This window comes from Rhineura floridana, chromosome 9 (assembly GCF_030035675.1).
Source record: "Rhineura floridana isolate rRhiFlo1 chromosome 9, rRhiFlo1.hap2, whole genome shotgun sequence".
Classification (NCBI taxonomy): domain Eukaryota; kingdom Metazoa; phylum Chordata; class Lepidosauria; order Squamata; family Rhineuridae; genus Rhineura; species Rhineura floridana.
In genome coordinates, this window is record NC_084488.1 from 60,270,115 (window position 1) to 60,342,203 (window position 72,089).

General features: G+C 40.4%; 1 protein-coding gene and 1 pseudogene across 3 annotated transcripts; one reads left to right on the forward strand and one right to left on the reverse strand.

The window, feature by feature from the left end:
- Positions 1-22,915: 22,915 nt before the first annotated feature.
- On the reverse strand, positions 22,916-23,033 carry LOC133364673 (5S ribosomal RNA; annotated as a pseudogene).
- A 7,166-nt stretch (positions 23,034-30,199) lies between these two features.
- Positions 30,200-58,010, forward strand: MAP9 (microtubule associated protein 9). Of its 3 annotated transcripts, none has more exons than XM_061584043.1 (14): positions 30,200-30,364; positions 31,556-31,690; positions 33,508-33,592; positions 34,883-35,455; positions 41,133-41,365; positions 42,140-42,248; positions 43,491-43,717; positions 46,702-46,757; positions 47,863-48,028; positions 48,803-48,892; positions 50,312-50,476; positions 51,584-51,729; positions 52,420-52,552; positions 57,729-58,010. In XM_061584043.1, exons 2-14 carry the CDS (start codon positions 31,616-31,618, stop codon positions 57,849-57,851), a joined length of 2,181 nt encoding a protein of 726 aa, XP_061440027.1. In that variant the 5' UTR covers positions 30,200-30,364; positions 31,556-31,615; the 3' UTR covers positions 57,852-58,010. The 3 variants fall into 3 exon arrangements, with proteins under 3 accessions (XP_061440027.1, XP_061440029.1, XP_061440028.1); XM_061584045.1 differs by having other exon boundaries at positions 51,584-51,711; XM_061584044.1 differs by lacking the exon at positions 30,200-30,364 and adding an exon at positions 30,483-30,559.
- Positions 58,011-72,089: the final 14,079 nt, after the last annotated feature.

The following is a 72,089-nucleotide window of genomic DNA, read 5'->3' on the forward strand; positions in this document are numbered from 1 at the left end:
GTGTTCGAGAGATGGTATATGCATGCCTGCCTGTGAGTTTCTCACATGCTCAGTACATGAATCAGAAGCTGAGGGGAGTTGAAAGAGAATCTGCAAACTCTTCCCACTTGGCAAGCCTGTGTGGCTGGGGACAGACCTATACTGGAGCAGCAGACATATCAAATTTCGGTGAACAAGGCTGTCAGTGAGGGTTGCCCTCACAGAATACCTGGCCATCCTCTTGACAAAAGACTGTAATAGCCTGTAATATTCAGGTGATGTGTCTCCATGGGAATGAAGATGGCCCATGAAGGCTAGGTGATGGTCACACCCTTATTCCACCTCTTCACAAGGTGTCTGTGCAAAAAGGAAAATATACTGCAGTTTGGAGAGAGACTGGAAAAGTCACAGAGAGCTGATTTTGGGGGCTATGTAAGTATCTTAGGATCTCCCCAGAGACCAGCTCTTGGAGCTGTGGATTTTGGCTCACTGTTGGAGAACTGTGTCTCCATCTATGCTCAGCCTGTACAATTTGTACATAAACGCAAATACTACAAAATGACAATAAGCCTCCATTGACTTTCTTCCAAAGAGAACCAAGTCTGACTGAGCTCTGTATCCCTGGAACTTCTCGTTGCTCAGAGAAATGGGGAATTCTGCCAGAAGATGATATCCATGTCAAGCTTTCTCCCTCACATTAATGATGTTAAGGAACACTTTGCTGTGTTATTCTGTTGTCCCCTGCTCCACATTATTGGCTGCTGTTGCCAGGGGCTAGCAAACACCAACACTGTGACATTCGCCACAGCACAGGGTAAATGTTGCTATTTGCTGATGGGAGAGGAGAGAAAATTCAACATAGTGATGCTGCTTTGGGCACCTGTAGTGTGTAGCTCTGCACTAATATATCCTGAAATTCCTTGTTTGAGTAGAGTCTACACTGCAGACAGTGGTCAACAACATACCCACTTTTGCAGCTTTCCCTGGCTTGTGGATGAAAATGTATTCAAGTCCTTTTTGAATGGAACAAAGTGCATTTTGCAAAATATGTAAGTGTAGCTGGATCTGAATAAATATTCCTTAAACATGATAGTAAGCACAAACAAAATCAAGCCCCACCCCTTTTTTTTTTTGGTCTGGTGCTCCTCTGAACCTGAGCATAACATCTAGCTGAGAGAGAAGGGGCAGATAGAAGTTTGTATCAGAATAATTAGCAATGAGTAGTCCCTTGGCATTAGCATCAAGGGCAAAAACTATGGCTGCTGGTGAGAGACATGACACATAGTAGTCAGCTAGTGGCAAAGACATGTAAACACAGAGCGGGGGTGCGGCATGGGATCCCACTGCTGATCCCAAAGTGCTTTCCTGGTCTAAATTTATTATTCATCGTTTATTTAAAATATTTCTATCCCACCCTTCTACCCTACAATAGGGCACTCAGGGTGGCTTACAATAAAATTGCACACATACATAATAATATTATGCACAATAAAAACACAAAATGGAAATGGACTGCTTTCAAGTCGATCCCGACTTATGACAACCCTATGAAGAGGGTTTTCATGAGGCTGAGAGGTAGTGACTGGCCCAAGGTCACCCAGTGAGCTTCATTGCTGTGTGGGGATTTGAACCCTGGTCTCCCAGGTCATAGTCCAGCACCTTAACCACTACACCACACTGGCAATAAATTAAAATACATAAAGTGCAATTAAAATACATAAAATGCAATATGCATATATACACAGACATACAAACATACATGTATATAAATGCATAGATATATGGAAGAGTGGTACTAAAAGGACTCAAAAGATAAAAATTAAAAATAAAGAGCGTAAAAATAAAAGAGTATAACAACAGTGTCAGGCTCACCCATCAGTTCCTCCCAAAGGCTCTCCAAAACAAGATAGTTTTCACAAGTTTCTGGAAAACTATCAGGGAGGGAGCAAAGTGGGCTTCTTGAGGCAGGGAAGTCCAGCGCATGGGAGCCACAACTGAAAAGGCTCTCTCCCGCGTGCCTGTAAGTCTAACATCTTTCATTCCAGGCATGCAGAGGAGACCAGAGGCAGATGATCTTAAATCCAGAGTAGGAACATATGGATGTAAGCAGCCCCTCAGGTGCACTGGTCCAAGGCCATTTAGGACTTTAAAGGTCAAAACCAGCACTTTGAATTGGGCCCGGAAATAAATTGGGTGCCAGTGGAGTCAATAAAGCACAGGGGTGATATGCCCCTTCGCCGTGCTCCAGTTAACATTCTGGCTGCTGCATTTTGGACCAACTGTACTTTCCGAACCATTTTCAAAGGCAGCCCATAAATGTAGGACTCATGTTGATTAAGCAGCCTGTTTTGTTTTAATCTCTTCTAATCACATAGGATGAGTTTGCAGCCCCTGCAATGGGAATTATTGGTGACTCATGGGAAACAGCTGTCACATTGAATGGCAACTAGCAGTCAATCTTTGCATAATAATGATAATGATGATAATTATAATAATATAATAATATGAGTTTAAAGCTGATTTTGATAACGGAGAAAAAATGGGCAAGAGAAAGAATGTAAACTTCTCTTGTCATATTATTTTTATGCATTATTATTATTTACAATTTTTCCCTTTCCTTCAAGGAGCTCAGGCTGATGGCTAAGCAAGGAGTTAGGCTGACTCTTTCCTAGTCCATTACTCTAATCACTGCACCACACTAGTGGTCCTCTTTGCTTTGAATGGAGCTCTTATGCTTGCAACAGAGCCATTGCAGGGAAATGTTTGGCAAGTGATGCTTCTCCTATCACTGTAGCACTGGGACAGAAAATGGGTAGCTAACATGGTGCCCTCCAGATGTTATAGGACTCCAACTCCCATAATCTCTCTCTCTTGGTCATGCTGGCTGAAGCTGATGGGGCTATAGTCCAATAACATCTGGAAGGTACCACGCTAGCTACTCCTGGGATAGAAGAAGACCCAAATGTCAAAACTGATCTTGCTATGCAAGAAGTATAGGCAGAGCAGCCCTCTATGAATCAAGAAGTTGGGTGCCCTGCTCCAGATGCAGACTACCTTTTCCTAATATTAACAAAGTTGTTGTGTGCTCCACATTTCTCTGAGTGGTGAAAAATTCCAGGCACATGCTGCTACTTGAGTTTGGGTTCCTTTGGATGAGAAAGCATTAGGAGATTTATGGGTCTGGTTTTGTTTGATGTAGTATTTCCTTTATTTACAAATATACTAGCAGAGCATAGGTGGAGGCAAAAGGTAAGCACTCCTATAACTAATGTAACAAACAAATACTGTTTTAGACTGCCTTTTATCTTTATTGTTGGGATTAAGGCGGTTAAGAAATATTTTAAGTAAATAAATAATTAAAATCCAAATGTATTGTTGTGAGTTTGAGGGTTGAAATTGATAATTCCTGAGTCCCCTTCCAGCCTCTGATTTGGAATCCTGTGCCTTGGGGTGAGAAACTGGCTCTGCTGGTCAGATGAGTTTCTTTTGTTATGTTAACAGAGTGGCCAGGTTTGTTAATAGGTCTATCTGGTGCCCAGAAACTGGTGAATGGGCCAGGAAGATCCTTTTGTCATTGAAACTCTTCAGGAGAGCCTTCCCCTCCCTCCTGGGGCCTAGGAGAGGCTTGTGTTTGGAACTGTGTCAGAGAAAGGCTGGGAACTGGAGGCAGGCAGAGAGACTGGCTCTCTGCACCATGGCTTTAGGATGCCTCCTGTAACCCTGATGGAAAAACTGGATATTGGACTGCTGATGCCTTGAACCCCTCCATCCTAAGCTCAGGTTGGAATGTGTGTAAATAAATAAACCACATTTCATAAAGACGACACAGTCTCCGCTGACCTTCTTCCCAGGGAAACCAAACCCAGGTTGAGTGCAGGGACCCCTGGAAATCCCACCGCTTGGAGATTGGGGTGGTGCGCAACAGTATGTATGCCAAAGGCACCAATCCTATTGCTTGGACAGGGGTGGGATGTGCTTATTTCACCTGCATTAGCAATCCTACAGTGATGATGATGATGATGATAAACAAACACTGTTAAAATACACTGGTGTTTTGCAGTTTAACTTGGGATGAATCCTTTAGGTCTTGCTGAATCTCCCCCTGCCCAACACACACACACACACACACACAGAGTCACACACACATATCTGCCAACCTCTGAATTCTGAAATGGTGTCTCTGTTTTTTCATTTATAGTTTGCTTTCTCAGGAGCAAAACAACATCTGCAGGTGTCTGCTTCCCTGCACATGAAGAGATTAAGCCTCTCTAGTTTATTTTATGCTCAGCTTGATCCCCTTTTATCTTCTCAGCCATATTCCCTATAATGAAAGTGACATTCGAAGGTGGCTGCTTCTCTGCTTTCTTCATATCTTTCCAATTAATTAACATCTATAGAGTAGTAAGGGCTGGGGTGGAATTATTCCAATTTAGATTTTGCCCTTTGTATATGTCCTGTGATTCTGTTGAGTCACAAATATTCTGAACTAGAAATGTTGGGGATGCATAATTTGCAGTGATTTAATTTTTCCACTTGATACAATTTCACTTAAGCTGAAATACAATAAAACCAAAGATTTCATGAGCAATCCAATTCATTATATGCCTATGACCTTAAAAGTTCTTAAATAGAAACAAACAGTACTCTTTCCCACAGTATCTCCCCAACATCCTTTTGGGAAGACCCCAATGCATACTGTAACCTAAATGCATACTGTAATACAGGGGCCACCAAGGTTTTTGGACCAGAGGGTAGATTTCAAATTTTGAGAGAGTGCTTGAGGCACCAGTCACAAAATGGCTGCCATGGGGGCATGGCATAACACAAAATTAGAAAGTAGTCATGGTGAAGCTTTTCTGTGTCCATACTGAAAAGGCTAGACCTGTTGAATTTCTGCCCACCACACAGCTTTTAACGGCATAAGAACCCTGCTTTTTCCCAGTGCCAACCCTAATTCAAATCCTACTCTGCCATCCTGTACCAACTTACCTAGAAGTAAGCCCCATTAAACACAAAAAGACCTACTTCTGCGCAGACATGTATACCTTTGTGCTGTAAGTTAACTACACAGTGAATTCTTAATGTCCCTGGTCTTTAGCACCTGTAAAGCAGGAGACATGCCTATTTATTTATTTATTTATTTATTACATTTGTATACTGCCCCATAGCCGAAGCTCTCTGGGTGGTTTATAACAATTAAAAACAAATATACAAATATACAAATTTAAAAACACTTAAAAAAAACAATTTAAAAACGCATGCTAAAATGCCTAAGCGTCTTTGCAAAGTTTTCACATTTGCCTTTGCAGGGGAGGGGATACGTTCACATTCACCCACACTTAGTGTAGTAGTATTTGCAAAAAAATCACTTCAAGGCACTGCATGATCTCAGGAGAACCCAGCATAGGAAAGATGCATCCTGGTTCCTAAGGAAAAAGGAAGTGCAAACTGTGGCCATTCCAAGGACTGTGGGGGGGGGAGAGAAGCCGGAAAAGTGCAGCAAAAGGGAGGGCAAAACAACAGCTCTGTAGGACTCCAACGATTCCTATCGCCTGTTGTCCAAGCAACTCACTTATCAATCACAGCTCTGACTTCACTCATTGGGCAATGAGACTGACAGGCAGGAGCAACTAGACTGGCTCATTTCACATAAATTGTTTAGAAGGGTATCTGCACATTTTGCTCCATAACTTCTTGTCTAGGAGGCCTAAAGACTTGCCTTTTTAAAAAAAAAAAGAAAAAGAAAAAAGAAAGCTCAGATTCTGGGCTACCTGTTGGGTGCACCACCAAAGGCCTTCATGGGTGCCAAGGCACCTGCGGGTAATAGGTTGATGACCCCTGCTGTAATATCTAACTTCATCACTTGGTTTAGGGGGACATGATAGAAGTGGAGCGATAGAGATTGTTATGATCAATGACCAGCATACATGATAGAGGTATATCCAATTGTGCATGGTGTGGAGAAAGTTTATTGCTGCACACCTAAAAATGTCTAGGTGTACAGCTAAAAAAATGTAAAGTATGAAGTAGCCCTAAGCTCCAAATATACCTTCTGTTTAATTGCTATAATCTTCTGCTCAGTTTATATTGTACTGCATTGTTCAATATTATGATTTTAACCTTTATTGTGAACTGCTCAGAGGGCTTAGATGATTGGGGGGCACAGAAGTATAGTAAATAATAACTAATGAATACGTTTTGCTGATGTATCCTACAGAGCTATGAGAAAGAGGACTCTCTCTCCATACATGCATGTAAACATTTGAGTAGGATGACCCATCTCCTGTCCTTTCAACATGTTGTTTTGTGTGTTGTTGTTTGGCAAAAGGAAATGGGAATATATTTTTGAAGGCATAAATCCCTACTTGTCCTCAGGTTCAATGAAGAATTTGAACTCCCAATCCCATGTAGGCACACTCTTCAAAAAAACACTGAACAGAAGAATCCATTGAGCCATGACTTTTAGAGTATGTGCTTGCTTTCAAGTTTTGCCGGAAAGGAAGATGGAAATCAGGGATCTACGGTTTTCACCACCAAAAAAAAACAAAAATCATGCCGCACAGTCTGGAGACTTTCTGTGTCCCTTCAGATGTGCCTAGTTTGTAGGTATTGCCCTCCCCAATGCAGACAAAGGGAAGGGATGTGCACACGTTACATTCAACGAATGAACAATCTGTGTATCTGTTTATAAAATTGTTAAGCTGTACATACCTAGTTATTCACAGGTAACATTCGACAACGGTATGGTCTGTGTACTTGTGTACACAGTAGTTGAACTGGAGAAATCAACAAATGTATACACTTTCACACATACCACATATGTATGCGTAGAGACAGCTTGTACTTGTGTTCAATGTAATGTGTTAACAAGCGTACAGAAGTATAGAGTTGGAAGGGATCTCAAGATAAATCATCAAAGAGCAGGCCAGGGCTGGAATAACATAGGAAAATAGGACCTGATCAGCTGACCTCTCAGGCTTCTGAAGTATCATCTCACATCTGCTTTCAGAGAAAGATAGCTATAGAGGATATCCAAGGAGTACAATGTGAGATCTAAGTATCTCTGGAAAGGTCCTATTTGAATGGAATTTCATCAGGATATTTGCTCCTGTCATATTTGCAATCTCTAGAAGTGATTAAAAGATGCAAATTCTGTGAGGGTGTTTGCATCCATTGGATTTTGCATCCCCTAGACAATAGGGAGGGAGGATAATGTCCAAGATCGCAACTTTCGTCTGGTTATCTTCATTCTACCAGATTATTCACCCACGGGATTATAGGTGCTTCCAGACAACCTGTTTATTGAGCAGTCATCCTGGTTTGTTTGTAGGGATATTAGACGCTTTAATGAGATTCATTCTGATTTGTGTGTGGAAAGGTTAGACAACGTTGCATCAAAGCAAGCATTGTCCAATACATTCCACTGCATTTTTCCATCACTTTCCTTACTGCAAAAAGTCTGATCATTTGGGTAGTTGCTGTAATTATTCAACCTAAATTTGCTGGTATGTAGTTGAATCCAACACCAAAATAGCGACGGTCTGGAAACACCCTGTGTCTAGTATGTGAATTAGAGACAGGGCTTGAAAAATCTGAGAAGGGTGCAGAAATAGTGATTTTTCTGCTAATTACAATGCCTGTCAGGAATGTGCTTTACGGTGCTACCATGGCTCTGGTCTTCCATAACTTCTGTCTCCTGAGAAAGCTAGAGTGTTACTGTGAAATATCTTAGAAAAGTGGTTGTGCAACTGGATGTGTTTCAGCTAGGGCTGTACATAGCCCCCCTCCCAATGATCTGTCAATTTCGGTTCTCCCAGTTTCTCATTTTTCAAATCTTAAATTCAGTTCTCCACATTTCTGCAGCAATTTGTGATTTTTTTTAAAAAAAATCCTCATGAAAATTGTTCAGCATTTTAGGACAATCTTTTTTGCATGCAGTTTTGACTAAGTCTAATGAACACATTTTTGCAAGCAGTTTATCCTAATATAATGTGTTATATATGTTATTTTCACCAATATATTCATTTGCACACTTTCCCATAGTATATGCATTTTTGTAAATAGTGAGCCTGCAAACTGCATTGCAAAATTTAAATATGTGCAAATTTTGAAGATGGCTGTGTTTTGGCTCTCATATTGTTTCAAAAACTGCAAATTGGACAGATTGTTTTAAATGCAAACTGGATCAAATTTCTCCTCCATCCCTAGCCCACACCCCACAGGTCTGAATCATCTGCTCACCAGCTGGTGAGTGGAGCATTTGATCTTGCTGGGTATTGCTTTGCAAGCCCCTTCCCCAAGGGGAAGGGGCTTGCTAAGGAGCAACCGCATCCCACAGGATCAAGTCTTCCACTCACCAGCTGGTGAATGGTGGATTCAATTCTGCTGGAATCTGCTTCTCCAGAACATCCTTTGTGGGAAACACGCTGGTGAAGCAGATCCCTGCAGCCTTCCTGTCCAATGCCCTGCCCCTTAACAGTCCCAGATCACTCCCAGCGGCTCAACCTGGTGTGATCTAAGGCAAGTTGGCCAACGCTTGGATCCTCCCAAAGCAACCCAATTTGGTTTGGGCATTGGCCAAATCGGGGACACAGCCCTAGTTTCAGCTCGTCATGTGGCCGGAGACAGATGATGGCCTCTTCATCCAGTTAGAGCTAGAACTCAGTGAGTTTTAAAGTTGCTTCCATGTCCTAAATCAGGGCTGTCAGAGATTAGGGCCTGAGCAAACCCCTTGAGTTCCTCACTAGCATGGCTGTGATAGTCGCCCTGGGCTCCTGCTGGGAGGAAGGGTGGGATATAATAATAATAATAATAATAATAATAATAATAATAATAATAATAATAATAATAATAATAAATGTGTCAGAGCTAATTATTAAAGTTTCACAACTCAAGCTCTTGTGTTCCCATAGCAAGTGGATGGCACATTTGGGGACAATGCCAGTATATCTTCATGGTGCAATGAAGAGGGGCAGATGAGAATGGGACCTGAGTCTTTCTCTGCTTATAATGGCCTTCAGGTTCTGTCAGAGCAAGAGCAAATGAAAAATGCAGCTCTGGCATGCACTTTCTCTGGACTGCCAACATCATGCATATCTCAAGGATGTGTTCCTTTTTGCCTCCACTGTGACCTTAATCTCCAACAACAATTTAGGGAGTGCTTTAAGGCAATCAGTCTCTTAAGAATTAAAATACTAAAAGAATCAAGTATTTGTGGAGCAGAAATAAGTTTATGGAATTTACAATCCTATCCTCAGATTATGTCAACTGGGCGAGGCTAGGGTGGCTACTAAATCCCCTATAATGATGCAGCTTGAAGTTGCATCTTATCCATCCCCACAGCTTGGTCCCACATCCCTCACTGGCCAAAAGGTACACCAGCAAGAGAGAAGCTGTAACCAGTAGAGAACAGTGGGGTGGGGTTGCTTTCCTGACCTCCTGGTGGCAGAGTCACAGTTGCTTACCTGGAGGGACAGTGGAATTGGTAAAGTGGTGGGGAGATCAGCACTGCACAAATGCAACAGCAGGAGTGATACATTGACTCGGCGAGTGCTTTTACACAGCACTGACCTCCCTGCTGCCTTGCCCCTTCTGCTGTCCCTCCTGGTAAGCAGCAGCAATCTGCCTGCTGGGAGGTAAGGTAAATGCTACCGTCCCACCCTGCCATCCAGTATGAGTCATAACTACATACATACCTACACTAAATGGATTCAGTGGAGAACCAAAGATGACTCCTACCATCACTCACTCACTCACACACACGTACACGCACACAGACACACACACTGAAGGATATGATCCTAGTTTAGGCCCTTTTCACAAGTGCCTTCCGCGTGTTCACTGAAGGAGGGTGTCAGGGCCACACATAGCAATCCTGCCCCCAGCAGCAACATGCCCATTGGCTCCACCCCCCCAAATGGGGAGCCTCTACACATGTATTGTTGTGTACACTGAGCTGATATACACGACATTAAGTCAAGCCTTGGCTTAAAGTGAATGTGTGAGGGTCCCCAGAGAGGAGGGCCCAAACCAATCTTGGTGATAGCTTGTGGTTTGGAATGAACAAACCATGAGCCCAGGTTTGTATAACATGCTACGCCAAACCATGGCTTAGCTCAGAGCCATGTAGCAGCAGGAAGACCAGGAAGGGGCACAGCAGCTGCAATCTCTCTAGGATACCAGGCACATGCTTGTGCATTCACGGTAGGTCATAGTTTGGCTTAGTGTTTATGTGCAAACTATCTCGTAGGCTCCAATTCATGGTCAGGAATCCTGAATGCATAGAGTTCTAATCTGGACCTTTTTCTATGAATGTGTGAAAGTCAGGCGGCAGAGCAGGCCTGGTCCCACTTCCCACACCACAGGCTGAGTGAATGTGTGGAAATCACTTGTGAAATGACCTTAACTCTGTTGTTGATCACAACTCAACACCATCTAGTCGCATGGCGAGACGTTATCTCACTCTTTCCTAATGTCATAATGACTATGTACACAAAAATATGGATGGAGGGAGGTGTTCAGGGCTTGTGCCAGTTTATAAAGGCTGTGTTCCTAGCATCACAGTTGTGCATTATGTGTGAGATGGTTTTCTGTGATGTCATATCAATGTTCCTGCCATTGCTGTGGTTTGACTGTGCCTTCCATTCACAAGTCATGCAGGAAGGTCACCACTTTGTGACTGGTGGGCAGCAATGGATTTTCTCTAGGATCACTGCAAGAGGAGCCAAATTATTCTGTTGCCACTCCCTTTTTCTACTATTATTGCGCTTTTGATGCTGCTATACAAGAAAAGCATATGATCACAACCAGTTATGCTAGTGTAAGCTCTGACACAGCAGGGGTCATTTTCACTGAGCCCTAAGATTGCCCTGACTGTCTTCCGTATACATTAAGGCTGAAAAGACAACGCTGAGTTCCTAGCATATCAAATAAAAAACTGGATAACCAAAAGAAAAATAGTTTGGTTCTCAAATAGCCAAAAGCATTTGAATGCTGAGACCCTCAAGCCACTTTCCTGATGAGATGAAAGATATGGGTTTATCTGTCAATATTTAATTAAAAGCTGACATATTTGGTTCATTCCAGGCACAGTGTGTGCATCTTGAAAGGGCATTCCAGAGGGAAACAAAGGTTACTGATAGATTTCATGGTGACAAGGCAGAGAGACAAGTGGTTTTGAACAATGTGATGAGTGTGCAATTCAATTGCATTTCATTGTTTGGCCATGCACACAGAGTCTCAGTTTCTAAACATATTTTCCAGCAAGACTTTTTTTCTAGTGCTCACTTTCAATTCAATGAATGAACAAACCAAATGAAAATGGTGATAAAGCTATTAATATGATTTTTGAAATGCAATTAATAGCACAATCTACATAGTGTGCCTTCTTAATTATGTTAAACGTATGTTCCCAATAAATGCCCCCTTTTGTGTGTTACTCTATTAACAGTGCAATCCTATGCCTGTCTACTCAGAAGTAAGTCTCACTGGCTGCAATAGGACCTGCTCCCAAGTAACTGTGTAAAGGATTAGAACCTTACTGCAATCCTATGCACTTACCTGGGAATAAACCACACTGAACATAGTGGGACTTACCTCTGAGTAAACATGTTTAGGATTGTGTTTTAAGGTTCATCAGTAAACAGCACACCAATGTGAAAGGCATATCTACTTAGTTATTCAGACAGAAAAATGCAGAAATTTAATCTTAAACTGAGTGAAGAAAGGGGTCTACCACATTTATGGGGAAAATTACCTTATTGGCTCTTCTCTGAAGAAATCTACATTCCAGTAGATGTATATCAGAATAAAAAGAGAGCCCAGGAAAAAAAGTCATCAAACCATAACATTCTTGAGAAGAACATGGTTGGGAAAAGCATTTTCAGCCTTGCATGTTTTAGAGAAGTCCAAAAGGTAACCCATTCCTTAATTATACAGCCATGAGAGTGGCTGTATATTATAGCTAGCGTGGATTTTTCACGTTCCGCAATGTTAAATTGAAAACACCCCCCATGCCATTCTGATAATTCCCATAAGCTCATTTCAAAACAAAACCTTACAAAGCTTATAGTTGTGAACTCAGAAATGCTTGCTTAACAACCCTTTAAATTTTCATGGCGATACACAAAACAGTCAGAGAGAACAGAGAGTTCAAAGTCTAAAAAGAGGAGAAAAAAACCCAGGGCCCTTTTGGACTTTTGTCTGTCAGAGTTTTCATAATCTGTTGAAATTCATTAAAAATCAGCCATGTTCACAGAGGACCTGTAATCCTGTTACTGATCTTCCCCATACTCTGACCTTCATCTTCTGTAGTTTAAAAGTTAAAAAAATGCCTGGCTGATTTTTAATTAAAGAAATTTTGCATTGAACTGAATGATAATGTCCGGCATGCTCAGTAAGAACCAACTGTCAGTGTTCTAACAGCCAGATTCACAGCTGCTTGGTTTGCCTAATCAGGGGGCCACACCCACACCCAGGACTGGTTCTAAAGGGCAGCCAGGTGGGGCACTGGCCTGAGGGCCCCTGAAGCTACAGGGGCCCCTCCGCTCCGCTTCCTCAATCCACGGCAGGAGCCATGGATCGCAGGACAGGAGGAGCTTCTGAGCTGCCCGCCATTCCCCCGCTTCACCTACCTTTCTCTCTGCTGTTTTTTGCAGTGCGCGCAGGGTTGCCATCAATCAAGATGGAGGATCAATCAAGATGTGCATGCGTACCATCAACCAAGATGGCGGCAGAGGCTTCAGCTACTTACGGAAACCTCGACTGCCATCTTGATTGATGGCAACCCTGCACGCGCAGTGCACGCAGCCGTAAAAAACAGCAGAGAAAGGTAGGTGAAGCAGAGGGATGGTTCCTGCTACAGATTGCGGAAGGGAAGCGGAGGGGCCTGGGGCCGGCTGGGGCCCAAGCACATGCCTGGAGCCGGCCCTGCCCACACCAGACTTTGATTTCATGTGAGACAGTCATGGCTGCCCTCAGAGAATCCTGGGAAGTGTAGTTTGTGAAGGGTGCTTAGAGGAGACTCCTATTCCCCTGAGAGGGCAGAGTGGTTTAACAGTTGGCTGCTCTGACTGAAGCTCTGTGAGAGGAACAGGGCATCTCCTAGCAACTCTCAGCACCCTTTTCTAACTACACTGCCCAGGATTCTTTGGGAGAAGCCATGACTGCCCAAAGTGAAATAAAGGTCTGGTGTGGATGTGGACAGTGACAGCTTTGGTTTAAATTTGGGTGGGAGGCTACATGTGCCTGCTGTAGAATAAAAAGGTGGGGGAAACCCTGAAAAGCAATTATACTGTTCACAATGTTTTCCTTTTGGAAAGGAAAGGGGCTTCCCCTCTGCCCAGGGCCTACCCACCCAATCTCTTTCCCTCCCCCTCCTCCTACCCTCCCCCCCTCCCCAGGTCAGTGTTGGACTACAACCTGGGAAATCAGGGTTTGAATCCCCACACAGCCATGAAGCACACTGGGTGACCTTGGGTCAGTCACTGCCTCTCAGCCTCAGAGGAAGGCAATAGCAAAACCACCTCTGAATACTGTTTACCATGAAAACCCTATTCATAGGGTCATCATAAGTCGAGATCGACTTGAAGGTAGTCAATTTCCATTTTCAAACATGATTGCACAGAAATAAATCCCATTGAACTCAAAAAGTATGCAACTGATCAAACCCACCCTCCCTTCTCCTCCCTCCTATCCCCTCCCTCTTGCCCCTTCTCTCCCTTCCCCTTCCAATCCCTCCGTTCCCCTCTCCTCCCCCTCCTCATGGTCAGTTTGACCTATCTTCAGCATGACTGCACAGAAGTAAATACCATTGAACTCAATAAGCATGCAAATGATCAAGCCTGCCCTCCTCTGCCCCTTCCTTTGCCCCTCCCCTTCCAATCCCCTCCTTTCCCCTCCCCCTCCTTCTGCTCCCCTCTCCCTTCCCTTTCTCATTCCCACTCCTCTTCCTCCCCCTGCTCCTCCCCCATGGTCAGTTTTACCTATCTTAACCATGATTATATAGGAGTAAATCCCATTGAACTCAATAAGCATGCAAATGATCAGACCTGCCTTGCTCCTCCTTCCCCTCTCCTCTCCCTTCCTCCTCCCCTCCCCTCTTCCTCCTTCCCTACCCATGCCAGCCATCCCTCCCTCCCCTCCCGGTCAGTTTTACCTATCCTAAGCATGATTGCATGGGAGTGAATCCCACTGAACTCAATAAACATGCAAATTATCAAACCTGTCCTGTGCCCTTCCCCTCCTTCCTGCTCCCATCCCCATCCTCCCCTCCACCCTCCCTCCTCCTTCTCCCCTCTGTGGTCAGTTTCACCTATCCTAAGCATGATTGCAGGGGAGTAAATCCCACTGAACTCAATAAGCATGCAAATGATCAATCCATTCTCAGCAAGCTTGCACAGGATCCTATTTCTTACCTCCCAGATTAAAAAGCAGAGAAATTCACTAATAGGCAAAAAAAATAACCTTGCAGTTTAAGAATGTACGTATAACCCACAGATATTTCTATCAAACTTGAAAAAGCAGGGAAATTGGGCAGCTATAGTGAATGCACCAGGGGAGCAGGAGACCTGACCTCCTCTCTGCAAGATTGTACTGCCCTACAAATTGGTCAAAATGCAAACACAATTTGGATTGGTCTTTCACAGTCCAATCCACTTCCTGTGTACCTTTGAAGAATTTGGTAACATGTGCCTCTGAGCATATGATGAGTGGTGGCAACACCTGCAATCAGATCTTGTTTTAGCAGGGAGAAAGCAATGTTATTAAGACAGTTGACATAGTTCAGATAGTCACTTTTAATATCGATGCAGCTCCCATAGATCTTTATGCCTGGAATGGTACTGTGAGTATACATAGCAGCATCTCCAGTGCAAGGACACATGGGAAATGTCATTTTCACGGATTGTGATTACACTGCTAGAACATTGGACTCCACAGGAATTGTATCTCCCATGAATCCTTGCACCGAGGACAGTGCTGTGACAGCTCTACTGATCTAATGGGGGCCCTAGAGTAAGACTTTCCAGCAGCGTTCACAGTGATCTAATAAGTGTGGATGGGGAAGCGAAGAGGACAGCTACACTGGAACCACCAAACATCTCTAGATTCCACTTCTGGAGCCACCAAAACCCATGAGAATCCACCCCTTGATTCTATCACTAGTTCTTCTCTGGGCTATGAGAAGTTCACTTCAGGCCCCACTCACATGCTAGACATTTTTGTTTCAAGGGCAATCCTAGTTTCATTAATCTCATTTGTGTGTAATGTTTAGTTAGATCTTAGCCCTCGCAGCAGACTTGAGACATAACTCAGGCTGGGAAATTGCTACTTGCCCAAGGCTGCTTAGTTTGCATACGGATCTGAGCCTTTGGCTTCCCACATGTGCTGATGCAACATGCTAACCGCTATTTCACATGGCCAACCTCCATTGGCATATGGGGCACCTTCTTTTAGATTCTTAGGAATAAACTAGATGAGATGGTAAATGTGTGTTTTTAACATGCATATTTTAAAATAGCATATTTTTTAGCAGTCTCTGAGGGTATGTGATAATGACTGGGATTGTTTTGGAGGAGGAATTTTTCTTGTTATTATTTACGTTTGTATCCCACCCTTCCTCCCAAAATAGCCCAGGCTGGTAAACGCACAAGCAATGAAACATCTAAAAAGTTAAAACACCTAAAAACAACTCCAATACAAATGCTGACTGGGGGAAATTATTACTTGAAAGAGGAAGGTCTTCAGTAGGCACACATACAAAAACACCCCCCAGAGATGGCATCTGTTTAAAATTTAACAGGAGGGAATTTCAATTCATGTTGTAACCAAGAGATGTACAATGAACAATGTGGAGAACCTTATTATGCGCTTCTAAAACTGACAGGAGTACAAGCTGAGATTTATGGTTTGACAAGTAATTCTAGAGATTTCCTAGAAAATTTGCAGCCAAAAGCCTGCTGCAGCATCACAGCTTCATTACATTTGCAGGGACATGCTGTAACTTGATAGCCATGTCAATGCAACGGAGAGACTGAATTGTTCATGTGATGGAGCCAAATGGGGATAAAGGACCACAATGCATGCATTTCAAGGATGATTCCCTATCTCTGATTGAGACTCAGTACAAAGGGTTTCTTTGCTCACAGCCTGGCTCACACATAATGTTAACATTAACCATAGTTGACATTAAGTGTAGTTAATAAACCATAGTTAAAGCTGAGGCATCTGGCAGGCGATCACTTAAACCCTGGTTATTATTGCTGAACCTTAACAGCGGTTTGAATTTTTTGACACTCTTCACTCACAGCTCTGTAGCTTTTGGGCAGTGGTGGCTCTTTAACAGTAGTTAGAGGAGGCCCAGATTTGCACATAATGCTAAGCTATGGTTAACATTAACTAAGGTTTAATAACCAGGGGTGTCACTACCGGGGTGCAGAGGGTGTGGCCTGCACCCGGGTGTCACCATGAGGGGGGTGACACCCAGAGCTGCCCCGCCCCGCGCTGTTGCCCGGCAAGGCTGCTCCAACTCCTCGGAGGCAGGCGGGCGGGCGAGACCGGGAGCAGCGTCGGCAGGGCAAAGGAGGCGCACCGGCGTTCCCAGGCCTTCTCCGGCTGGGTGCCCCTCTGGCGCACGCCCTCTCAGGGCCCAGACACCTCGTCCATGCCCCTGGGAGGGCACGCACCGGAGGTCCGCACCCTCCCGCACTCCCGCTAGTGACGCCACTGTTATAAACCAACTATGAACCTTGTTTAACAAGTGACTTTAAACTGAGCTCGATTCACACTTGATGCTAAGCCATGGTTTAATAAACTGTAATTTAATAAAACATGGTTAGTGTTATATGCAAGCCAACTTAGGAACTCATTGTCTCTAAGCCATGTATATTGTCTTCCAGAAGAGATAATTACTTGTTGCATATAATTACCTTAAGGGAGAAAGGTGCCTGACTGAATGAAACTTCCTGAGACCACCAGGGTTGGTTGCCTGCATTTTGCAATGTTTAAAAATACACTTTGAAAAACATGCAGGTTAAATGCAAAGATGGATTTAATATCATATCTAGTTGGACCCTTTTAAGTGTGCCAGTGCTCTTATCTATTTATCTCTTGGTAAGAATTAATACAAAATAAGGTATTGTTGAAGAAATTGCTTTAAACATTGTTATTCTAGGATATGGAAGCCTTTACTGCTGCTACAAAGATTGTGTATTCAATAAACTTTCCATGATAGACCGTATAAATTCTGTATTCCAGCCTGCTGTAATGACATTCAAGTATATTAGACACAGAACTATCTTTAGCACACCATGAAATCTTTTCACACCCCATAAAAATGGGGGAGGATTTTGAAACTTTAACACCCATGCTTTAACATCCAAGTATGTGCCCTTCAAAAATATGCTTTAATATCCAACTATTCTCATTGCTAACCCTTGTAAGCATGTGACACTTATAAAGAAAAGAAGATCACTGAGAAAGGGAATGGGAAAGAATTTAAGTCATTCTGAATTGGACACACTTGAAGAACTCCTAACAGATGGTGTTTTTTGTATGTGAAAAAGGACTTTTTGGTGCTATATATTCTCTTCTACTTTTCAAATAACTAAGTGCAGGGCTATTAACACACAACGTTTATATAAAAGTTCTTCTCTTCAGACAAATTTGAGATCTATTGAAGCTGTAAAGTAAAAGAAAACTATGTATAGAATTGGCTTTTTACAAGTGCAAAGCAATGAACCAACAGGAGGCACTAGAGTTTGTTTTGTCTTTTTTATATTGGTAGTAGTCCTGTACTGATATGCTGAAAACATCTAGACTGCGGATAATCTGATCTGGAAGATTATTGGGCTATGACAATGGTTCCCAAAAGGTGGCTGTAATATATTAAGAATGTTTCTGAAATTCTCCGCATTTAAATTTCTCTAAAATTTGGGAGTTCCAATTTACTTTTGGAAGGAGAACTAATGCATTAAAAGTTCTCCTATTTATTTATTTTTCAGGCAGGATACCTAGAAGACTATCTTCCTGTATCTTCCAGCCTATAGTTAAGCTTTATAGAGGAGGCCTTGCTGCTTATACCATGATCATTGCAATGTTATCTTATGATATTGCAGATGCAGCCCTTTTGGTGTTGGCACCCAACCTCTGGAAAACCTTCCCACATGCAGTTTGTGAGGCCAGAACAGCTGCTAGTTTTTTATACAGGAATTTCCTGGCTCATAAGGTTTAGCATACCACTCTATTTTTGCTGATATGTTTTGTTGATATATTTTTGTTTCTTGTTGATATAGGTATTTAAAAGTCTGGTTTCGTTATTTTATGCAAACCACTTAGCAATTCTGTGTATTAACTGGCATATATATTATTAATAAATAAATGAAGTGAATTTTGTGTAGAGCGCTACGTGTGCTCAGTTTGCTGTACTTTCAGGTCCTTCTGTTAAATTGCAATCCTACTATTGATGGGTATTAGTGATGCACAAAAAACAATCTTGCTGTGACTGTCCTTATGATTATATCAAGACTCTTGTTGTATGGTGTTTTACTGATGCACAGAAGACCATGTGCATAACAGGCAGAGCTTGGAAAAGTTACTTTTTTAAAACTACAACTCCCATCAGCCCCACCCAGCATGGCCACTGGATTGGGCTGATGGGAGTTGTAGTTCAAAAAAAGTAACTTTTCCAAGCTCTGATAACAGGAAACCACAGCACAAAATCATGATGCAGTCAGACATAAGATCACATCAACATTGTTTTCTTGTGGTGTTTTAACATTGTGCATATATGCATCAGTAACAGAGAGGGAGGGGCGAAGTTGCCAATGAACTGAAGGAAATAAAGGCTGCAGCATACTGTGCATCCTCCAGTTCTGGAATTAATTTTAGACATGCTCTTCCTTAAACTAGAATTCAGAAGTGAAACAGAACAATATAGGAATAGAATGAGGGAAATCCACTAATCCCTGGTAGCATTCTTGCAGATACTCAAGCAGGGAGTATTTAAGAAAAATCCTGTAAAGCCAACCATGCTTTCTTCTGCACCATCTGCAAAACGCAAACACCAGACAACTTGAAATGGAGAGCCATCTTCTCTCTTTTCTCAGCCATGCTGGATAGGAAGGAATATGAAGATACATCAATAAGATCTAGAAAAATGTAAAGCTAGGATTGTAGCAGGTATGGAGGTGGCCATTTGTGAAACAAAGGCTACACATTACCGTCTATATGGCATAACACAAGTTGTGCTTATCTATAAAGATCTGTATGACCTGGGTCTGACATACAGTACATAAGGGAACTCCTTGCCCTTTAAGGTCAGAAGAAGATCCCTAAGAGTAATCCTTTCAGCCAAAGACATTTGCTTAGGTGCCATCAGATTGCTAAAAGTTGCTACGTGAAGGAAACTTCCAGTATTCCTCATCCTCACAAACCTGTGGAGAACATGGAACATTCCTGAGCAAACTCTAGGTCCGTCTACAGTTTGTAAGAACATTTTTCAAACTTGTTGCATTTGCTGAGGCACTTGTTCTCTGTAATAAACCAGTGTAGTCCACTGTACACACTGCAGGGACTAATCACCTATGGAACTTGAGATGAAGTCCCACCTCTGTCACGGACTCACTGTTGTGGTTTTGAGTAAATCACATTTTTTCAGTCTCAGCTCTCTGTCTGTAAAATGAGGAAGGTCAATGAAGTCAAGATAGATCTCCCAGACTAGATTATCAGCAGCCAACAAGCTTTAAGCATGCCTGTACAGGATTTTTTAAAAAAAGGTTCATTTAATTTCAATGAAAAGTGAATTCATTAGCATCTCCCTAACATTATTTCCGAAGGGCAATGTAGTAATTCACTGCCTCCTGCTAACTGTACCTGATATGCTCTATTTTGTCCAAACTGATTTGGGTACTTTCTTAAAAGTGCTTGCATGAAATAGTAACAAAGAAATGGTGGGAAAGGCAAGATCTTAATTGAATCAAAGCATAGCATTTAATTGATTTAGCAACTTTAATGAAACATGCAAATATGTCCCTCAAGTAATTAGCCGCAAAGCTTTTTAGGAGACATTTCAACTCTGAAATATTGCATGAAAATATTAACATTCTATTCCAAGTCAACCCCATTTGATCTGCTTTCCACTCACTTGCATTTGCCAAGAAAAGAATGTTTCAGTACAGCCCAAAATGTATTTCCCAGCTGCATCTTGTCATGAAATGCCATTGCGAGACTACTACTTTCCTATCAGAAATAGAATCTCAATGGCTAGATAAATACATGGTGCTTTGCTTATGCTTTGTGATAAGTTTAGTATTTAAACCCTGACCACCTTTTGGAAATGGAATCAGCCAATATCATCTTTATTTAAATATTGCATGTAGGGCACTCATTGTGTTGAAGAAGGGGCAAGTGTCCCAACCATGGAGGGTCCTTGGCCTGGTTCGCACATCACACTAAGGCAATCCATGGCTTAGTATAATTGTGTGGGTGTGCAGGCTCCAGGAGAGATCATGGCCGCTTTGCTCCTTCCTAGTTGTTCCTCTGCTGTGGTGAGCTAAGCCATGGGTTGGGTTAGTGTCTCATCCAAACCCAGACTCAGGGTCTAATTCTCTGCCAACTAACCATGAGCTGTAACCATGAGGTTTGTCTGAGAGAGTTAAGTCATGAGCCCAGGTTTGGACAACATGCTAAGCCAAACCATGACTTAGCTCAATGCAGCAGCACAACAGCAGTATGACAAAGTGGTTGCGATCTCCTCTATGGGAACCAGCTTAAACCAAGACATGTACATTGCAGGGTTGTGGAGCTAGCTTGGGCACAGCATGTTGGGGTGAGGTGAGCAGAATAGCCCCATTCCTTTACTGATTTACTGCCCTACACATGAGTAATGGGTGAAGAAAGCTGCAATGTTCAGCTAATCAGACATCTATACAAACGAATAATGGAAAGGTGCAATTTGACACGCACATCCCAGACCCACTGAAGCATCAGGAGATGTTCTACATGGTTATAGTTTCATGGAGTTTCAGCACTGACGGTGCTGAACAAAAAGCCTCTTCTCTAGCCACCACCAATTCATGCAGTTCAGAGTGCTCCAGAAACAGGAATAAGCACTCCGATCTACCATAACGTTTCCTGAGCAGATGCATACACAGAGGGCTGCCTTATCCATACTTTCGTTTAATCTGCAATGTAAGCCCCTTGGGTCTCCATTAATTCTCCCTCTTCCATACCACATTGGCCTCTAATCACTGCCTTCCCACACTTTCCCCCTCACTTAATCCACAGTTTCTCATATCAGCTATACTGCGAGGTAGAGAGAAAAAGCTGTACAGTAGGGCCCCGCATACCGGCGTTCCGTTTTGCGGTGTTCCGCTCATGCGGTGGCTTTCAATTCGGGGAAATTCCCTGTTTTAAAGCCGATTTTGTGCTTTTACAGTGTTTTGCGACATTTTAGTGCGACGTGGCCCATTATAGTCAATGGGTTCCGCTTTAAGGCGATTTCCGCTTTAAGGCGATTTCCGCTTTATGGTGGGGGCCTGGTCCCTAACCCGCCGTATTAGCGGGGCCCTACTGTATAAGGAGGGAGTCGCTGTTGCTTTGCCTCAAATTATCCTATGTGGGGTGGTTGTGACTCCAACTCCTTCTGTGCTTCCTGCTTCTATTGTGTTCCCATTGGCTCCCTCACCTCTCTTCCTTCTGATCTGAGCCAATCAGCAACACTCTCTGTGCTGGGAGTATGGAAGGAGGAGGGAGAGTTTGTAAACTAAAAAGGGCAGCGTGGATGAGGAGAAAATTCGATTGGAGGACAAAGAAGCACAAAGCAATCAGGTTTGGGCTACCAGCAGACAATTCCAATATAGAAAATGTGGACTTTTATTAAGGTCTGGATGAGCCCTAAGAGACATGGGAAAACGTAGGGAAAGCTCAGTACATTTGAACACTTTACATTTCAGGTAACCAGACTTGGATAATGGAAATTTCATTGTAGGTTATTTTGCAATATTTGCTACTGCATCTTTCCCCCCCCCTCCCCAGGCCTTAAATAGTTTGTGGGTGTGTATGGGTGAGGTTGGATTTTTTAAACAACAAGAGGCATTGCCCATTTGTGTGTGTGTGTTTAGAAAACAACAGCCCTAAACAGCAACAGAATTCCATCAAAGTTTAGCTTAACTTCTGGGAGAAACAGAAAATATGTCACTTGATGAATGAACTTGGGAGAGAGAAAAGGAACAGCACATTAGAAGAATACACATTAGTTTGGTTCAGTGTCAGAAATCTTAGGCCCTTGGCTGCTGCTCATCTTGTCAGTTTAATTATTAATGCTTTAGCACCAAAGAAACATATGGGAATATTTACATGACTTTAAAACATTGCTCTGCTGTAAGTTTCCATTATGCTTCCAAAATCTAAGAAAATAAGCAAGCACTATTTAGCATAAACATTTACACTTAGGAAAAGTTGCTAATTTGATTGTTGTCACCAGTGCCCTTTTTTAGGGAAAAAAAATGTCATGGAACACTTAGAGGATACATCAGTTAGAAACTTGGACAAGACCATTAAGAACAGAAAAGACACAGGAAACTTCTGACTCCATCCAGATACAACTAACTTCAGTGCCATCTAGTGGCTAAACCTAGAAATGACACCACCATCCTCCTTTTGTTATATGCCTTCAAGTCGATTATGACTTATTTTATTTATTTATTTATTATTTGATTTATATCCCACCCTTCCTCCCAGCAGGAGCCCAGGGTGGCAATCAGAAGTGCTAAAAACACTTTAAAACATCATCAAAACAGACCTTAAAATACATTAAAACAAAACGTTAAAAACATTTTTTTTAAAATGACTTATGGCGACCCTATGAATCTTTCAGATATATTCATAGGGTTTTCATGGTAAGAGGTATTCAGAGGTGGTTTACCATTGCCTTCCTCTAAGGCTACGGCACCCGATATTCCCTGGCGGTCTCCCATCCAAGTACTAACCAAGCTTGACCCTGCTTAGCTTCCGAGATCAGACAAGATCAGGCTGTTCAGAGTAGAATGGCTGTAGCCAAATAAAAATGGACTGCCTTCAAGTCGATCCCAACTTATGGTGACCCTATGAATAGGGTTTTCATGGTACGCAGTATTCAGAGGTGGTTTACCATTGCCTCTCTCTGAGGCTGAGAGGCACTGACTGGCCCAAGGTCACCCAGTGAGCTTGGCTGTGTGGGGATTCGAACCCTGGTCTCCCAGGTCATAGTCCAACACTCACTGCACCACACTGGCTGTCATCCCTCTATTAATACAAGTAAAACAGCATGTGATGCATGCAGGGCATCTCTGAGTGATGTTTGATTTTTACTTTAAAATTCCCATGAGCTGAAGGGTGTGTGCACGTGTCCACATTTGATCAGAGCAGTACAGTGAAAGGATGCCTCACCCACCCAGTGTGTTCCTGATCAAAATTGTCTCTCAGATTGCAGTATGACCCAAGGAGGGAAATTACCTATCCCCCTCCCCCGATTAACGGCAACTTCAGTAATTATTTAGAGCAGGTGTGAAGAACCTTTGGCCCTCCAGATAGTTCTGAACTACAGTTCCCTTCATCCTGAATGACAGTTCCCATAATTGCTGGCCATTGGCCATGCCTGCTGGAGCTGATGGGAACTGTAGTTCAGGTTCAGCAATATCTGGTGGGCCTAAGTTTCTCCAACTTAGAGCATGACAACGGAATGCCAAGAAAAGGCCTATGTCCCTCCACCCCCATCACTGCCACTCTGATCAGATTCAAAGCCTACCCTACTTGTGTGACTACTTTAAAGTAAAAATAAAAAATGTCAGAAGCTGCAATCATAGATCTCCAGTTTGGCTGTTAGACAACTTATGATCTCTGTCCATGCACAGATAGCACATGAAATCTTTTGTAATGGAAACATGTTTTGTTAACCATTATTTATCATCATTTTAAAATACATTGCACACTTTTGATCCTTTGTATGTACCCCGTTACAAAACTAAGTAACAGCATTACAGCTTAGTCTTTTGCATATTTATTTGGAAGTAAGGGTATAGTCATCCAGTGTCTTGGGGAGGTCTTAGAACCCTTATGTTTTGGGGATCCCTGTGTCTCCAGCATCCTATGGGCCAATCAGCATGAAAGGAGTGTGTGTTGGCTACTGAGAAAAGTTTTCTAACATGCTTCCTTGTACTTTCCAACTAATTGGAGTCAATCAGAATGAAAGGAAGTGAGTTGGCCACTGAGAAGACTCTTTTCAGTAGCTAACACACTCCCCTTTCATGCTGATTGGCTTCTAGGGAGAGAAGCATGTAGACACTGAATTCAGCAATTCAAGCAAAATATCTGACGTGAAAAAGGACAGTCAAATGATGGCAGTGATAGAGAAGCAGAAAGCAGTCTTCAGGCCTGGCCAGATTATTCTATAATCTTAGGTTGTATAATCTTCAAAGTGTCGGAATTCTATTGAGTTATGTAGCAGAGCGGAGAGTATTGAGCGAGCTTGTGTGTGTGTGTTTGAATCTTTGCTAAAATTCTACCTTCCCTGCAAATTAGACAGAGACTTTAAGCTTTAAAATAAGAAAGAACTACTTTATTCTGGAAATACATGTTTGATAGGAAAGAGTTCTATATCTAGCTATGTTGGAACAGTCTGCACTGGTCCCAGTGCAGCTCTCATGCTGGTTGAGAGGGAGAGACAAAGGAAAGATGTCTGCTCCCCTCTCGAGAGAGAAGAAACTGGAAAGGCGGGAAGCAACTGGGATCAACATGCTTTATTTACTGTATTTATATATTTTGCTTGTTTTATCTTTTATGTACACCGCCCAGAGAGCCTTTTTGGCTTAGGGCGGTATATAAATAAAATAAAATAAATAAATAAATATCAGTCTAGCAGGAAGGGGAGAGACAGCAAGGATCAAAGGACAGGTATAGCCTAGCAACGAAGAGGTCTCCTCCCTAGCTACCCTTTTTAACCCCATGCAGCCTCAACCCACCAAGTTGGAGTTGAACCTCATACATTCCAACACAAAGGGGGTATGGCTAGGGCTATCATGAAGGGACTCTGCATTTCTGAATTTGCCACTACACTACCATTTGGAAGTATATCCTACAGCGGTCAATGGCCTTTCCTCTCAGGTAAGTACTTCCAGAAAGGTACCTATCTTTGTAGTAGCAAAAACAAAAACAGACAGGTTCAATCACTGTAGACCTGAAAATTGCCATTCTTCAGCAAAGAACTTTCAAAGTGAGACTAATGCATGAAATTGCTGAATTAGAATTTATCAAGAGGTTTGATTCTATCCATTTAGGTATGAATAGAGCCAATGGTTTTGTATCCCACCACATGTGAGCAGTGCTAAGATAATTGTGTATTTACTGCTGTTTTGAACAGTCACTTTGCTTATTTTAAAGCTTTGCATGGAATTGTCAAAGACCTTCGTCTCCTTCATGCACAAACTGTGTGATGGGGGTATCGCATCATGATTGAAGAGCAAGGCTGCACTGGTGCCCCCCTCCTCCAGCATCACGCACACTTGGATATCCACACATCGGTGAGGATGTCTGCACTAAAAAAGGTGACCTGTGAGCAGCTACTTGTGCATAGCCTTCCACACTACTGGAACTGCTGATGGCACAGGGGACCATTCGCATGAAAGCTTATGTGTGAGTAGCTGCTCAAAGGTAGGCTTCTTCAGTGCTGATATCCACCCCAGTATGTTGACACCTGGGGCCAGGGCCAGCAACATGGTCCCTCTCCCGCGATTCATCAAGTAATGTCCCCTTCACACAATCCACATTTTTCCTTTTTGTACTTCATTGCCATGTGATCCCACTGTTCACATTTTCCCCACTTATAAGCATATAGATAGATTCCTGCAAGCCGAGGGTCACAATTCATGCATCTGATGAAGTGGGCTCTAGTCCATAACATTTAAATGCCATATAATAAATCTGTAAGATGCCACAAGCCTCTTTGTTGTTTTTCCCAGGCGAGCGTGCACAGAACTGCAGCCTTTAATCATAATTTGTTTCCAGACAATCATTTGATTTCGGTATCCTGCTCCAACCCTCATCTTTGCTGGGAATGCTTCATTCTAATTTGCAGCACGATCATTAGAAATGCTCCCTTTCCCTAAGTTTGACTATAAATGGTGACATGCTAAATTAAAAAACAAGCAGCAGAAATGTGTCTCTCCCTTTGTAGCAAAATCCTTTGCTGCCATCCTCTGGAGCTGACCAACATTGCTATCTTTTTTAAAAAACTGGCACTAATTCTAAACGACACAGGGGTCAACATGCATTATGCTGTTGATGTAATGGGGTTTCATATGACTGGAAAATAGAATGATTTTTGGGTGGCTGCATGTTCTGGCATTTTATCGACCGTTCATAATTCAGAAGCTATGTCCTTAACAATGAGAAAACTTACAGAATATCCACATTTTCTGTCAGAAGGCAGAATAGTATGTCCAAATTAACTCCAATCAGTTATACCTGCAGGCTTTAAAATATATGTTTGTTAAATAAAAGGAGAGGGAACGACACTAAAGAGCAACTGTAAGAATAACTATTAAAAATAACAAGTAAGGGCAAACTCTTCTACAATGCTTGGCATAGATGTTTTGTCACCCCCACTCTGAAGAGTGAAATGCCATGCAATACCAGTTGACATTAATGACCTGCTTTCCAAATCCAAAAAAGTCAACTCAGCAAAGCGGTTCTAGGACCAGAGAATAAAGGGCCTGATTCATAAGAGCAAAGGTCAGTCTTGCCCCAATGGCCAGCAGTTTGTTTCTCACACAGTGGTTAACCAGATCCTTTCAAGAAATCACCAACAGAATACAGGGCATTATTTAAGGAATTTTTTACTGGGTGTCCTTTTTTTTCATTCAAATTGTTAAGAGGTTTTTCAGAAATATTGGTGGTTTTTAAGAACCGTAAGAATTACTGTGTAATGTGCCCCTATGTTCTACTGTTTCTGCTCAATTTCACTCAAATTTCACACCTCTCGTCAGTTTCAATGACTTCCAATCTGAATTTGTGATCTTGGTTCATTGATTAAATTGTATGTCTTCATTTGTGTCCACTGGGTGTCCAAAAGCTAGGACTGGGTGTCCATTTGGACACACAACTATTACTTAAAAATGCTTTGGGCCTATGTTGGCAGGACTGTGCAGTGATTCCAGTTGTTCCTATGCTCTGTTAATTACATGCAAATAAGGTAAGAGCATGAGGGCAATAGTTCTCCCCACCTGTTGCCCCTCCAGTATCCTCTGGCAGCTAGCATTCAAAGGCATACTGCCTCCCAATCCAGTGTGGTGTAGTAGTTAGAGTGTTGGACTAGGACCTGGGAGGCTTGAGTTCGAATGCTTGCTCAGCCATGAAGCTCACTGGGTGACCTTGGACCAGTCATTGTCTCTTAGCCTAACCTACCTCACAGGCTTGTTGTGAGGATGAAATGGGGAGGGGGAGAGCCAGGTACACTACGTTGAGCTCCTTGGAGGAAAGGTGAGATATAAATGTAATAAAATAAAAAAAATCAAAATCTTCCTTAAATTGGATTCTAAAGCTGCCAAAGGTAGCCATCATCAAATCCTGGAGGCAGTAAATTCTGTAAGTAGGCCTTGTGGGTGGGGAAAGTTCTTTCTTCTACCTGTTATGAATCTACTGCCAGTCACTTTAATTGTTCTAGTATTGGGGGTGGGGAAGAGAAAGAATGGGTTTTTGTCCATTTTCTCCACATAATTTTATAAACTATCCTGTCATTCCCTTCTTTTGTTGTTATGTGCCTCCAAGTCGACTACGACTTATGGCGACCCTATGAATCAGTGACCTCCAAGAGCATCTGTCATGAACCACCCTGTACAGATCTTGTAAATTCAGGTCTGTGGCTTCCTTTATGGAATCAATCCATCTCTTGTTTGGCCTTCCTCTTTTTCTACTCCCTTCTGTTTTTCCCAGCATTGTTATCTTTTCTAATGAATCATGTCTTCTCATGATGTGTCCAAAGTATGATAACCTCAGTTTCACCATTTTAGCTTCCAGTGATAGTTCTGGTTTAATTTGTTCTAACACCCAATTATTTGTCTTTTTCGCAGTCCATGGTATCCGCAAAGGTCTCCTCCAACACCACATTTCAAAGGAGTTGATTTTTCTCTTATCTTTTTTCACTGTCCAATTTTCACATCCATACATAGAGATTGGAAATACCATGGTCTGAATGATCCTGACTTTAGTGTTCAGTGATACATCTTTGCATTTGAGGACCTTTTCTAGTTCTCTCACAGCTGCCGTCCCCAGTCCTAGCCTTCTTCTGATTTCTTGACTATTGTCTCTGTTTTAATTAATGACTGTGCCAAGGTATTGATAATCCTTGACAAGTTCAGTGTCCTTATTGTCAACTTTAAACTTTAAATATTGTTGTCATTACTTTAGTCTTCTTGATGTTCAGCTGTAGTCCTGCTTTTGTGCTTTCCTATTGAGCTTTCATCAGCATTCGTTTCAAATCATTACTGGTTTCTGCTAGTAGTATGGTATCGTCTGCATATCTTAAATTATTGATATTTCTCCCTCCAATTTTCACACCTCCATCTTGGTCCAATCCTGCTTTCCGTATGATATGTTCCGCGTATAGATTAAACAAATAGGGAGATAAAATACACCCCTGTCTCACACTCTTTCCGATGGGGAACCAATCAGTTTCTCCATATTCTGTCCTTCAGTAGCCTCTTGTTCAGAATATAGGTTGCGCATCAGGACAATCAGATGCTGTGGCACCCCCATTTCTTTTAAAGCATTCCATAGTTTTTTCATGATCTACACAGTCAAAGGCTTTGCTGTAACCTATAAAGCACAGGGTGATTTTCTTCTGAAATTCCTTGGTCCATTCCGTTATCCAACGTATGCTTGCGATATGATCTCTGGAACCTCTTCCCTTTCTAAATCCAGCTTGGATGTCTGGCATTTCTCGCTCCATATATGGTAAGAGCCTACGTTGTAGAATCTTGAGCATTACTTTACTTGCATGGGATATTAAGGCAATAGTTTGATAATTACTGCATTCCCTGAGATCCCCTTTCTTTGGAATTGGGATGTATATGGAACGCTTCCAGTCTGTGGGCCATTGTTTTGTTTTCCATATTTCTTGACAGAGTTTTGTCAAAATTTGGACAGATTCAGTCTCATCATTCCCTTCTAGGAGTTTTTTTTTTTTTACTAAACCTAAAAGCCCAAATGTTTTTAGCTTAATTCATATAGAAGGTGCTAGAGTCCACTGCTAATTTTCATTTTCTTTTCCCGTACTTTTTCTCCCCCAGCGGTGCCTTCCTTTTTTGAGCTGCACAGAATATCCAAAATGTAGCTGCACCTAAAGGTTTCTATAAAAGCATTGCAGTGGCCTGGTTCACCCTGTCATTTAACCCACAATTAAGTGTGCTGGTGCGTGAGGCTAACATCGCAGGTGCTTCACGCTTTCCCCATGGTTTAGTGTTATGCCTCACCCTGAACCTGGTCTCATGGTTTGTCCCTCACCAAACTATGAACTGTAACCAAGGTTTGTTCTTGGCTTACTGCTTGTGGTTTGTTTTCTCCAAACAAACCAGAAGCCCTAGTTTGGATGTAAGGCTAAGCCAAATCATACCTTAGCTTTCAAAAGCACAGCAGGAGCAGCCAAGCAGCCAAATTTTTTGCGCTGTACACACTGCGCTTTTGCCTTTAATTGATAGTTAACCTTAACTACAGTAAATTTTAAAGTGATGTGCAAATGTGTCCAACCTAAGTGACCCCTTTCTTAATAATCCCAAGTATGAATTTTGCCCTTTTGTGAAATATGAAAATACAGGTTGACCCTAAAGATTTATACTGCATATAAGGTCAAATAAGATCCTAAGCTAAAACAAAAATAATATTCAGAAACACTCTGAATTCCAGCTTTGGGGGGAAATGAAGTATCAGTTCAGGCGCACTAGTCTAGCCTAGTCTAACCTGTAATCTTAGTAACCACAAGAATGATCTGCCACTATTCTCTCCTTCCACCACTCACCCCTCTGCAAAGTTGATTTATGAAACGGGGGTGGGGGAGAGGAATAGTTTTTCTTCCATCACGTGTCGGTCCCTCGTCCAGCCCCCAACCCCTGACCCGTAGGTAAAATAAATCCGGGGAAAGGAGGCGTGGTTTCCTTCCCATGGCAACCCTCCGGCAGGTCTGTGCTGTCAGCTCCGGCGTGGCGGGCGTTGCTAGGTAACGCGTATGGCGGAGAGGTCTACCTGGACGGAGGCCGCGCTTGGCGAGTAATAGACCTGCAGCCGGGGCAGGGGCAAGATCGGAGTGGGCGCTGCTGAGCCCTCTCGCCCGAGTCAAGAAAGAACCTTCTTGCGACGCGAGGTACGGAGGAGGGATGGAGGCGGAACAAAAGCTAGATGGGCCCCAGGGAGCGGGGCGGCTCCGCGAACAGAGGGGGCAGTGAGGAGGGCGGTGCGGGGATCGGGAGAGGCGGATCTAATCGGAGACTCCCGCCATGGAACTGCGGGAAGGGGCAGGCTTTGAGAAGGGAGTGTGGGGCACGCTGATTTTCAGAAGGTATCTTCGCTGTCGCTTTCGCGTGGAAATCCTCGTAGGGTACGACTTTTCCAGGTCGGACTGGGACCTAGGAAGCCGATAGGCATTGGGTTTGGTCTCTCCTTTTAAGGTCGAAGGCCTGTATGCATACGTTCTTGCGGGATAAACTCCGAGGGGCTTCGTTCCGAGTAAAGCAAAGGATGTATTGCTGCGTATCTGGATAACCACCCAAACAGCAACGTAACCCAACCAACCCCGCTGAAGTTTAGCAAGCAGGGGGCTGCATTCACGAGGCTCTAATGATGGATGTAGCTTGAAGTTGCGATGCTGTGCTACGATCTGCAAAAAAGTGTCTCCACTTTTTAATATTTTAAAGTCTTAGACGCCAGTGTCTAATTTGTAGACAAATAAACAGGTGCATGGGGGGAGTTGCATCTTTCACCCATCTCCTGCCTTTACCTTCACCCCCAATGTCCATGTTTGATAAAACAAGGGAGTGTGGTTGGATATATTTTTATAAAAAATGAGTTTGTAGCCCTCATGATTACGGTAAGGAAAAACATTTACAATTTAAAACGAGTGCTATTTTTGGAAAAACCGAGTAGCTTTCTCCATTGAGAATAGAACTGGAATTAGAAAGCATTATGGATTTGTTAGAGAGAGAGAGAGAGAGAGAGAGAGAGAGAGTGTATCATCTGCCAGTGACTCTCTGTCTACAGTGTCATGTAACAACTAAGAGTTTTAGGTATGTAATAAAATGTGGGTTTCCTGTAGGCACTTGGCTGGTTACTGTGAAAACAGGTTGTTGGACTAGGGGGGCCTTTAGCTTGATTCAGCCAGGCTCTGCTGTGTTCTTAATGCATTTTCTACCTAGCTTCAATGGATATAAAGACATTTCTAGGCTATTCATTTTGTACTCAAGGTTCAAAGTTTGAGGGGAGAGGGTGCCCTCCCTTCAAGAGAATGTCAGTTAGTTTTGCCTCCAAAGTCTCTTTTTCTCTCTAACCCAAAATGAAGATTTGCCTTCACTGGATCACAAGTTGAGCATATAAGATTGGTTTCCTCAGATCAAGAAACATGTCTGATGAAGATATTATCAGTACATTAGCCTACACCAAGAGCCCAAAGTTCTCCAAAAGAACCACTTTTCAGGTAAATGTTTTAACCAGTAAATTATAACATTTTATTGTGTCACTTACAAAATTAAAGTTGATGTTTTGTGTATTAGTTCTATATTCTCTTAAAAATGATAACTGCCTGGAAGATGTGCGTATTTCATATTAACAAAAAGGGGGGAAAGTGGGAAAAGGAGCTTGTGCAAATGAAAAATTGAATGTGGATGTGCCACATGCATGCATCCAGATGTATGCATCTTTCAGAAGAAAAAGGAGCTTCTTGTTATTTGTGGGCTGATAACAAAATGATGAGACAGGTGCTGCACTAGATTGTACTTCTACAGTGCGGATGGCTTCATGTAAGTATTTTATGCCCTGCTTTATTCTTTTAGATTCAAGGCAGCTTACTAACTTCAAAACAATTTTAAAGAAGACCAACCGATCACAAAGTCCACAAGAAATTGATTAATTAAAAAAAAATCATCCAACATGGTAAACATTTTGACAGCCATGCATAACCTTTATTCAAGCCAACAGTTTCAGCATCTCGGGAGAGATCATGCATATCTTTGGGGCAGCTGCTAAAAAGATCTTACTGAATCCTGTGGTAGTTCAGATTTTCCTTGCCAATGGGATCCCAAATAGCATCTTTACAGTAATTGGGGGTGAAAGGAATCTTTTTCGGCTCAAGGGCCATATTCCCTTTTGAGCAAACTTCCAAGGGCCAGATGCCCAGGGCAGGGGCAGCACTAGAGGCAAAAGTGAGCAGTGCAATAAATGTAAATGTTACTTTTATGCAGTAGACTAGCTTTTAGGCACACTCCTCTCTATCCAGACAGTCATAAGGCATTATCACAGCGCAAGCATACCTTGAAGCCAGTCAACGATATTTGGGGTGCAAAGCAGGGCTAATGAGGGGTGTGTTTGGGGAGACTTCTGAGGACCTTATAGAGAGGCCTAGAGGGTTACATTTGGCCTCCAAGCCTGAGGTTCCTCACCCCTTCTGTAGGTCAGAAAACAGAAGGGAGATATACTGAATGTGGCACTGTCTGAAAAATGCTGGGACTGTGCTGTAAAGATTATCAAGAGCACTTATATATACTACAATTCCAAAGAAAGCGCACAGTTCTAAAGGCATAATTATCAATGCTGGTTTATTCCTGTTGGAAACAATGCTTGAATGATCTCTTTAGGTCTTCAGAAATATTTATTTTAAATGAGAGATTTTATACATACAGATTTTTTCATTCAAATTATAATTACAATAAAGGAGAACCAATCTTAAACATTCTGGAGAGTAATGCACGTGTTATGAATGCCCAATAATTCAGCTCAAACAGACTTTCCTCAGAAATTTTTCTTCAAAAAAATACAACTGCTGTAAATATACCATCCTTAAAACACATTTAAAAAACTCTGGAACTTGGATCTCAAAAGTAAAGCCCTCATTATAATCATTCCCACATTATCATCTTCCTCATAGAAAATTCTTATTAGCAGCACTAAACAACTTACCTTTTTCTATATACAGATATAATAACTCACATGCCTTTTTGTAAATAGCCCCAAAAGCATCTGATTTAACCGTACTTCAAGGCAAAATTCCTAAAGAATCCACAGAAAAATACAGGAATATATAGGTTAAGCAACAAAAAAAACCCCTCAGGTGTTATCACTATATGGTAGAAAGATCAGGGATTATCATTAAATTACCAAAGTTTTAGTTTGTTCTGAATATATTTTTTTTAAAAGCATATTTGCAATAAAAATTGGACCATCCTTTGAAATATAAATACATTATCTTCTCAGTCTTCCACCTGACATTATTACCTACTATGTATTTACATTTTTTAGGAAGAGCTACAAGAAGCACTTTCTGCTCGTGCAGCAAGACAGCAATCTGCTGAATATTCAGAAGATTTTGAGAGTGATGAAGAAGGTATGTAAATAACAAGACACCTTAAATGTGCCTTTCCAGACCTTTTGTCCCTTAAATAACTGATCAGTAACTACATGAAGATCAATCCTAAGCATATTTACTCAGAAATAAGTCTGCAGTCGTAACCCCTGATCTGTGCTGCTGGGTAAGTTTAGGATCGTGTGAACATTCTTGTCTGCTGGCTCTGTCCTGTTGTGATGATGCAGCAAAAAAGAAAACAAACAAAAAAAGAAATACTGCTCACCTGTACCTTCTGCCCTGGCCAGCTAGAGCCCCTTAGGATTGTTCTGTAAGTTTCAGTAAGTCTAGTGGTATATATTCCTTAGAAAGTGTGCTTAGGAGTAGGTTTTGCCACTATAAAAAATGGCCCTGAAGCTTATTGCAGAACTTTCATTCAATGTAGGCAGATGTGGGTCAAATCTTTTGTCTTGCCCAGCTCAGAAGTTACTAAAATTTCATCCCATTTTTTCTTCTGCAGGAAGTCATAAAGTACTAGCTCTTTCTCTTATAGAGATTAGACTTTTACGGAAAAGAAGTGAGACTGCAGTAAAATGTTGCAGTGTGGTATGATTTTATTCAGGTTTCCCGTCACTCCATTTCTCCCCTGGCCCTGGGTTTTTCATTTTTTTCCTCAGTGTCCACTCCTCAATGGGCTGTTTTTGGTGTCTCTCTCCTCCACCCTCCCAACCATAGTGGGATTTTTTTCCCCTTTATAAAAGGGTACTTCTGCAAACCTTTGGGTTCCCCAAAGCTTACTGAACTCTCTCTCTCTTGTAAGTGGAGACTGCTGTTTTGGCTACATAACAACCCACACTCGGAGAATTAAGTTCGCCACTAGCCGTACAATAGCCACACAATTTGGCTATTGTTTTAACTATACATTACCATGTACTGTAAATATCTGTGGGTTTTTTCCTGCACTCATTTTTTTCATCTTTTACACAATTTGGATTTGAATGGCCAAAAACAGTTATCTGTGTTTTATTCAGCGTGTATTATTCATGTTCTTGATACTGACGTGAGACAGGGTATATAAATCATTCTTTCTCAGTGATCAAATTGCTTTAAATTGCTGTATTCCGCATTTTGAAACATGTTTCATCTAATGCTACATATAACTTCAGGGAGGAAGCCAGGAACTGGAAGAAGAAGCATGCAGTTTCAGGATAGCATCACAAACTGAGAAATATGTCAGGATAAAAAAAATGCATAGCAGAATTATGCTTTGAATTGATGCCTGATTGTTTCACTATTTTATAAACATGAAATGCCCATATACTTTGTTTTCAGGTACAGAAGAGGAGTTTTCTGAAACTGTGGAAAACACCCCAAAGAAATCAGTTGCCTTTGCAACACCACTATCCAAGTATAGTCTTCGCAATATGAGCACTTTGAAAAGAGGAAGTGCAGATGTCTTATCTTCATCAGATGAAGATGAAAGACCAAAATATGTGTCCATGGTGGAGAGAGAGATTTTGAGTGACGAGAGGCAAGCTATCCCCTTTTCACTAACTGAACATTCTGGGTCAAGTGAAGGGAGTGCAGCAAAAACATCCATTCCATTTGAAATATCTCTGCCAGATCACTACTCTTTCAAAAAAAAACCTGCTGATGACTTGGCTTTGGCAGAAGAAAGACCTCAGGAAACAGCCCAGCTGGAGAGTGAACATCTGAGTGAAGAGAGGCAAGAAGAGGACTCAGTTTCTGAAGAAGGGTCAGGTTTTGAAGGGGAGGGTGATCAACAGGATGAGGCGCCTATGTTTGAATTGCAGATAGACAGGGATGATATGGTTCGATGCAAAACTGAAGTCAAGCCAGTGCCAAAACCAAGGGAATTCAAGACCAAGTCAGCATCAGTATCAGGTAAAGCACGTGTGTTACAATTCTGCTGCATGAATTATGATGCAGTTTTCAGATTTTAAAAATAATTGTTAAGAAAAGACATTGTATAGAATCCTTTATCTTCCTAATGGAAGCTTTTACACTTTTGAATGTGTGTATTTTGAAACATTTCTGCCATGTCAGGTAATGCTTTTCAAACAAATTGCCAGGTGGTTTGTTGGTGTATTTATTTATATTCCTAGATAAGTATAAGCTATATTTTACTCTGTGTAAATCAGAGCTTGGAAAAGTTACTTTTTTGAACTACAACTCCCATCAGCCCAATCCAGTGGCCATGCTGGCTGGGGCTGATGGGAATTGTAGGTCAAAAAAGTAACTTTTCCAAGCTCTGGTGTAAATACATGATAACAGTTGTCATTTTTTCAGTCTGATGTGATATTACAGTGCAAATGCTGCATATGTGTTCAGCTCTTTTTTGAAATTCTCCACTATCGCAACAAAAAGCTTATAATACCTTACAGCTATACTGTGGTGACCCAGCAACTTCAGGCTGATGTTACACCTATTAGATAAGAGACTACTGTCAATTCTCATATGATATATAGTAACTAGTACTGGATTTGCCAAAAGAATTATCAGGATCCAGGGAGCTAGTTTAGATGTGTCCAAAGCCTTAGATGTGCCTAGTGAGATTATAAACTTATGGTGCATATGAAAGTACTTTTGACACTGTCTTGGATTTCAAAAGAGGTTTTTCCACTCACATGAAAAGCTGCTCTTTGAGAAGCACAACCCCAAAACTACTTTAGGCACACATAGGCAGTTCTCTGGATCCAGGGAAATAGCAGAAAGGAATCCCCAAGAGGCTATTAGCATGTGAGGCTCTTTCCTTTGGGAGGGGACTGGATGAATCCTGTGCAGCTCTATTGCATCTCATGAGCTCTTAAAGAGTTCCTGTTGATGATCAAAAGCTCTGATGTTTGTATATTTGTCGCTGGTAACATGATGATTTTTAGCAGATTACCACATTACTTAGTTTACAGTACAAAGATTACCACATTGTTTAATTTCTAAATCAAGGTGTTTTAGTGCCTTTTAGAGCTTGTCTGAAGTCACACCCTGTATCTGAAAGTCCTAATTAACCCTTAATCCAGATATATGGGCTAGACTATACTTACTCAGTGGGAGGAAAAGGCAAATGCTCAGATGCACTTTCATGATTACTATATTAGTATAAATGGATCTACTTTTTCAAGAGCTAATACCAGCAATGACATCATAATGGTAATGTTGGGTTTGTGCTGTTTCTTACTATCTGTGGTGTTTGAACATTTTTGGTCATGGATATACCTTCACAGTAGTTATAGCGATTGTTGTGCTTGTTGGCATAAACATTCCAATGAGCATTGCAACTACTGTAAGAAATGGTCACATGTATGAGACCAGATTCTTAGGATCACAGCACATGTGAACCGGTAAGGATGGTCAGCATTTCCTGGCAGCTTAATGCAATGACAGAAGTCATGCCTTAAATCACCAGTATTTTGGCATGAGGACTTTTTGTTGGGAAATAATAGCAATCTGGTTGCAATCTGACCAAATAGTTTGTATTATTTTTTTCCACTGGATGGCACCAAATTTAGTCCAAATTTGATTATCTTAAAATACTAGCCTGATTTGCATGTCACATTAAACCAAGGATAGCCAGCATGGTGCCCTCTAGATGTTCTGGATTACAGCTGCTATCGTCCCTGAGCATTGGCAATACAGGCTGGGGCTGATGTGAATTGTAGTCCAAAACTTCTGGAAGACATCTCATTGGCTACCCCTGCATTAAACCAGTTAATGTTTAATTATGGTTTGTTATGAACGAACAGAGTGCTGGTGCACATTCCTCAAAAGTTCCACTTTGTGCCATGCCAGAAGCAACAAACCACATGCTTTGGCTTGTCATGTCAACCAAACCACTAGCCTGGCTTTTGTTGTTTTTATGCAAGTCATAAACATAGGGCCTGTGCATTCTCTGAACTAGTCCATGGGGCACACAGTTCAGGAAAGCTCCTGAGCTTTGGGAATGAGAGAACTGAGCAATCTGATCAAATTGACTGATCAAATTAGGGGAAGATCCTTCACCTGAGTGAACTGAAGCTTAGATAGAGTACCTTTTTATATATCTCTGTAAGGTCTCCCTCCCAGGATATGTAGCCGTGCCCTTGCTCTGTCTATGATCACATGGGCTGGGGTGGACTTGAGGAGGGGGGAGATTCTGCCTAATATGTAGCTGAGCTTAGTTGGGTCAATGGAAACTACAGCTCAGGACCTTCCATAGTCTCAAGAACTTTAAAAATCAGCCTTTTGCACACTTCTTTCTAGTGTCCAGGTCTTTGATGATCTTGAGAGGGCACTTATACTCCAGTCCCAAAGTGCTTCTTTATGGTAATGAAAGCAAACAAAAGTGGAGCAAAATAGGTTGTTTGGGCCTTGAATCAAGGAACAAAATCCAGGATAATATTGTTCATCATTTCATCTTCTGACCTAGGATAGGATTATATAAATGCTAACAAAATGACTGTCATTAGATTTTATGTATATTTTAACACTTGACTTAATAAATTTTTAACATATTAATGCTTGAATTTTATTATATAAACCACTTTCAGATCTTTGTTTGGAAAGTGGTCTATAAATTATTTTAACAAATAAATAAATAATAACACAAACCTAGGCATACTTACTTGGATGTAAAATTTCCAGAAATTTTGAAGCCATGGAGGGGGGGAATGTTTTTTTCTGGTTTTTTCTTTTTGAACATAATTTTTTTGGGGAAATGCAAAACATAGGAGCATAAAAGGTTGATATCAACAAGGCAGCCCCCTTTCTCATGAATGCACAGGATGGAAAGTTCTTGCTTTCTTCCTTTACCCGTATCTACTCAGGAGTCCTTATATGTTGAACCTAACCTCATAGGTTTCCAACAGCAGGCATCTGTGGTAGGCGGATAATAGATACCTCACCCCAAGGATTCTTGGGTCTTGGGAGGGACCAGAAATATTTAACTAAGGGAGTCAGATATTAGACAGTAAAATGTCCTTATAATATACTATTTATTCATGTCTTGCACACTACAGCTATTAAATGCACTCTGGCTTTAGCCATCATATCAGAAACAGAAAGATAGAACACAAATCAGCAGAAAAGAAGTTGTTGTATATACTCGTTTAACATTAAAGTCTAAAACTTTGAAGGTGTAAAATCACTTAGGTTACAAATATATCAACGGACAGAGTTAAAACTCAAAGTCTTACTACAGAGCCAAAGGTACAAAGCAGATGGAAATACATACAAGAATACATCTCATCCATTAGATGATATAGATGGAATATATCACTCCTGCAGGTCTTCAATCACATCTGCAAGAGATGGGTCCAGTATATCAAGTGGTTTGGCTTTTTATACACTTTCTTATCAGACAGAGGGGGTGCCTTACCTTGCTTCTAGGTCTTGCCAGAATCGAACTCTGGCTCTGGTTCTGATTCTGACACCTGTCACCAATAATAATGCCTTATATGGAATTCCATTCACTGCCAGAACTGTTATCATGTGTTTACGAACATTACATGAGCATTGGCTACCATCCCAGAAATATTATTTCTGTGTACCCTGCTAAAGGATTCTGGTAGCATTCACCACCTTATACAAGAGAGGGGAAAAGAAACCATTTCAGAGACCAGTTTATAATGAAGCAGCAGACAGACTGTGGATATAAATGTGGATATAATATAACTAGCAATCTATGGAAGCAATCAATCAATATTATCCTTGCTTTAAGCCATTTTAAGCTAGTATTAAGCCTACATAGGGCTGGACCCATTACAAGGTATTATGTATAACTTAGTTTGTCATAAAATTACCATATTTGCTATATTCAAAGTACAGTTTATTCAGACAATAATTACAAATTGAATTTTTAAAAATGTTACAAATGGAGCTACAAGCTGCCAGACTGTAAGGAACCCAGCATCTCTTTGGTTTTGCCAGTTTATGAGGAGCAGGTAAAAAATAATAAAAACAAGATAAACCATCAACATATTTAGTTGTTTATTAAATTAATATCCAGTCCTTCCTCCCAAAATGAGCCCTGGGTGGCAAACACACAAGCAACAAAATATCTAAAAATATCTTTAAAAAGTAAAAAAAGAGGAAATTACTATGTTTGAAAATTATTAAGACCACCCCAGTCCTCCGTAGTGTCAAGCAGACATAAAGTACTTATTTCCATAGAAAGAGCTGAGAAAAATGGGGCAGAGGGACCAAGACTCATGAAATTTAAACAGGCTCATTTTCTTTATCACTACCAGTTTCTGTTTTTTTGTGATGCTCTACTTTCTTCCACTCTCCATCCTTTCATGCCTAGTCAAGAGGACAGCAACAGATCCACCAGCTATGCCAATAACAGGAATCTCACAGGCAGAGAAAGCAGAGAACCCTCCTTCCTTCTCGTGTCAAAGGCAGTGCCTCCTATAGGCAGAAATGCATCTCGCTCTTGCAGTTGAGAGCTGTACTCTCGGAGTACAACTCAGGACTTGCTTGTCCTCAGTGTACAGGAATTGTAATTATTTGATATTGTACATAGTCTTCTTGTTACACAGCTTTTAGACCTAATTTGGGGGGAGCAAATAAATACCTTGTCTTAGACATTTTATTCTAAACAGAAAATGTTTCACAATCCAAAACGTTCAATTTTTCCAATGGAGGGGGGGGGAGAACAAAAAAAGGCTTTGAAAAAAATAGCGGGAGGGGAGACTTTTTCCCCCCTGGGCCTTCACATCTCTAGGTTTACTCTCTAGCAAGTGTGTTTAGGACTCAACCTTTAGATAGGTATAATGTGTTTGGAGGAGGACAGCTTTAATGTAAAGACCCCAGAGCTCTGGGTGTACTGTGCTGCATGTAGAGACACATTGCGACACCTTCACAGGTTTCCCATACTGAAGATGGGAAGCAGGTTTCGACCCTCATGGAAACAGTTCCCCATTAACGGGAAATTGCTGATATTATCATTAGTCAACATCTATCACTGCAACAAATTGTACATACTGCCACTAAGCCTTGAGCAAGACACACCATTAACTACAGTATGTGTCTCAAGAGAAAAAAATAATCATGCTTCATGGTGCTTACCATATGGTTATTTTTCAGAGTGCATTAACTACTGAACCTAAACACAAGCTTCGATTGGACTGCAGAATCCTATTTCCCATTTCCCAATAAACTCCTCATTAAAAACTTTTGAATAAATGGATATTGCCAAGGATTTGGCTAACTTCTCATGTGTAATTTATAAGAGTGTTTCTGCTAGAGTAGGAGCGGTCAACGTGGTGCTCTCTAGATGTTGGATTACAACTCTCATTGTCCTTGATTTGATCATGCATACTGGAGCTATGGGAGTTGGGAGGGCACCACATTGGCTAATACTACGCTAGTTTCTGAAAAAACCTCACTTGTCAGTATTAGGTCGTGGTGATATCTTGATTTTATTTTAAATGAACAACTGGAATGTACTTTTTCTCATGGATGTTTGAAGTACCTGACAGCAATTGACAATAAAAAAATAATTTTGGGAGAGTGTTTAATTCAGTCTAATGGACCAAGACAAATTTAAAATGCCAATTGACAATTACTTTCTTTGTATTTTTCTCAGCTGAGAATATCAGTATTCCTGCGCGACATGATTATGCAAAGCCATCTTCTCAACCTAGGAGTGTTTTGAGAAAAAGTAGCCACGTGGAGGATTATGAAGGAACGAAGGCAGAGGACAGAACATCTTACAGCCACAGATTGTTTTCATTGTCTGCACCATCTTCTGAAACAAGGCTAAATGATCAAGTGATGAAATCTGAAAAAAGAGTACTCTCTGAAAGTCCTGGTCCTGAGGTCAGAAAATGATTCTGATCTATTCTATACAAACAAAAGGCACAAGACAACCAAAGTCCCATTGCTGTCTTTGGGAGAAATAAACACGTGCTGAACTCTCTTCTGTTGACATAACTGTGACTTGTTGTTGGATCCTCCCCTAAGTTATTTACAATTAGTATTATATATTCATGCCTTAGCTTTTCATCAGTGAGAAAATTTTAACTTAACATAAACAAGCTGGAAAAGGATGTGAGTATATATTTCCAGGGGAGAAATGTTGCTCAGATGTGCAACAAAATAACAGAATGGTGTTTGTGCATTCCCAGATGTTCTAGTGTTTATGGCTGTTCAGTAGCCAAGGGGAATGGAATTCAGGATAGGAACACAATGAAGCCTTATATTGTTAAAACCGGCTCTGAGAAAAGGCTCTATTTACTCACTAAGGCTGCAACCCTAACCCCATTTTCTGGAGGATAAGCCCCATTGAAGTCAAGAGGACTTACTTCTGAGTAGACATAGCTAGGATTGCAGCCTAAGAAACAGCATGGTTTTGGATAAAGAAACTTGCTTTTAAATTCTGGGAGTTTCTATTGACTTGAGGCAGGCTAAATCTTAGTCGCTGTTAACATTTATTTGGGGGAAAATACTTGTTTTGCTTCTTTCTTTGTGTAGCATGTGGCATGTTTGCCAGAGGAGATAATTGTTGGGATTTCTTTTTAGATTTCATCTGAAAAATTGTGAATTATTTACAAGTATTTATGCGATTGTTTCTACTGTCACTTTGTATTCTAGGGCCCCTGGATTGCAAGCTCCTCATCCCCATTCCCTATTCATTTTTCATCAGTGGATGAGAGAACTGGAGATTCCAATTTGACAATATCTGGGGAAGAATCTTCAAAAGGTAAACAATATTAAAATGATTATAACTGAGAGAATATGATTTTATAATGTTTAGCTGCTTGTGTCTAAGTCACCTTTAAGAACCTAAATGCAAATTGCCTTGAAGTAATTTCAGATTGATGGGAAATGTTTGAAATAAGCAGTTAATGATGATCTACTTTGGTTGTTCCTTAATCTTCCATCATCTTAAGAGGGCTTTGGAGAAGTTTTGCTAACATGCTGAAATAATAATTATTCATTAGTATCAGGTCTGGGTAGGGAAAGAGCATGTCGTATATGAGCTTAATTAATTGCAAGTGGGTGTTAGAGAGCCAGTGTCGTGTAGCGGTTAAGGTGTTATACTATGACCTGGGAGACCAGGGTTCGAATCCCCACATAGCCAAGAAGCTCACTGGGTGACCTTGGGCCAGTCACTGCCTCTCAGCCTCATGAAAACCCTATTCATAGGGTTGCCATAAGTCGGAATCGACTTGAAGGCAGTACATTTACATTTATTTGGGGGTTGTTCCTGTGCCTTTGGGGGGGTATGTGTCTTGTTGTTTTAACACATTTGTGCTATGCATGTACCCTACTGCAAATTAGTCTTTTTAATTATCCATTTCACAAAATTGTTCCTACCTAGTGTTCTACCTAACCTTATATCTTCTCTTGTCCTGAATTGGTAAGCTCTTGGCTGTCTCTTTGCCAACCATATCTCCTTCTAGCCCTTTTCCTTTGGCTTCCAGAGCTCCCTTTTCCTGGAGTACTCTGGTACATATGTGCTAAGGAAAGGGTGAGGAACAGGGCTTCTTCTAAGCCCTATGTAGTTCTCTCAGCGTGTGGCCACTGTACCTGCACAGGTCAACATTGTGCCACATGTTCATTGTGAGTGAAACAAGAAAACTGTACCCAAATAAGCTCATTTGTATTCAGTAGTGTGAAATGCTCCAGCTGGTGTGTCAGGTTTTTTCTAAATATACATCGAGTGACACCAGCTGTAACAGTGTATTTTCATCATAAGATGGACAAACCATGGAATACGATAACACATTCCACGTTTTTAGAATGAATTCAGGTGAAAGTTTGAGATATACTTAATTTTGTTCCTCTCAAGTCACTGTTTAAAATACGTTTGTCTTGTATAAAATTAATTCTGAGAAAAGCTTGCAAAGCTCCAGATGCGTTATCCTGTCTCTTCCCTTCCCCAGCTCTGTCCAATGTCTGATTATTAACGTCTGCGAGGCTTCTTTTCTTTTCACATTAGATGATGAACAAAAAGAAATGGACAACTGCAATGATCTGAAACTGTTGGAGAGTGGCAGAGAATCCCCTTCTGTGATAGAACTAATGATGACAACAGTTTATGAGAAAACTAAGAAACTGCAGAAATCAACTGAAGATTATCTGGAAGGAAAGCTGCAAACATTAGAACTCAGTGCCACTGAGGATGGAGCAAATGAGACAACAAAGGATGATAAATCCAAACAGAAGGTAGCACTAAATACTTCAAAGGCTATGCTGGGTGCTTCAAAGGATTCGGTAAAGGTGTGATGTTACCACTGTGATACACTAGCAGTAGAAATCTTAAGCTGATATATATGCATATATACATGCATACATATTCATTTTTTTTTTTACAATAATTTTTATTCAGATTTTCATAAAACATACAAAACAAAACCATAAAACATTCAAAGACAAAAAACAAAATCAAAAATAGTTAGACAAAAAAAAAAAAAAGTAAAATATTGACTTCCCATTTGTCACAGATCAAATCAGTTATAAGTCTACAATGTATAACAATCCTGTCTCTTAAATCATATTATAAAATCACTTTCCTCCAGTAGTTATCTTACTTAATCATCAAATCTCATAAACATTACTTTATTCTTTCCACAAAAAGTCAAAGAGAGGTTTCAATTCTTTAAGAAATATATCTATCAATTTTTCTCCAGAAAAGCATGTCGATTAATCCATCTCATTAATAATTATAATAATCTTATTGTCATAACCATAGTCAAAATAAACATTTCGATTAATCCATCTCATCAGAATCTGTTAGGTTCAATAATTTCAATAGCCATTATTCTATTATCCCTATTAGTTCCATCTTCCATCTTCCATCTTCAATAGTCTTGTTAAGTCCAGTAATTTCAGTGTCCAATCTTCCATTATCAGTATTCCGTAATAATCTTGCTGTCATAACCATAGAAATATTAACTTCCCATTTGTCACAGATCAAATCAGTTATAGGTCTACAATGTATAACAATCCTGTCTCTTAAATCATATTATAAAATCACTTTCCTCCAGTAGTTATCTTACTTAATCATCAAATCTCATAAACATTACTTTATTCTTTCCACAAAAAGTCAAAGAGAGGTTTCAATTCTTTAAGAAATATATCTATCAATTTTTCTCCAGATAAGCATGTCGATTAATCCATCTCATTAATAATTATAATAATCTTATTGTCATAACCATAGTCAAAATAAACATTTCGATTAATCCACCTCATCAGAGTCTATTAGGTTCAATAATTTCAATAGCCATTATTCTATTATCCCTATTAGTTCCATCTTCCATCTTCCATCTTCAATAGTCTTGTTAACTCCAGTAATTTCAGTGTCCAATCTTCCATTATCAGTATTCCGTAATAATCTTGCTGTCATAACCATAGTCATATAGTAAGAGTCTAATGGGAATTTCCTCTATCCCAAATATTTTCTTGCCATCCATTCTGAATAGGTTGCTGGAATACTGCAGTAAAAACATATCTCTGTTCTTTTTTACAAAATGTACTGGCTCATCTCTTGAAAGTTTTTCCCTTGTCACATGGCTGCAGTTAATTCCATAGGTCTTCTCCATATTAGGCTCCATCACATCATTCCAGTCCAGAAGATTATCCATGCCATTGACAACCTTATCTCCAATATCTTCATTAATTTCTTCAGAGATAACATTGAATTCCAAACAGTAGATTTTATTTCTAAAATCCATAAATTCCAAATCTTTTTCCTGTTCCACGTTTGTTCCAGGCTCCAGGGTCTCCTCTCTCACAGGGACCCCTATTTCTTTAAACTCCTGGATCATTTTGCACAATTCAATTTTCAGCTCCTTACAACCCTGTCGCAGGGTTCGTTTCGTTATCTCAATCTCATCCATTATTTTCTGAAACCTAGTTACTTCCAGATTCTCAGCCACTTTCTTGATTGCCATTTTAAAAGAAAAATATAAGAGAACCACTTCTTATTTCAGCAACAATTGGGTTAATACTCCAAACTTGATGACATCACAGTATAAACAGAACAGCCAGCCTTATCTCACTATGCTTAGGAAAACAAAATGTAGTTCCCAGGATCGAAACAATTAATGGCGTCGTCAGGAAACAGATTCGTCAAAATAAAATAAACCAAAAAGAGAGTAATCTCAGACAATATAATATTCTTCAGAATAGAAATCAGGAATAGAAATCTCTCTTCTGTGTATATCTTTAGAATGCAAATCCAGGACAGCTTTTTGCAACAAAAACAGAGATAAGCTGTTAATTAGTGCATAGCAGAGAAGAGTTATAGCTCACCGAAAAGATGTCCAAAGCCGATCCATCTGGCAAATCTCCTTTTACTGCAACAGTTTAAGTCAAGTAAAAAAATATAGAAAGAAGGGTGCTTGCCTGTTAGTCCGTTCTCTCTCTAAAGAAAAGATGAACGTGTCGCTTTATCAGATAGAGCTTGTTGAAAATCCGTCCTTCCTTGTTGGCTGGACCTCGTCTCATAAATCAATGAAATCTAGTCCTCCCAACAAAAATAGGCTTTGAGGTTAATCTCTTCGTTTCTCCCTGCCCGGGAGAAGTTTCATCAGTCAAAAAAAAAAAAAAAAAAAAAAAATGTTTTGACTGATTTATATCTGAATAAGCTTCTTTTGCGGCGGGAGCCCGTCCCAAAAGCAGGCACAGGCTAAGTCACCCTTCCCGGAAGTCATACATGCATACATATTCATGTTTAAAAAGCTAGGTTGGCTGCTGCCGGTTTATGACTTGGGACTTTGTTTTACTAGTGTGAAACATTTATTGTCTATTTCATTTGGAGTTAACCTTTGTTTCCTCTTGTCCCATTCAAAATTGACATTTGATAGAACAAAATCAATACTACAGGATAAAGATCCATTGCTAATAGCACCAGCAGACATAGATCCAAAGATCCTGCTGCACAAGTGGAAGGTTCTTCTGCTTGTTCAGGGAGAGGTCACTGATTTGCTTACAGACAAACATGGTCAGTAGTCCCTGAACCCTCCCCACCCCTCATCCCCTATACAAAAGCTGCTCTAGAGAGTTTCACAAGCTTCACAGGATTTCACAAGTTTGAGTTTTGAAAGGCTTTTGATTTGGCACATGCAAGATCTCAACACAGGTGCTGCATAGGTAGTACTATTATTTTCCAGGCTACACAACCAATTTTCTTTGTCTGGTTTTATTAGGAAGAAGGTGAAGAAAGAGAGCCAATTCCACAAAAAGCAAAATCTTCAATAAGCAGGTAGGAAATTCAGACTTGAGGAGTAAGGTCTTCAGAAGTATGGGGTATGTTGGTAATTTATATTCCAAAAATTCATTTGACAAGCCCCATTGGTGGTTTTCTTCATTGTTGACAATACTGAACAGGACTACTGTGGAAGGTGGCATAAATTTTAAAAGTTCACAAAACCTTCTGATATGCAAGCCACAAATAGAAAATTTCATGATCTTACATTTCGGTAAGCAAATTTGTGAGTCAACTGGCACATGAGGCAGTTTCAGTTGTCAGACCCCACATCCTGAAATATGTAAAGCTTTAACATCAGATTAATTGAAGTTATTGTTCTTACTGAAACCCGCATTGTTCTCATTAACCAACAGAACTTGATTAACTTTCTCACTTTAGATTAGCCATGTGAAGGGCTATTGTCTTTACAATTTTCTCTGGCAGGAACATTTAACAGTTGAGTCCCTTTAAAACCCCGCCCGATAGAATTTTGGGCACCAAAGAATAATTCAAAATGTCATTGTTCACTTTTTCACACTTCTGATTGTATATCAAGCATAATTTTCCTTAAAGGGTCTAAAGCATCTGAAGTTATTTTATGTTTCATCTTTTCTAAAATTCTTGACTTATTAACAAAAGGATCAAACAGATGGTTTGCTGAAGGAAAACATCTGAACATCAGGAATGGGTTAAAAGGCGGCCTATGCTAATACACATAAAAGACTAGGAAGAAACTTTGGGGATCCCATTCCTGCAGATTAACCCCAGACTAAAAACTCATTAGCTGCAGAAAAACAACTGCCCTTGACTGTGTAGGCCAAGGGACTCTAATGCCAGTTTCCAGCTCACAGAGATATGGTAGTTCTCTGAACCTGGAAACTTTGGGAAACCTTTTTATTCTTCCAAACAAGTTCATGAGTAAGTTTCTCTCTACAAGGTACAGTAGGCTCATGTGATGCTTTGGATATTTGAGCCCTGCAGTCAGACTTGGCCCAGCCAAAAGGAAATACTTTTTGAGAACATAATACACCTGAGAATAGGTATATTTTCTCAGCAAAAGGGGAGACCTATCTGCATTTGCAAATCTTTCAAAGTTTGGTGTGGTGGTTTTTTTTTACAGATCTTTCAGCTCTACATACTTGAAGAAACCTGTGAAGCACTTTCCTATCCCAATAAGTACATCTTCTCAGTATTTAGGAACATTAAAGGTCTTGGATAACAAGCATTTGCAAAAATACAGTGCTGAACTTGATAAAGCAGATAGTTTACGTGCAGCTGTTTACCAGGTAAATCTTTAAAACATTTTAATGAGGGTTTCCTGCCATTGAGACTGTTTCCTGATTTGCCTTAGAGAACTTCTTAGATTTACAGATAACTTACTCAGAAAAGATGTGAAAATAATAATCCGTAGTTCACTTTGCTGAAAATTAGTTACATACATTTGTCATTTTAAAAAAGTTTTTGTCATTTTAAAAGTAAATTGAAGAGTTATTTTATACTGTATTTCATTGAATCTACTTCATTTAGCTCAATTTACAGGGGAGGGTTTTATGCTAACCTTTATTCAAGCAGCCAGTTCAGATGTTAAATTATCCCTGGGATTCTGTGTGGGATATAATTGGGAGTGGCTCTTGAGCTCATACTCGCCTTACTTTATGGATAAAAAGAGGCATGTTTCACTGAAAGATACTGCATTTATTTGAATGTGAAGTCTCTGGTCTGTAACATGCATCCCACTTCCTCTCTGAACCAGTAATTCCCAAAAGCTGGAGCAACCAAAAGACCATCCTTCAACTTTGCATGAGGAGTTGTGATCTGGAAATGTAGGGGATTGCCTGATAAATGAAAAAAAAAAAAAGACTTGTGCATGCCTAGGAATTTTTTTGATGTTAGAACAAAAGTCCTGCTCTGGCATATACCAAATTATGAGAACAACCTAGATATCCTGAGCTTAGAAAACAGATGATCCCTCTGTTAAAACATAATTTCATCAAGGTAGGTCTAAAAATTGCCGATATAACTTATGATACACCTTTTTTTCTTTTTCATTTGTTCCGTAGGACTGGTTGGAAAAGAAAAGAATCTTTCTGTTGGAGCTACAAAGAATAAAAAGAAACAAAGCTGAGAACTTGCGGGATAAAAATGAAAAGGTTTGTATTGAAAATAACTGATCTAAGAGAAATTTACTATTGCACACATTTTCCACATGCTAAATATTGTGAGCAAGATCCATCACAGTGCAAGTAGGCATCCACTGTTGCAGAGGAACTACTTTTCTCCACACATGCACACACACATGTACGCACACACACACACATACACACAAATACATCCACTCCAGAGGATTAGAGAACCCTCCAGAGCAGATTTGGGAGGGCTGAGGGGGGGGAGATTATTTAGATTATCTTTTTTGTTTCGCAACAACCCTGTGAAGCAGGATACAATGAATCCATGCCACAAATGACAGATGAATATAAGTCTCCTAGATTAAAATAATTTTTGTGTCTATTCTGTTGACCACACTGGAGAAACTAGAGAACTGTGCCTGCATAACTGAGCTGTTGTTTCTAGCAATCAAACTAATGTATTTATAAATTATGTTTAGTGATCATGTTTGGATAAAAGAGTGCAATATCTCCATCATGCCAAAGCTTTTCTAATTTATTAGTTCATATATACAAATGCAGAAATTTCCTTGACTACGAAGGGTTGCGTTGGCATCTGATTCTGAAGCAACGTTCCCCAACCTGATGCCCTCCAGATGCTTTGGGCAATTCCCTTCATCCCTGGCCATCAGGAACTGCAAGGCAGTGCCAGCCTCCCAGTAGCAGCATCATTGCTGCTTACTGATACAGTGTGTGGGCAGAGCAGGGCAGCTGCCTAGGTCGGGATAGGTGCACTGTCAAAGCCAATCTGGTGCATATACCAGTGTTTCTGCACCATCCCAACCTTGCCCTTTCACCTTCCAGTAAGTAGCAGTAACCCCGCTGCCAGAAGGCCCGATCTTCAGTAACACCCTGCTGGCTGTTCTTGTGGGCTTCGCTGGTTGGGGCTGATAGGAGTTGTAATCCAAAACATCCCACGGACACAGACTGATCTGAAGGGACAGTGAGATAGGACAAAGAGCAGCACAGCAGTGGGTGCTGGTTGAGGGAAACTTACAGAACGTTCCCAGAAAATGTGGAAAGTTTTCTTTAAGATGGACAAAAGCAAATTAAGAGAGACACAGCCATTTCTCACAACAGTCATACATCTATATTAATACCTATACATTATTTGCCATATTTTGGGCAAATAGTTTTGAAATAACTTTAATTAACCACAAGATAGTGTTACTGTGTTTCCTATTTAAGCAAAATTAAGAAATAGTCAGTACATATGATGCTATAATAAATTTCCATGTATTATGAGGCAGATTTGGTCTTACAAGAACATTAATTATCAGGGCATACAAAATTGTTACGGTACATATATTTGCTTGGTCTTTAATATTTCCAGTTAAGCCTAAACTTAAGGGAACTGAAATCTTCATAGACATTTTTTACAACATATTTTTGTCTCCCACACAGAAAGAAGCTGCTAAGAGAGAAGAAGCGCTTGCATCCTTTGAAGCCTGGAAGGCCATGAAAGAAAAAGAGGCAAAGAAACTGGCTGAGAAAAAACGGTTGGAAGAGGCAAATAAAAGGAAAGAAGCAGAATTAAACGAGAAGAAAAAGGAAGAGGCACAGAAGGCAGTGAGAAATTTCTGTCTTGCAAGCGTTAAACTAGCGACAGGGCTATGCAAACAAATGAACACTGTATTGTTAATTATGCTTGTGTACATTTTCAATTAATCTTAATAAGTGTAGAATTCTGTAAACAAATTACATATGTAAACCAACCTACTGAATAGCACACTTGCAGTATGGTAACCTTCATTTTCTTGGTCTTCATGGCAACATACACTACAGCATTAACAAAAGAATTTTCCAATTAGATTTTGCAATTTGTGAGGCCTAGTAATTGGAGAAAATCTATAACACATAGGACTGCAAACTTTAATCAGTAGATTAATCAATAAAACTTTAATGGATTAATTGTCGGGCCAATTTTAATCTGTGAGGCTGACAGTTAAGGACATGTTAGCTTTTAGCCTGGTTTGTTTCTGGTGTGTTACTGTAATGAATAAAAGAAAATATTAAAGACATGGGGCAGCCTGAAGACTGTATGGAAATTATAGTTAGTGCAAAATACAGCACACACACAAAGCATATTATGACAATTTGGAACAACTGCACTGGCTGTCAGTATATTTCCTGGCACAACTCATTGTGCACGTTTAACCTATAAAGCCCTAAACAGGACTTAATGTGTCCAGACATTACGATCAACCACAGAAGCTCTGCCCCGTGTTCACATGCCTCACCCCTTGCCATGTGAAGTCAGGTGGGTGGTGCCGCCTTCTTGGCACTAGTTAAAAACTCTTTCATTTGTCCAGGCCTTTTATTTTTGTTTCAGTTTTTTGGCTAGATGTTTAATGGATTGCTCTAATTTCTTTAATTTTATTTTAACAGTTTTATCTCGTAAGGTGCTTCGAGAGCCATGCTGAAAAGCAGCTAATAAATTGTTCAGATTACTTTATATATATATAAGTATATATATATAAAGTGCAGGTGTCTTTAACTTCTCACTGTTAATGTTGGGTTTGCTTGTTAAATTATTTCCCACCACCATTGGAGTTTTAGTACTATGCACATATAATCAAATAATTAATTTAAAGCAGATTATTAAGGAGAAATTCTTCAATTGCTCAACAACCCTAATAAGAACTCATAAGTACACATGCTTATTGTTTTCTTTAGGCTTTTGAGAAATGGAAAGAAAAGAAAGCTGAATATTTAAAACAGCAAATAAAAAGGGAGAAAAGAGTTGAAAGATTAAAAAAGAAGAAAGAAGAGGAGGTTGTTGCAGAGAAGAAGAAAGACAGCAGGTCTGCTGTTGAAAAATGGTACTTGTTATCATTATTGTCAGTGGTAGTAGTAGTATTTAACATGTATAAAGCATCTTCAGTTTTCTGAGTATCATCCGTATATTAAAAGATGAAACAGTCCCTTCCTGCAGACTCACAGTCTAGTACCCATGATACAAAGAGGGAAAGGAATCTGGACAGCATTGGAAAGCAAGCATTGGAGTAACTGCTTCTTCTCTGACCGATGGATGAATGCAGCCAAGCTGGTTTCTTCCTGGCCATGATGTTCTTCCTAGGAGGCAAGGCCCTATGGCTCTAGGTCATCTGGCTCGTGGCAGAGACCAAAGTAATTTCTGCAGTCTGCATGAATTTCTGCATTAGGAATGTTTGTTCTTGAGGGGTGAGTCCTTCCAGCTCCTTCTCTGGCCAATGGACGTGGCCAGGTTGGGTGGCCCTTTGCTATGATGATCTTCCTGGGAGGCAGGGGGTGCAGCTTTCCAGTGACCCTTGATGCTCTGGCCAATGGCAGAGACCAGAGTATGCCTCCCTTTGGATTTTATACAGTTATGGTTAGCAGGCAATCGCCTGAATCTAGCAATTTTAAGTACAAGGATGAGCCGTTCTGTTTGGTATGTAGCTTTGTGTTACAATATTGTTATTATTTGTGATATTTGATAAGGATGCATAAATTTGCTTTATGTATTAAACATTTTTCTCCTCATCCCTTAGGAATGAGAAAAAAGAAGAATTCCTGAAGCAAAAGAAAAAAGAAAAAATCCAAGAAAGAAAAAAACAGGTAGAACAAGACGTTGAGAAGGAAGAAAAAGATAAAAGAGCGATAGAAGAGTATGAAAAATGGCTGGTAAGTGTCTGCACTTGTGATAATATACAAACTTTGATCAACAAAAATGTGCTTTGATGTTTTTTGTGTTAATATGGATTGTAAAAATGACCACATGGTGGCACTATAATCTCTTTTATTAATTTCCTCTTACTGGTGCATCTAGAAAACTGTCAGGGGTATATGTAATATAATGCATTCTACAGACATGTTGTAGATTTCTACCCATGAAAGCAGGATGCTGTGTAGATGATGTAGAGAGAAAATGCTAATTTCCATGTTTTGTAAAATTTCTTGGAATTGTACAATACAGAAATGTGCTTGTATGTTCCACTAGAGTGGAGTGACATGCTTTTTCCTTGAGAGGGGACTACCTAGGGTAGCTACTAGATTTAAGAGAGCACCTGCTCGACATTGTATGGACAGGTGACCCTTTTCATTGTGAAAATGAAACAAGGTTTATTTTATATATCTCCTGATACTGTAGATATGAATAATAATAACCTAAGGCTGGGATGGTTAACCTGTGGCCCTCTAGATGTTGCTGAACTGTAGCTCCCATCAGCCCCACACAGCATGGCTAGCGGTCAAGGGTGATAGGAGTTAGCATTTGGGAGGCACCAGGTTAGCCACCCCTGATCTAAAGACCAAACTGCATGACATTTAAAGTATAGTTTGGCATTATGTGTATCATTTTAAAACTGTAAGTAGCAGATGTTGGTCAAGACTGTGCCTGTGTGTGGGCAGATTAGCCCTTCCATCTACCATTTCCCTGTGGTCCTAACAAAAAAATTAATTCCCTAAGATTGCTGTTTGCCATGGGATGAAAGTTTCTATTGCGACCAACAGGAGCTTTCCTCCTGTGCTGAATATTTGGCAGGATGGAGGTGCAGTGGAAATAGTTAACCTCTCCACTCATATGCCACAATCCCAATTCTGATTGGTCCCCCAGTGGCTACTATTTACAGGTAGTTAGTTAAAAAAAAAAGACACATGCAACACCAAAAAGACATCTGTATCTGCGTTTGGCACATCATTAGCTGGTTCACTCTTTTTGGGTCTTTTCCCACTAATGATAGTTCTAGATTTGCTGCTTTTTTTTAATACAAGGAAAATCTAGTTGTTTCTGTAGAACACAGTAGTTGCCTCACAAAGATTGTATATCACTGCCTTACTAGCAGTTTTGAGTCCCAATACTATAGCCAGTGACAGTAGAGTCTTCTCTTCCCCTGTTCACTGTCAGGAAGAGCCGCTTCTGCAAAGCCATGTCAGCACAGCCCAGAGCCAGCAAAGCATAGCAGCAGCAGCAGCTGCACAAGTGAGTGAATGTAGATACAAGGAAATGGTTTCATAGATTAAAATTTTCATTATTCAGAGTTCTTAGAATAGTTATGCTCAGTACTTATGTTTTATACGTACATGTGTATAAATATATGTTTTGGCATAAACGTGTATTGAAATTGGAGGATCCTGGATAGTTACTGGAAGTTCACTCTAAGTCAGCCTTTACCAAGCTGGTGCCTCCAGATGCTAAGCTGGGGCCGATGGGAGTTGTAGTATGAAGCATCTAGAGGGCACCAGGTGGATGAAGGCTGCTATTACTGTACTGTTAACAGGAGCCACAGTATACAATACTGGCATGCAAAGAGAAGCCCTGACTTATATAATATGGCCAGAGCCATTTGCTCTTTCTTGGAGAAGCAAAAAAACCCCAGTGTGCTTTATGTTACACTTATTTGAATGATTATTACATGATTAAATAAAATGACTTGGGGTTGTATCCAATGGTGTCGCTCAGCTGAAGGTAAGGCTTCCTATCAGCAATTTTCAGTGATTTTCCCAAAAGATATATTTTTTAGCTGGGACAGGGAGGTGTCGGGGGATAGGCAAAATCTCTTAAAATTGCTTCCTGTTGTGTTCCACTGATGAAAACCTTAGTGTCAGCTGAGTGACATTTTTGGATACAGCCCTTAATGTTTTTGTTGGTTTTTCCTTGAGTTTCTTTTCTTTGCAGATGGGGAAAACCTATAATATACTTTCATATGGATCAGAGCATGAATCAGTATGGGTATGACAGTTATGCCCTTAAGGAGATGCTACCAATCTTATTGTGCAATTGATACATATGCACTTATGTGTGTCTCATTTGATGTACACAAGAGGTCATAAATGTAGCGCCCATGGCATTCTTGAGGCTTCCTGGTGACCACGAAGCCTCTGACACCTTCAGTTTTTTCTCTCTTGAATTGTGCAGAGAGCTGAAGGAGGAATATGGAAGTGTGTCACTTTTTCCCACTTCCACTTTCAGCTGTCTCTGCTTTTCAATGCTCAGATTAATTCTACTAGATCTGACTTTTACCCAGATTCCTCGGAAAAGTGTGTGTGTGCATGTGTTCTCTTTTTCTGTCTTGTGGGTGGGAGGCAGGAACTGATCCGGGGAAGAGAAGCAATCAGAGCATGTGGCACCTATGGAACCTCTCAGAAATCCAAATGTGTCCATAGGCCTAAAAGGGTTATACAGCCTGTACAATTTCTCTCTGTCTCCCCAGTTATCTCCTTGCAGTAATGCTACAGTTTATTTGTTATTTGGGAGTTTTAATATGAGACATTGTATTTATTGTTTTACTGTTATTGATGTAAACCACCCTCGGTTCAAAACTGATGAAGGCTGGTTTAGAAACTGACAAATAAATAAATATTCCATTAGATAGATGTGGGAATAAAATTAGGGGGGAGAGGAACCATGTAGGCCCTGAGGGAACATGATGATGATGGTAATCACCACCACCACCACCACCATGCAGATCTCCCTTTCCCTGTAATGGGCTATTTTGCCTGTGTGTGCACTGAGTGGGTGGTGGGAAATGAAGAAAACAGGATTCTTGCTGAGACCTGTGAGGATGCTCCATGCATTGTGCTTCAGATCAGACCAGATCATCTTCTTAGTTAGTATTAATGTTCAAAGCATCTAGGCTATTTACAGCTTGCTTTGTTGGTGTTAACTTTATCTTATGCATACATCAGCTTGGTGTGTTTTAGTGATCTGGAAATACATGTATTAAGATTAACATCTTTAGGGTCAGTATGTCAACGGTGCATCTGTTAAGTGTACTTTCAGCATTGTGCATGTTTCAGATATGTACGTCATAGCTTTATATAACTTTAAAGTAAAAAAAGGATATTCAAGTCCTGTCAAGCATACTGATCACACTCTTATTGCATAAGCGTATTGTGCTTCTGATTAATACTTAACAGGTGTTATATGGGCTGGTTCATGACAGATGCTATTGGAGGTCACTGATTCATAGGGTTGCCATAAGTCATAATCGACTTGAAGGCACATAACAGCAACAGTATGGGCTGAAATAAATAAGATGTTGTTATTAGCTGACGCTGAAACAAAAGCTCGGTATTGCTAAAGCACTTAGCAAAATTCTGTGAGTGAATCTTCAGCATGAGACAATATTTCCTGTTTCTTAAAGCTCATATTCTATGTTTCCAACATACCTGAAATCGTGTCTTGCTTTTTCAATAAGTTCAGACATGCAGAAAAAATGAATGTCATATCTTCAAGTGAACAATTATTTTACACTCTCTTTTTACAAATTAAAGCAGATGTCCAATTTCTTACTGAACTTCTGTAATGGTCACAGCTACATTTAGCTGTAATTCTGTGCATGCTTATTTGGGAGTAATTCCCATTATGCTTAATGAGGCTTCTGAATAAGCAGGCACATGATTGTACTTTTTAGCTCTTATTCTTCATTTCGAAACTCTAGCTGATTTAATTTGATCCAAAAAGCTGAATTAAGTGGAGGTTTTGAACAGTGGAGTACGTAACCCTGTTGAATCTAACATTATTTTAATGGAAAGCAATTAGTTTACAAATGATCTTTACCAGGATTGAAATACTATATAGGCTTAGAGACATGGCAAACTAATGTGCTAGTCATTCCCAGAATTGCCCCTTGAGAAGTGTACATACACTGCCAGATTCCCAATGCAAAAGAGTGCTGCTATAATCTGGAAGGCTTTTGTGTAACAATTTCATGTGAACTGTCACTACTTTTTCAATCAAATCATGATTTCTTCAGTCTTCCCATTTATCTTGGAGGTGTATATGAAGAGACAGTTTATTACAGAATATCCTCTCTGGGTATTTTTTCCTTGGAAAGAAGATAACCTTGGAAAGAACTAACTGATTCCATCCATAACTCTTGGTTGAAAACCTCAAGGTGCCTCAGGGATCTTCTGTTTAACGTACAGGTTTTCTGTCCATTCATTCAAGAAATCAATTGCTAGGGCAGTGTCAAAAAGCAGACTTGGTCAAAGTCACTGATGGAAAGAATTGGTTGAATTCACCTTAAACTTCAGAGGTTAACTAAAATAAGGTCAAGCTCCAAATCAGTCCTTCTCTAAAATTCTGATTTCCTGGTAGAGGCTGATCGTTGTTAGCTTTGCCATTCCTTTACAGCTTGCATATTGTCAAATGATAAAATTGAGGAACAAGCTAGAATGGACCTCAGAATTAAATGCTTTGTGAGAACAGCAACTGTTCAGTAACATTGAATAAATTGTTGTGTTGGTTTTGAATTGATGTATTTGAAATATTTGAGATTGTGATAAATATAGAATTCTTTAAGGGCAGCCATCTTTATAAAGAGTATTATACTAACTGCTGATGTTCAGTAAATGCAGTTACAAAATTGATAAATAGTGTTTTTTCTCCATCAAACAGTACATTTGAAAGTATTTATAATTAGCGCAAACTAGATTTTTTTCTCTTGTGCCATCAAGATTTTGCTTTAATGAGAGAACTGATTAAAAATGTTAATTTTTAAAAATAGTCTCTGGAAGCATTCTAGTACTTATTTTAATTGCCTGGTGCTATATTTGAAGCTATAACAAAGCCATTAGGACCTTATGGAATTGTTAGTGTGACGTTAAGATGCTGGATTTATTTCCACTAAATTGTTGAAATCCAGTTTCTTAGCAATGTATGCCACTGCAAATAAACATAGAACTCTGCCAAGCTAAATAATAGTTAAAAGATGAGTACATAGAAATAGGCATCTGGTGCATCTGTAATTTTGTAAAGGAAGCTACGGTTGTCTTGTAGACTACAAATTACAAACTAATCTAGCATTTATCTAAGCAATATGCAGCTAACTGTTACAATCGGCTTCCTTGTAAACAGGAAAAGAAAGAGATGAACCAAAGGATTCAGGCAAAGCAAAAGAAGCTCCAGGTTATCCTTGAAGATGAAACTGCACCTCCATGGAGCCCACCTGGCAAAGCTGTGTCCTCAAGAAGGTATTGAGATGCCCAGTGCCATGAGGAAAGTTCCAACCTTCTGCCATCCTCTAATCATCCTTTATTGCACAACATCTGATTTTAACATGAATTGAAATTGGCTCTTTAATACTTTCTTTGTAGGTGGTGGTTTGGCTCTTTGGTATGGGAACACCACATGCCCTAAATCCATGGTACTCAGTGTGGAGTTCAAAATTTCCCAGAAAACAAGCTGCACAGTTCATAGCACTATGCTAAGTAGGGCATAGGGTTTTTCCCATTTATTTCATCAAAGCTACCAGCAAATTAACAATACAGTGTGCAGCAGTTAATACAAGCTGTAGTACACCATTGTTAATGAAAAGATACTTGGAGTATTGAAAGAGCAATCCTTTTAAATTAAAGGGGAGCAGCAGAAACAGCTGTGTTTTGTCCCCAAAGTGCTTCTTAAAACATTAGTGGATCCTCTTAAATTACAGTGAACTCCTCTGATACTTTGTGATGTAATATTTTTATTTTCTTATTTATTCTTCTATTGTATAACGCCATAAGGGCCCCAAATGTTGCTTACAACAATAAAAACACATGCCTGATAGAATAAAACTTAAGAACACTACAACCACTATAAAAACAATAGCCAGAAAAGTTAACATACAGCTAAAACTCATTCAAACTCCTTGCAAAATCAAAAAATTCTGGACTCCTTTCCTAAAATCCATCAATGAAGGGCCAGTTAAACTTCTCCTGAAAGGACTCTTTCTTGGGGAGAACCCACATTAATGGGCGCCCAGTGTGTAGCTGGAGTGAAAACTGTGAACTCCATGTTGGGGATCATTAGGAAAGGAACAACAAATAAAACTCCCAATACTATTGTGCCTTTATACAAACATATGTGTAACCCTATTTGGTATACAATGAACAGGAAAGGGAAACCAAAATGATCCAGGAGATGGAGCAAATCTCTTAATAAGAAAGGCTACAAAATTTGGGGCTTTTCAGAAAAAAAGGCAAGTAATATAGAGGTGAATAAAATTGCATGGTGTGGAAAAGGGGGATCAGGACTGGAATCCCAGGTCATCCAGTTAAGCTGAATGGTGGGAGACTCAGGAAAGATAAAAGGAGCACGTTTTTTCAGACAGCACATAATTAAACGAAGGAATCTGCTATCACAAGATGTAATGATGGTCACCAATGTGGACAGCTTTAAAAGGGGATTGAACAGGCTATTGGTATTTACTAGTCATGATGACTACATTACCTTTAGTATTAGAAGCAGTATCTCTCTCAAAACCGATTACTATTGCACGCATGTCCTGCTTGTGAACTTCCCGTTCATCACCATGGGAACCGAATGCTGGCCTAGATGTGCCTGTGATCTGATCCAATAGGGCTTTTCTTATGCCCTTTATGAGAATTCCACAACTAGGGTGTTGCCACCCAGAAGGCCCTATCTCAGGTTACTGCTGGCTAATCTATTCAGATAAAGTTGGGGCATTGTCTTCTGGCATTTTAGAAACAAGCTGATATGGGGTTTCTTTTCATCCAAAAAGAAGCAATAGGTTACAAGAATTGTAGAGGTAACATTTGAAGCAGGGAGGAGTGATTAAAAAAAACAGAATAAATGTATATAGGGGAAAATAAAGAATTCTGTGAGTAGTTGCCCAGTGCATCTGAAGGTCATGAACATGTTTACACTTACATACTGAAGTTTGCATTCCATGTGTTGGCCAAAACAAGAAGATCACTGTTAGCAATAAGTAGCTTTAGGGTAGATATTTTTTTCTCCATATGTGATTGAGCACATGTACCCAGCATCCATGATCATGGAAATCTCTCTCTTTCCCTGCTGTTCTTCCCAACTCACCAGCCCCTCCATGACTCACAGAAATGTTTCTCCATGAGGCTGTGTTTCCATGGCATTATGGCATGGAATTAAAAATAGGTGCTTGCATGTGTGTACACACCCTCAGCTGTCATATGTGGCAAATGGTTTTTCAGATCAATGGGGGTTCAAGAGCTGAATTTTCAAAAAAATGGATGCCCCATTTCTAACAGACCAAAATCCTACTTCAGATACTGTTATGTAAATAGTCACTTTATTCTGTCAGAAAACATTGTTGGTAAACAACAGTGCATTTGGGCTTCTTACATCAATTTAATGAAACCATTGAATCATGATTAAAGCAGTTCAAGAACCATGGCTCTTTTTGGCTTTTGGTTTTAATGATAATGATAAAGCCTATTTAATTGGTACACAATTGTGGCACCTGTGAAAATTAGTCATACCATTGTGTCTGCAATTATTTTAGAATTGGTGTCATCATGCTTTTAATCACCTGGAAGTAACTGCACCTTCTGCAGACTTCAAAAGGGAATGGTGAAATGATTGTGAGCCCTGACTCACTGGTAAAGTTTGCTCACCAGCTCCAGTTCGCAGAATTAAGCTTTCTTGTGTCCATTTGCTTTTACGGAGAAAATTTGGTTTGCATTGGCACCACTAGTGCAATTAGTTTTGTTGAATGTTGGGGTGTTGGAGTTGTAGTCTGTTGTGGCAAATCCTCAAACAAAACATTAACATGCCTCAGGTGGGGAACCTCTGGTCCAAAGGCCAAATGTGGCCCTCCAGGCCTTTCTCTGTCTAACCCTCAGAACTCTCTCAGGCCACACCCCTCACTGGCCCTGTTTTGCACCCTCCTTGAACATGGGGGATAGAGAGGGTGTAGAAACTAGCCTACTGCACAAAGGTAAAATTTACATTCATTTTTCCACCCACCTTTGGCCCCACCCACCACAGGCATGTGGCCCTCAGAAGTTTACCCAGAAGGGAATGCAACCCTTGGGGTGAAATAGGTGCCTAGCCCCTTGTCTAGGGAGTGGATTGGGCTACCTGTCCCTTCCCAGTCCAACCCAGGCTCTCTGTGCACACCTTCTCATTGTAGGGGCTAAGCACAGAGAACAGCTGTTCACTCTAGCCCACTCACCCTAGAGCAGTGATTCTCAAACTGTGCGCCCAGGCACACTGGTGCGCCCTAAGAGGTGGCTAGGTGTGCCTCAAATATTATGAAAGTATATCTTAAAAATGAGAAGAAACCCATTTGTATAGGGTAAGTAATAGTTTTCTATAGTTTGTTATTTTTATTCATAGTTTAAAATATATTAATATATTTTTAATTTTGTACACGAAGTGCGCCAGAAAATTTTTATGTTTTACAGTGCGCCGCGAACCAAAAAAGTTTGAGAACCACTGCCTTAGAGAGATGCAGAATCGATTGGATTGGCAGGTAGCAGCTTCTCTTGGTACTTTTGCTAGTGACCGCCATTTAACTAAGGAAAGCGTTTGGGAAGAACAGCTTCCTTCCTTTCCTGTAACCTAATCCCACCCACTGCAAATTTTCACAGGTCTCCACTTGTTCTTGCAAGTGTGTGTCTATGGGACCATCAGTACTGTCATTTTATTGATATTGGCCCAATGAAAGATGATTATCTATAAAAAGGAGAAGGAATCAATAAAAATAAAAAGGGCAATTAATTTCAACTAAACTCTTTGTGGATTGTTTTCTGCCTTTTAGCAGAGGCAGGCATCTCAAAAGCTTGCTTTGTTGTGCCAAACTTTGCAATATGTATAATTGTGTTAGAGATCCTGGTAGGCAATGGTATGTTGTTTTTATTCTGTAAAGAACTACATTCTCTTTGGACTTCAGAAACTGTTCCAGGGACTTTGTACACAGATTCTTTTGAGGTTGTCTTGGCAGAATCAAAATAGAAATCATGAGAAACTCATTTCATCATAACTCTTCTGACAGTTAGTTACAATAGTAAGCCATTAAAATTGCTACTGCTTTTCTTTTGGCTTAGTCTTCTCAGCTTTGAGAACAATTATAAAAATAAACCAGTAGTATTTTAAAGGGGCTATTGTGGCTGCTGTCCTCTACTTTTTAGATTTGGGCTGTTGATTAAAAAGATATGGCAGATTGCTTTGCAGAGATAATACACTTTAAACACACTACTTGCAACTGTTTTAAATACACTGTCTTGTTTTCTTTTTCTCTTCTTTTTTAGATTTTTAAGAAACCTTTCCAGCTCATTAAAGTTGGAATCGTTGTAGGCACCCTGTTAGGCTGTCAGCCTAGGCCTTCAAGCATAAGATAAACAGATTAGCTATGCAAAATGTTATTTAGCTGAAATAAAGGGCTCCTTCAAATGAGGCTAATTTTCTACCTGGAAAGCACATACAATTAATTGTTTGAGCATTGGCAGGAAGTTAATAAGGAGCCTGCCTAGTCAAAGCCACTCTTCATTACTCTGCTCATGATGGTGCACCTCCACCAATCACTGGTGGCCATATGTGGCTGCCACTTCCACACCTCCTGTTTGGTGGAAGTCAGGACAGCCAATTCAGCAGTAGAAGCTGCTTCCCCATGCCACCACCTGCCCACTTCTGACCCTGGATGCAGTGATCATCCTTGGGACTAGTCTTAACATGTGTGTTCCCATGTGTAAAATGGGTAGCCAGATTCTTCATTCTAAATCCCTTGATCATACAACCCACGTATGATTTGGCAGTTTGTGGTTTAACGTGTTTGCTCTGCAAATTATTATTTCAAGTTCTTTAGTTATGACACAGTTATACTCTGAGTCACAGCGCATGGGTGTATTGCTAGGTGTTAAGAGACTTTTAAGCACATAGTGGCTCTCTACACCTTAGATAAAGAGAGCATTTTTGGTGAGCTTCACCCTCAGATGCACGTGGGCTCCACCTCTGGGTACACTCCAGGGTCCCATCTAGGTACCAGAATTCATTATTTCAAGGCAAATATCCCTCTCCTCATAGAATAAAAGATCAGTAATATACCAGTTTCTTGACATGAGGTTGGATGTGATGGCACTTTTAATAACGAGGGTCAACTTCAAGAAATGTTCTTGGGTCTTCAGAATTGCTCTCCCTCCAACGTATATTGGGTTCTTTCAATATTCTCTGTTCTCTACTTTGTTCATGCTTATTCTTTCAGCAACTGTCTGCAGTTCTGCATGGAGATTTTCCTCACAATTTGGGACTGTGGTTCTAAAACCAACTTGTACACAAAAGTAAAGGGAAGTTGTTTTTCCAAAGTACCAATTTGCAATTTTTAGTATCTCTCAGCTATTCAGTCTAAATATTTCTCAGCTTCCCATTTAGATTAGGATCTTGATAATTTGCTTTTCATTTTTAATTAGAAAGGCACTTTTAAGGGTTGTATTTATACAGGAAATTATTGCAGCTGGTGACTCAGAAGGGATGACAAAATATACCGGAATCTAGCATATTAAAAAAATCAACAATGCCAGTCTTTGGCAGCCATAAGAGAATGGTTTAAGAAAAATGAAGTTAAAATGACATTGTGCCTGTGTTTTCTTGTTTTTCAATCTGGCAAGCAAAATTGCAGCCACATAAAAATGTCTGGTAGTTGTGAAACTATTTTAACTGCATTGTGTATACTTACTGTACATTGATGTTTTTTCAATTTATGTTGTTTATTTTATTTATTTGAACAAAATTAATTTTTCTTTAAGCATATGCTGTGAATATATTTATTGCTCAATGCATTTTGAAGATATTTTTATATGTAATAAACTCTATTTTGGTACCAAGAATGTGGTTTTATTTAGCCCTGGATAGAATGAACCCTAATGAAGGTCTTGCTTTTTGACTGGGGGGGGGAACCTGTAGCCCTCCAGATACTGTCAGGCTATACAGTTCCCATCATCCCTGACCATTGGCTATGCTGGCTGGGGCTGTTGGGAGTTGACGTCCAACAACATCTGGAGGGCCACAGGTTCCCCAGCCCTGTCTAAGACTATCTGGGGTTTTTTTTGCAGTAAATCCAGTGAAATCCATATTTATATTTGATACAAACAGAAAATGAGTGTGGCTGGATGAGGATTCACCTAGAGCAGCCTTTCCCAACTAGTGGGCCACCAGGTGTTGCTGGACCACAACTCCCATCAGCCTCAGCCAGCATTGCCAATGGTCAGGAAAGATGGGAATTGTGGTTCAACAACATCTGGTGGCCCACTAGTTGGGAAAGGCTGACCTAGATGTTGGGGAGGTGGCCATATGCAGTGAAGGGACGGGGACAGGCTTGGATGAGTGGCAAAAAGATTCAAAGATCACTAATGCCCAAGACAACCTCCCCCTGCCCAATTCTTCAGCCTCCAGATCCCATCATTTCTAATTCTTCCAACAATCTGCCTTTGTCCACTGTCACTGCAAACACTATATTCTTGCACTACAACCCTACTCTAGATTGCCCCAACACTCAGGTTCATTTTGAGCAGATTTCACATTAAGCAAGACTCAGAATGCATATCTACACTACAGATCTAAACTGCTTTAACTGCCATTCCTTCTCCCTTGGCAAAATGTCATTCTCTGAGTTTGAAGATGAGAATAGAATTCTCAATTAGAAACTCAAACATCCATTTCCAGGATTATTAGGGAGGACTCTAGACAGTTAAACTGGCATAAGGCCAATTAATGCTTAAAGATAGATAGGACGCTAGACTCTTTTCCTTTAATCTACTTTTTTATTTCTGGCCATACTGTTAATAAGTAAAAATGAATTGTTTCATGGGTGATTTCAGTATTAATGCTATTGATGTCTAATTTGGAGGTGCGGTTCAGGATGTGAATTTGACCGCCCCATAATGCTCAGTCTTACCCTTAACTATGCACCATCGCCACAGGTTCTTTTTCTATTGTGATAAGAAATGGAAAAGAATTCCCTGGGCATGCTATACTATCCCCTTCCCACTTGACTGGTAGATGCTTTTTCAGCTGAAGCAGAATGGGAGATGTGGAGGCGCAAACAACTTCTCCCTTCCTGCCTCCTGGAACATTGAGAATCCTGAGAGATGTGTCTTTAAGGAGTCCTGTGACAAATTTACAGGGCACCGTACTCTAGGTGCCCAACCGAGTTCCCTCACAGGTGCCTCCAGTGAGGCTTCTCAGCCTTTCCAGGTCAGGGGTGGGGACCTTGTAGTCCTCTAGATGTTGCTGGACAACAACTGCCATCATCCATGACCATTGTTCACAATGACGGGCTGATGGGAGTTGGAATCTTACAACATCTGAAGGCCACAGAAGGAGATTATAGGGAAGAGGTTAGGGGCTGATAGGGGAAAATTTTCATACCCTGTTGTGCTGCAGATTACATCACTGGGAGCATGATGGTGTTTGAATTTGAAATTGGACTTGGAATAAAACAGTAGTTATTCTCCATTTTGGGGCTGCGTTTGTCAAACCGTTTGTCAAACCAAAATCTGAATCAAACTACGGAGAGTTTGCCTATTGCTAGTAGGAAGTAGCTTTTCCTTGTTGTCAGGAAAATTGTGGGTAAAAAAATAAGAATGGATTATGTAGAAATTAAGGGAGTACACTGAGGAAAAAGAAACCTCATCTTTCTTTTTAAATCTAATGCAAATTATTCAAGGTAGCTGAATTCTTGAAGCTCAAATAAGAATCCCTCAGTTGCTTTTATGGAAGCAGGATGAAGGACACCATGGATCTGTAGAGGGAGCTGTTTGAAAAACAATTTAATTAACTATCATTGCCTGGCTATTTTCTGAAAGTTTAAAATGCAGATAAATCTACAGGAAAATTCTTTATATTTGCTCAGGCTATTAGTGAATAAGGACCTCTCTGAAAGATCACTTAAAACCTGATCCTTTTAACTAAAGATGCTTAGAGTTGAAACCAGAACTTTCTGGATGTAAAATATACGCTTCACCACTGATCTGTTCCCCCCCCTTTAACATTGCTACGTTTAAAACTAAGTTTAATATGTCAGTTTTCAGCACTTTGGGTTGTATTCAACAAAGTTGTCCTGTTAGCGTGATGACTTCCACCTGTGCAATTGGACTTCCTCTTCCTCTCTTCTCCCTGTGCACCCCCAAAATATGCTCCGGGGGTAGAGGAAACCCACAGAATAGATTTGGGGCACAGGAAGTACATGGGAAGAGAAGTGGAAGAGGAAGTCTCATTGCACAGGCAGAACTCTGCGCTAATGAGACGACTCTGTTGGATACAACCCTTTCTATCTTGCTGTTGCTGTAACAGTTTTTATTGGATCAGTTTCAATTTGGCACATTCATAGACCTCATCAGGTGGATAATGTATGGCAAGTTTCAAGTAATCAGCTCAACAGGGACCATTTTTATTAGCTATAGACTGTTGAGGTGTGTTGAGGGTTTTCGTTTGCCACGTGCCTTAACTAAAAGTGTCCTCTCTATAGTCAAAGAGTGAGGGGAAGGAAGATCACATTTTGACCCATCTAGGATGATGAACAGCTTGCTCTTATGCCCAAGTAAGTAAGCATAAGATGGCCGCCTTATGGGCTATGTGAAAAAGTAAGGAAAGGTAACCTCCACTGTGAATAATGCTTGACATCTTTTCCTCCCATCAACAAAACTTCTTAAAGCTCTTATGCAAAGAGGTGCTCTTTACAAATGACTGGGTATTAGATATAGCCCACTCAACAGTAAAAGCAGCAGATAATGACACCTCATTTTCCACATGCAATCTAAAATCTCCAGCATGGCATCTAGCATTTCAAAGAATGACGTTATGTACAAATAATACCAAGCAAACAGCAGGTGAAAGCATCACAGCTAATAGGGATCGTGCTAAAATTGAGAAAGGACAGGCTTAGTGCTTTTCAGAAAATCATGAAGGAACAGTCATGTGCTTCAAATCCATCATGTAGAAACCAAATGGCTTTTGAGGCATCCGTTCAACTTTTATTTCTCTTCAGATGCCAGTACCAATTACTGTATGTGCGGGTTCCTGTACTGACATTCTTGGAGCATTTTAACGATTTCTGGATTTATTTTTTTCAAACTATCTAGCAACAGCAATGTCTTAGGAACTTTTCAGTACGGGTTTGGCTGCTGTGATATTTTGTAATGTCAACAAGCTATAAAGTATGTCATAAAAGTCTGCAGAGAAAAGATCTCCCATGGCTAATGAGAGTTCTGAGGAGTTGGCAATCAATGGCAATACACTCTTCCTGGATGAATGATTGGAACTGTGGCTCTAACAGCTTCTAACAAGGCCATAGGCATTCTGCACACTGTGGCTACCCTTCTTGCCCCTTATATTTCAGGAAGAGTAGTTCCATAGATCCAAAGAGACTGCTGCAAGTTTCAGGGATCACAGACTGGCAAGTAATCCTTCTGTTTGCCCTGAAAGGGGTCTGATCCTTTGCACACACACCAAAGTGAGCACATGCCAAAGATCAATCCTTTTTGGGTGTTCCAAGTGAGCTCATGCAAAACATTGGCAGGCACTCAAAATGCCCATCACCTCCCTATGCACTCTGGTGGAAATCGATGCAAGCAGCATCATGTTCCTGTAGGGAATGATAGGTTGTTTAGTGTCAGTCTTTCCACTTTGTGGGAGATGAATGTTTTGAGCTGCCACTTCTACCTTCCTTCCTCCTGCTTTAGCTAAGCTTTGTGGACCCTAGACAGGGAAAGGGCTGAAAGCACTTGAAGAGTGGGCCACTTCGCCAAACAGTGACCTGATCGGCCCATCCTACTCCCCAAATAATTGAATAGGGGTGTTGCTTTTGAGGATGCCCCTTCTTGATTCTTGCAGGCGCAGACAGTATTGAAAGCAGGATCGCTTGCAACCACCCTGATGCCACTGTGAGTGCAAATCATCACAAATGCACAATAAAAAAATATTTTCATTTATTTATTTCATTGAATTTATATCCCACCCTCCCAAAGGAGCCCAGGATGTCTGAAGGGGCCCTTAGTGTAGTCAGAGATTTTTTGTCTGATTGGCAGGCATACATCGTCTGCAGCAAAGGAGCTTTTATTTTTAGTTGTGTTTAACAGGGTTGTGGTTTGATAGATGCATATTTTTAAACTACTCTGGTGGGATCTCTTCCACATACGCAATGCAATTTAATTGCAATTGGCAATTTTCAGTGTGCACTACATAAGGATTGTGCAGTACTCTCTCCTAAGGCTAACAAGTCACATGCAGAGGGCGCTCCCATCTCTTCAGGGGAGGACAGATGCGAGTGTGGCTTCCCCATTGCCACTTCTCCCCCAGTCCTAAAGTCCACCCTCTACTCCTGGCCTCTGGAGCAAACAGAACTTTCATTTTATACCTCAGCAGGTATGCATACGAGTTTTACAAGATCAGAGTGGGCTAGCAATAGGGTGGAAGAGTCAGGGCTGTTTCAAGGGACAAAAGGATCTGCCAGGTTGTGACATGACAGCCTTCACCCACCTTAGGGTTGCCAGGTTCAATCCCTGAGACTGATCCTGTATTTTTAGGAGAAAAGAAAGTCAGCCAAGTGCAGGTGTTCTTGCAACCCTGTAATGGGAAAAACCACCAAGAACCTAAAAGAGTCACATATAGATCACTAGATTTCCCCACAATTTCCTTTTGATGTTAAGGCCGCAGTTCTTTACACACTTACCTGGGAGTATGTCTGCTCTGCATATGAGTAGACATGCTCTGTGAATTTAAAGATGATGGTACTCAAGCATGTTAGATTTATTTTCTTCCCAGCCTAGATGGAACTTTTCTGATAAGTTTTTTTTTAAAAAGCAGCACTAGCAAATAAGATCACATTTATTGCATGAGCTCAGTGATGCATACTTTATAATTCACGGGGGAGACTAGACTCTTCCACACGCCACTTTCTTCTTGGTGACATCTTCAGAAAGCATCCAGTGGAGTCATGGGAAGCAGTGGTGATGGGAAGGTAGCATTTCTGAATGGAAGGAGGTCCAGAGACCATTTATTTGAACTTGAAGAAAGTCATGCTTAAAACAGTTCCTTAATGTCCATTATATTACCTATCAGAGGTGCTTTCATGAAATGCTCTTGAGCTGGTAGGCCACCAAGAGGATTTTGCAAACCAAGTTTGGATTGACTTTATAGACCTTGTCCCATGTAGTTTTTTTATTTAGTGATCTTATCTAGTTAGTCAGTACATTTATATTCTGCCTTTTCTCTGTCATGGAACTCAAGAGGGTATACATGCAGTTCCCAAGTACTATCCTATCGAGGTGCTGACCAGACTAAACCTGTTTAGCTTCAAAAAGGTGGTTGCATCATGTTCCTTCAGGTGAAGGAGGCAGTAGTTAACAACCGACAAAAGGATGGTGGTAAAAAAAAAAACAGGAATGCCAGCACACAGCCAAGACAGATCCCAAATTAGATTTAATGCATATGCAACTTTCCCACACACAAAAAAAGTGTTCAGAGGGACAAAAAATGGATCAAAACAATATAGCAAGACCCCCTCCTTCACCTCTGTCATTACGCCTCTACAGCCACCCCACAAAAGATTAAATATATATTTTAAAAACTTATGCATACAGGGGCTCCCCCCAACACAAGTAGCTGTCCACTGTTTTGTATATGTCCCCCTTTGTAGTAATTGAATAGGGGACAATATAGGGGGCCCTGAATAAAAGCCACAAGTCTCATCCCTGATTCCTCTCAGGTCCCCTTCAGCAATTATTCATGTGTTCAAAGAATGCTTGGGGAGGCAGGTGAGGTGGCCATAACCCCACATCCTCTTCCCTGCTTCTCCATCCCAAACCTCACACCTCAACCTTCACACATTCTGCCAACCTTCACATATCTGCCAGCCCAGATCTTGAGATCTGTCAGGAGGCTCTTCTCATAGTCCTACTAAAGAGTGCAGCCAAGGGCCCATTCACAAAAAGTAGGGGCAAGCCCTCTCTGATCCCTTGTAATTTGAGCATTGCCCCTATGTACACCTGCACTTTCTTTCTCTTCAATTGATATGGTGTAGGGATTACAGCGACAGGACCTGGGAGACCAGGATTCAAATCTCCACTCGGCCACGGAGCTCACTGGATGACCTTGGGCTGTCACCCTTTCTCAACCTAACCTGCTTCACAGGGTTGTTGTGAGGATAACAAGGGAGGGTATGCTCCTTGGAGGAAATGTGAGATATAATTTAATATAATATAACTAATATAATATAATATAATTAATATAATATAATATAAAAGTAAATGTTTTCATCAGAGAATTTGCTTATCTAGTTGCAGAATTGGTTGGTTGGTTGGTTGGAGACATGATGGGGGAAGAGTAGTTTCAAAACTAGAAAGTCTTCTTAAAGCCTTGTCAATCACTAGGAGGTGTGGAAGAATATACCCCACCTGACACTATTCATCAGCATATTATCCATTATAGAACATAAACATGACAGTAAATGGGGGGTGGGAGGATGGAGCTCCAGGTGCCCCTCCAGTTCAACTGATTTTAAGGCTAATGGAATCATTTGGGGAATGGGTTTTTGAAATGCCCTACCAGAAACAAACATGCCAAGAAAAGTTGGATTGCATGGGAAGAAGAACATATATCAAGAATGTTTGGGAAGCATACTCATCCACTTTCCTCCTTTGTTTCAAGACAGAGGCTGCAGTCCACTACACAAAGGCAGGAACAGCAATATTCAATTCACTTGCATTTTCTTCAAAGAAGAATGAGAGGAGCAAATATTCAGCTTTTTATGCTAACCTTATGGTATCACCCTTTAAAGCACAATTTCGTGTCTTGATTTATTCATTCAGCACTAAAAAAGCCAACAACCCAACAATCATCAGTCTCTCGGATTGCACCGAGAGCTACTTTGCCAAGACTGCCTGAGTGATTGCTAAGCTTAGTGAAGATTCATTTTCTGTTTCCAAACGTGGCTCAGCAGAACCTCCTTGCCAAAGAAATTGCTTTTGGGTAGTTAACAACTTTGCTGTTTGTGCCTTCTTGATACCTCCCACTGCACTGAAGCAATTCAACAAGCACACACAGGTCAGCAGACACCTGAGGTCAGCAGGGTTAGAGGGTGTACGCACAGCCTTGAGGTTTCACCAATACTCCCTGCCCCTCAGCATTTGCCACCTGAGGCAGTTGTTTCACTCTGCACCACCAAATGGTAGGGATGGCCCTGCTCATCTGGCCCCCACATTGTGGCCTTATTGGTGCCTGGTGAAATATTTTTATTCTTTCAGGCCTTTTAGAAAGTGTTTTAATCTTCCTTAGATCTTTTAAACTGCTGCTATCCTCTGCCCTGTTTTTGTAACGTGCTGGCTTGATTAGATTTAGGTATTGTTCTGTTTTATTGTTTTATCTCACTGTTCTTCAACCTTGGATCCCCAGATGTTGTCAGATTATAACTCCCATCAACCCCAACCAGCTCAGCCAATGGCCAAGGACAATGGGAGTTGTAGTCCAACATCTGGGGACCCAAGGTTGAAGGACAGTGTTTTAACCTTTACAGAACACTGTTCAGAGAATGTTAGTTATTGGGTAGCATAGAAGTGCTGTAAGCAAGGAAATAAATCATAAGCAATAACATTCTTTTTTTACTATTCTTGGTGAGAGCAGGTTTCAGTAGTTCTAAATGTATTATAAAAGGGTTTCATTCTCCCAGTTGCAGACAACATTACTTGGCTCAGTTAATGCACAGCGACTCATCATACACAGCAACCATAAGTAGATCATTATTTGAAAGCAAATTATTCTGAAATTTACATAATTACATGCCGGAGGAGGATATCATATCATTTCCATGGCTGACCTTCACTATAGACCTTGCTGGAGAGTAATATCCTAACCTCCTATGACTAAGTGTGGTCTACTTGAATTGCACCAGTTATTTTTTTTTTCATCTTCACCCCTTTTTTATTGTAATGTATATTACATCACTTACTTCAAAATATTTTTTTACAATAATTTTTATTCAAATTTTCATAAAACGAACAAAACAAAATCATAAAACATTCAAAGACAAAAAACAAAACAAAACAAAAATGATTAAACAAAAAAATAAAATGTTGACTTCCCATTTGTCGCAGATCAGTTATAGGTCTACAATATATAACAATCCTGTCTCTTAAATTATATTATAAAATCACTTTTCTCCAGTAGTTATCTTAATTAATCATCAAATCTCATAGACATTACTTTATTCTTTCCACAAAAAGTCAAAGAGAGGTTTCAATTCTTTAAGAAATATATCTATCAATTTTTCTCCAAATAAACATGTCGATTAATCCATCTCAATAATAATAATAATCTTATTGTCATAACCATAGTCCAAATAAACATATCGATTAATCCATCTCATCAAATCTGTTAAGTCCAATAATTTCAATAGCCATTATTCCATTATCCATATTAATTCCATCTTCCATCTTCAATAGTCCTGTTAAGTCCAGTAATTTCAGTGTC

Bases quoted from the DNA above. Each gene is read 5' to 3' on its own strand.
- MAP9 (XM_061584043.1), top strand. From the start codon at position 31,616: ATGTCTGATGAAGATATTATCAGTACATTAGCCTACACCAAGAGCCCA. The intron at 42,249-43,490 runs GTAAACAATATT...TTTTCACATTAG, and splicing joins TGGGGAAGAATCTTCAAAAG to ATGATGAACAAAAAGAAATG. The intron at 48,029-48,802 runs GTAAATCTTTAA...TTTGTTCCGTAG, and splicing joins TACGTGCAGCTGTTTACCAG to GACTGGTTGGAAAAGAAAAG.